At 34.1% G+C, this 72,089-nt stretch overlaps 1 protein-coding gene and 2 pseudogenes across 1 annotated transcript; 1 reads left to right on the top strand and 2 right to left on the bottom strand.

The window, feature by feature from the left end:
* Positions 1-14,212: 14,212 nt before the first annotated feature.
* Positions 14,213-30,973, bottom strand: LOC132800724 (G-type lectin S-receptor-like serine/threonine-protein kinase At1g34300; annotated as a pseudogene).
* Positions 30,974-31,941: 968 nt separating this feature from the next.
* On the top strand, positions 31,942-33,920 carry LOC107418559 (rust resistance kinase Lr10-like; annotated as a pseudogene).
* Positions 33,921-36,914: 2,994 nt separating this feature from the next.
* Positions 36,915-37,518, bottom strand: LOC132799180 (Bowman-Birk type seed trypsin and chymotrypsin inhibitor-like). The gene is made up of 2 exons (XM_048474013.2): positions 37,371-37,518; positions 36,915-37,244 (listed from the first exon to the last, which is right to left on the bottom strand). The coding sequence occupies exons 1-2, from the start codon at positions 37,495-37,497 to the stop codon at positions 36,997-36,999; spliced, it is 375 nt and encodes a 124-aa protein (XP_048329970.2). The 5' UTR covers positions 37,498-37,518; the 3' UTR covers positions 36,915-36,996.
* Between the last annotated feature and the right edge of the window lie 34,571 nt (positions 37,519-72,089).

Genomic DNA, 72,089 nt, shown 5'->3' with positions numbered 1-72,089 from the left:
AACTTTTATAGCATTTTTTTAAAATGCTATTGTTAATATAAAATAATAGCATTTTTACTTCATTTTATACGGTTTAAAATTAATGTAACATAATTTTATTTTTTAATAGCATTCACTAACTATATAATAGCATTATTAAAGAAAAAAAAATAAATTCCTTTTTACGCGTCATTTCTTATCTGCGCGCCATATATTTATTTTCTTTCGCGCAATTTTTTTAAAGCATGTTTTCAAATTATTCACAGTACTTTTTTCTAAAAATATATGATTTTAGAAAAAAAAAAAAAGAAAAAAAAGAAAATTTCATGGTGGACTGTCATTGCTGGAACTAAGGATCATTGGAACTGAGCGGCCATTAGAATTGGCAATCGGAAACTTCACAAGAACTCTGGCCAACCAAGGGGGTAACTTCTCTGTTCTGCAAATTTCATGGTGGACTGTCATTGCTGGATCTAAACATGGTCTGTGTTTGTTCCTTTGGTTGATCTCTCTTCTTGGTTCCATTCGATTGAGTTCAGTCTAGCTGGACTCTGATCTCATCTGGCAGGTTCACAAGTAACCGGTCAAGACATGTTGTCTGTTTGTTGATTTTTATTGAGGAGTTTGATGGTTACTCCATTCCCTCCGTCCAAATCTTGCTTTTCTTCATCATACTATGATTGCTTGAAGGCATTCCAAGCTCCTTAATAAAATTCCGCACATTCTGGTACAGAACAGTGTTAATGGGGATTAGTGCAATTTTATGCTCTTCTACTCCCTTTTTCCTTTTCAGTTTTTTCCTTCTGCTACATTTATTTATTTATTTTTTTTGTTTAATTCTTTTGTGGTAATTGATGCTAAGTTAGCTACCCTGTATTCAAGGAATAATGACATACACATAATGGATTGGTAAGACTTCAAAGAATCTACATTATACTAAAGAATTCCCATTCTTACTTTTGTGTTACTTGTACAATAATATATACATAAAAATATCAGCATCTAGCTCCACATATATATCATTCATAGCTAAAATAATGTTTGAGACATAAAGTCCTTAGTTTTTACTTTACTACTCTTATTTTGCTAATCTTTGTAACACAATTTCTCATTTTGGTAGAGTTGGATTGCTCTCATTTGGGTTTGAAGAGATTTGGCCATTAGTTGTCATGTTTGTGGACTAATAAGAGGTAGGTTCTTTCTTTTTGATATTATGCTCTTTTTAAATAAATTCTTGACAATCAATAATTTCATTGAAGCTGCTCACATTCTGGTACAAAACAGCTTAGTGGGGATTAGTGCAATTTTATGCTCTTGTACTCCCTTTTTCCTTTTCATTTTTTTTATTCTACTACTTTTCGTTTTTATTCTTTTGTGGTAATTGTTGCTAAGTTAACCTGCCCTGTACTTTCTATACTTTCTTGGTTTCAATCTTTATCTCTTTATGTATAACTACAAGCCTCTGCATTGGTAAGTCTATAATTAAATATAGAATAAAGTATTATGAAAGAAGCGCCAATACAAATAAGAGTTCTGCATTGGTAAGTCTTCTTTGGAAGCACAGCTGATCCTGCAAATGTAAGTTGTGTAAAGTCAAGCAAGCAACCCCACTATGATGCTGCCTCGTAAAATATTATCTTTTCAAGTGTACTCATATAATATTCAAATAAATCTAGGTGTCACTTATAATGTTTATTTCTCTTCAATAATAGTGTAATGAAATTCTTTGATAAAACATCTGGTACTCGAACATTAATATTCAATACGTTTATACATGGATATCTTTTTATTGCATGGCAGGTGTCTAAACATCTCGATTTTGAAGCATTACGTGGCCCGTACAAATGCATTACTGGCAGCAAAGGAACCAGATGAGGTTTGTTATCATGTTAGTGTAAAAACTCAGAAGATATTATGTAGCAAAAACATAATATCTGTGAAGAGATCATATGCTTTGTCTCGTAACTGGTTATTTCTTAAATTAGCTAGCATACCAACATATATTTCCATGAATTACCTATCAAACAGAAGGTGCATAGGTCGGTACCTAAAAATAAAAATAAAAATAAATAAATAATGTCGTTTGGTTCCTTCTGTTTTTGTTGAACATTAATTTGGTTCCTCGTGAATAATGTCGGTGAACACAAGGTATGGCTTCTTTGTCTTATTAATATTTCACTGGTATACACAAAAAGATAAGGAATCTAAAATCAGCTCCAGAAGATGTTCATTTCTCTATGATACAAGTGTCAGAATTTTACTTTTTCAGAAAGAAATGGGTCATGGCATTTGACATGTGAACTTAGTGTAAGAACTCTGTGTGTTTTTTAAGTACTGGAATTTATTCTTTGTCGTCTGGCATTCAGGCTGTAAATTTCCTTCTTTCCTCTCAACAACAACCACAAGCACAAAACTCAGAAGTAAGAAGTGGAAGTAGTACAAACAAAGCAGAAGTCCAGAAGGTGGATCATGTTCAAGTGAGTTATATGTATGTATTTACATATATATATATATATATATATAATTGTTGATTAATTGGAAGAAAATGTTCATATTATATATGTTTCTTGATTAATTGGAAGGTGTCTAAATATCTCGATTTTGAAGTACTATGTTGTCCGTACAAAAGCGTTACTTGCAGCAAAGAAACCAGATGAGGTTTGTTATCATATTAGTATAAAAATGTAACCCTTTACATATATTTGTTGTGTGTATATTTATCTATTTGAATTTTAAGTAGTTGATTTCATAGAACTCTAGATAAGAAAAATCAATTTAACATTATATGTTAGTTCATGAGTAACTAATTTAAGATGTTGCATACTAGTCACAGCTGATGCTTTCAACCCAAAAAAGGGTACTCCATTAGCCTCTGATGAGATATATTGTTGAGCAAATTAAGGTTTAACCATGGTAGGCTAGGCATTTTGCAAATGATTTTTTTTTTTTTTTTGTGGGGAGGTAAATGAGTATTTATTTTTATTGGCACTATGTTTCAAGTATATATACTAATACTTATATGTATTTGGAGAATAAAAACTAATATGGATCAAAAGTGGGGGAGCATTCAGAGTAAAACTTAATCCAATAAATTTGTGTATGATTGATATTTTTTCCTGCTCCAATCACATCTCCATCTTTAGATTGCTTGCTTCGATTGGACTTGAAAATTTTATTTCATTTTAAGTTTTAGTAGATCAAATGCTAGCATATATAGTAGTGGGAAATATAGAAGATATATATAAATTGTTAATAGTATTTGAGAAAACACATTACTAAAAAAGTCAAAAGGCATCATCATCTTTTGATTGTGCAAATGGTAAGACTCATCTCTCTAAAAATTGGGGTCCCCATTAAATTTTTGAGTAGGTCTTGATATAATGAATTGGTACCATTTATTCATAAAAATACTCTGTGGTGATAATTTCTTCTTAATCATTCATGTGATTTACTGCAATTTTATTGGTGTATATTGTCATTTTTTTTGTTATTATTATTATTATTTTGTTATTGGATAGATTCTAAATTGGTGCTCGTTAGTTTGAGTTGGCTTGGTGATTTAAGAAACAAATAACTTACATTTGTAATATTCATGATAGATAAAAACTGGGTGCATCTAAATAGGTATTGATAATCTTTGCTAATTTTATATTTTATGAAATTTAATATTTTTCGATTAATTATCTTAGTAGACTTTTTTATTTTATTTTATTTTTTTATTGATAGAGCAACAGAGAAATATATAAAAGCAGCATAGAATTTTATCAAGATGGTTGAAAGTAATGCACCAAATCAAAACATGTTATGTCCTTGTTAGGATGGGGAGGTAAATGAGTATTTATTTTTATTGGCACTATGTTGCAAGTATATATACTAATACTTATATGTATTTGGAGAATAAAAACTAATATGGATCAAAAGTGGGGGAGCATTCAGAGTAAAACTTAATCCAATAAATTTGTGTATGATTGATATTTTTTCCTGCTCCAATCACATCTCCATCTTTAGATTGCTTGCTTTGATTGGACCTGAAAATTTTATTTCATTGTAAGTTTTAGTAGATCAAATGCTAGCATATATAGTAGTGGGAAATATAGAAGATATATATAAATTGTTAATAGTATTTGAGAAAACACATTACTAAAAAAGTCAAAAGGCATCATCATCTTTTGATTGTGCAAATGGTAAGACTCATCTCTCTAAAAATTGGGGTCCCCATTAAATTTTTGAGTAGGTCTTGATCTAATGAATTGGTACCATTTATTCATAAAAATACTCTGTGGTGATAATTTCTTCTTCATCATTCATGTGATTTACTGCAATTTTATTGGTGTATATCGTCATTTTTTTTGTTATTATTATTATTATTTTGTTATTGGATAGATTCTAAATTGGTGCTCGTTAGTTTGAGTTGGCTTGGTGATTTAAGAAACAAATAACTTACATTTGTAATATTCATGATAGATAAAAACTGGGTGCATCTAAATAGGTATTGATAATCTTTGCTAATTTTATGTTTTATGAAATTTAATATTTTTCGATTAATTATCTTAGTAGACTTTTTTATTTTATTTTATTTTTTTATTGGTAGAGCAATAGAGAAATATATAAAAGCAGCATAGAATTTTATCAAGATGGTTGAAAGTAATGCACCAAATCAAAACATGTTATGTCCTTGTTAGGATTGTCGAAACTTAAGTCATTATTATGGAGAGATTGTACATGAATACTTAGTTATTAAGGGAATGGATCCTACATACACTAATTGGTTTCACCATGGAGAACCAATTCATGATCGTGTTGGGGAAAAAAAAAAATCTAAAACATATAACTTATTTAAAGCTACAAATATAAATGATGAAGATTTTGTTGATCATATATGTAACACCCCGTCCCAAAGTACAACGGAAATTTTCCAACTTTGACCGAGGTTGTCCGTTGACCGTTGACTTTGACTTTGATAGTTGACCAAGGGTTAAAAGTTGACTTTTTGTTCCGGTTGGAATTCTAGGTTGACTGAGGTACCGTTACGAAGTACACGTTGGCACGAGTTTGTAGACTAGTAGCACGTTGAAAACAGAGCTAGGGTTTGAAAGTTATGAGCAAAACAAGTTGAGGTTCAAACTGTCCAAGGGATGCCGAAGTTGACTTTTTATTCATGCAAAGTTGAGCTTTGACTCATGCATGGTTGTGAAGTGCTCGTCGATACGAGTCCGTAGACTAGTGGCACGTCCCATTTGGACATGTGGTTTGGAAGTTATGGACTTGTAGAGTTTTCTAAATACAGTATTATTTTAATATTATTTTTTAACGTGTAACGATGTGCCACGTGTAACTTAATAAATGTGACCATGTGTCACCATGTTGAGATGCCACATGTCAACCATGCTTAATTCCCTATTATTTTATTATTGTTATTTTATATAATAATATTATTTAATTATTTTATTTTATTTTTATTTCTTTTCTTTTTTCTTTTTTTTTCCTTTTCCCCAAGTGGGAAAAAAGGGCACAGGCCCTTCTTCTTCCTTCTCCTTCTTCCTTTCCCTTCCTTTCTCCCTCTCGGGTCTTGCCGTATTTTTTAATTCCGGCCACCACCTTGCCACACGCACTTGCCACCGTCCAAGACCACACGCCGGCGAGCTCACCAGCCAAATTTGGCGACCGGCCGGCCGGCGACGCGCCCAGATCGGGCCGGTGAAATCGGCGGCAGCGGGTTGAATTTTTCCGATGATTCTCGCCGTTTCCGGCCAGCCCAGTCCAAATTGCCACCCCTTTTCCCCTATTTTGAGGCCTCTGAGTTCAATTATGGTCTCCAATCATTTAAATTCGAAGTGGTTTGTGAGATGCGAAGGAATTGAATCTCGGCCGAATCTTTCCGGCCAAATTTCGGCCACCGCCGGTTTAATTGAACTTAATGGAGGTCGGTAATGTGATCCTCATCTCACAAGCTTTCCATAGACATATAATTTGTCAATTTTGGATAATGTTTGTGTTTGATCCCCCGGATACCGGGTATTATTTACCCGAATAAAATATTAATTTATTTGACTGTGTGTGAATTGTGTTCTAGGAGCACGAGTGAGTCTTGGAATTGATCCCATGGAGGATCTTAGGTTAATTGCGTGCTCCAGGTGAGTGACCCACCTTGAAAACTATTTTGGGCAATTAATTATATTTATGTTGTATTAATTTGATATCTGGAATTTATGCTCATGTGGCGTATTTTAAATATAATCGGGAAAAAATATTATTTTATATATATTTACCCATTAATGCTAAACGAAATTTTGGGTTGTTAAGAAATTTTCAATTATTATTTCATTGTGATTTAATTGTATTTATTACATATGAGCAAAGTATTTTTTATAAATTAATTGTGTCTGGATTTTTATATTATTTTTGGGCATAATTGGTTTAAATATTTTGTGAAAATATTTGTTTAATTTGGTGGTTTAATTTTATAATTATGCCCTTGGTATATTATTTGTTGGACCTCGTGTTACGAGAAAAATGATTGTTTTACTGTTATCGATGTTTTCGTACCGGATTGTTAAAGGAAAGTATGTGGGATGGTAAATGTGAAAATTGGTATATTTCCCACCGTAATTTTGGAAAAACGGTACAGTTATAATTAATTTAATAATTATTTTAGACGCATTCATACAGTATTGGTGTTCTGGTGTATATATATGGTTAGCGCGCAAGTATTATGTCTCCCGTGAGTTGCCATTGGACTGAGGGCAGACAAGTCTTATATATTGCGCATCAGTCACCCCCCTCCTTGGCCGGGATGACGGTTTCAGCAGCGGTACTGTCGGGACGCCGAAGTGCCATTTGCAAGTTTCTCTCTTTAATCTCCCCGCCAGTTGGTGCTCGGGACGCTGGGTATCGGAGGGCATCACTGGTATATGGTGTGGTACATCAAGTGTAAATTTTTCAAATAAAATTTCAAACCCCAAAGTGTTCAAAAATTATTTATTATATTTATTTACATTTTAACTATATTTGGGGTATTTATTTATTTATTTATTGTTTATTAAATTAATTGATCCCTTGGTTTTCGGGAGGTACGAATATCGGGTTTTGTGAAAATGTTTTAAAAGGGGAACATTTCCAACGGAGTGAATAGTAAGGGTTTTGAGAGAAAATATTACTTCAATTGTTTATTATTTATTATCTATCTAATTGTTGGTATTAATTAAATTCCGTTATTTGTTATATTATTAATATTAAAAGTGTTCAGTAGATAGAGTCACTCACTGAGATGATTAGCATCTCACGTTTTTAAATTCCGTTCCCCTAGGTCCAGGTTGGGAGACGTTGATCGTTCGGGGCGAGCCCGACGTCTCAGTTCGTTGCCGAAAGTCCAAGAAGTATTTCTTCCCTTTTTCCTCTCCATCTTGTATTACTTCTTTATCTGTTATCGTATTAATTCCACATTTATTTGTATAATGCTCTGTATACTGTATTGGACATTTAGTTGTTAATTATGCACTGGATTACTGTTATTCTTTGGGAGTGCTGCAAATTTGTGGAATCAACTTGTAGTATTGTGGGAGGAATAAGGGGATGATTATAGAAGTGTGTTTTCAGTGCAGGAAATTTGTGGTAAGTCCTACCCTTAGGGGAGGTGCTGCCGGATTTTCCGTTGGAAGGTTCGGTGGTATTTCTCTGGGATCAGGGCTTGTCTAGGGTTCCGGGGAGGAATCTTGGACGGGTCTTGACAATATAGAAGATATAATGGATGATAATCTCATTAAATATTTGGAAGATGCAGAAACACCTTTATACCCAGATTGTATAAAATACAATAAATTGTCTGCCATTGTATTTTTATTTAGGTTTAACAGTTCAAATGGCTGGTCTGATAAGAGTTTCACTGGACTTTTAGAAATTTTACATGATATGTTACCTATCGATGATGTAATCCCTAAATCCACAAACTCGGTTGGGAAATTTCTTAAAATATTTGATTTCCAATACAAAAAAATCCGTGCTTGCATCAATGATTGTTGTTTGTTTAGGAAGGATGAAGAAACATTAGAAAACTGTCCAAAATGTGGTTCTTCAAGATGGATGGTGGATAAACGGATAAAAAAATTAAAAAAAAGTGTGCCAGATAAAGTTTTAAGATACTTATAAAATTGAGGTTTGAGAGAATGTTTAAATCACCGAAGAAGTCTGAACTTTTAAGATGGCATTCCACTCATAAAAGTGTTGATGGCAAGATGCGTCATTCAGTAGATTCTTTGTCTTGGGATCTAATTAATGAGAAATAGTCAGATTTTGCAATGGATCCACGTAATTTGAGACTTGGTCTTGCTACAGATAGTTTTAAATCTTTTAGTAATCTAAGCTCTACCTATAATTGTTAGCCAGCATTTCTTGTTACTTACAACTTGCCTCCATGGTTATGTATGAAAAAAGAAAATATTTTGTTAACACTATTAATTCCTAGACCTAAACAACCTGGTAATGACATTAATGTATATTTACAATCTCTTGTAGAGGATTTGCATGATTTGCAGAGCAATGGTGTTAGTGTTCATGATGCATTCATTAATTCTACTTTTAATTTGAGAGCCATTCTAATGTGGACAATTAATGATTTTCCTGCCTATGGAAATCTTGCTGGATGTACCACAAAAGGTAGAATAACATGTCCTATATGTGGTGAGAATATACATTCACAATGGTTAAAATTTAGTAAGAAGTTTGTATATATAGGTCATAGGTGCTTTTTACCACCGTTGCATTCTTTTCGAAAAAAGAAAGCTTGGTTTGATGGAAAGGAAGAAAAAAGGAGGAAACCTAGAATCCTTAATGGTAGCAACATTCTATTCAGTCTTAAAGATTTTGCCAATAATTGGAGAAAATGTAATAAGAGGAAAAGGATGGAAGACAATGAAAGCATAGAGATGTGGAAAAAAAGATCAATATTTTTTGTTTTGCCATATTGGGAGGTAAATGCAACTAAGCACTATTGTATTTAATATTTATTTTTTAATTTATATTTTCTACAATAATAGTTTATATCATATTTTTTATACTAACATAATTTTTTTTTAGGTATTACTACTACGTCATAATTTGGATGTAATGCATGTGGAGAAAAATGTTTGTGAAAGCATAATTATTATGCTTTTGAATATTAATGGAAAATCAAAGGATGGACTAAATGCTCGTATGGACTTAAAAGATAGACCGGTTTTATATCCTGAAGATCGAGGCAATAGAATATATCTTCCTCCAGCCCCATTTACACTATCAAAGTTGAAAAAAAATATTTTGCAAGAGGTTGTTTGATTTAAAGTTTCCAAACGGTTATAGTTCAAATATTGAAAATTGTTTTTCTGTAGAGGAATGTAAAAATAGAGGTCTCAAATCTCACGATTACTATGTTTTAATGCAACAATTGTTACCTGTAGTATTGAATGGGTTGTTACCTAAAGGACTAAGGAATGCAATTTTTGAATTATCTTCATTCTTCAATAGATTATGCCAAAGAGTTATTGATAGAGAAAACTTGATTACTCTTGAAGATGAGATTGTTGAAATTTTATGCATGTTTGAGAGATATTTTACCCTATCATTTTTTGATATAATGGTTCACTTAGTAATTCATTTAGGAAGATAAGCATGGTTATGTGGACCAGTCCAATATCGATGAATGTATCCTTTTGAAAGATGCATATTTATTTGTAACAATATTACTAACAATTTACTAAATTTTTATTGAATTTTATAAGTTTTACAACTTATTTATTGATGCAGGTATATGAAAATTCTTAAAGGGTATGTTCGAAATCAGGCAAGACCTGAAGGTTGTATTGCAGAAGAATGCATGAATTTTTGCAATGAATTTGTGACACAATCAATTGAAGTAAACCATCAAGAGTGTCACAATCAAGATTATCCGAGTGATACAATTATTGAAGGTCGGCCAATTTCAGCAGGAACATCGATAACTTTAAGTGATGAGATGTTAGAAATTGCACATTGTTATGTATTGTTCAATTCAGCCATAGTGGAGCATTTTCTTGAGTAAGTGATGTTATAAATAATTTAATGACTTATATTATGAAATTTAATTTATTTTATTTTTCTCATGTATTTAGGATGCATTTGGAGGAGCTTAAAAAATCAGATCGATGTTTGGGAAAAAATTCAAGCTTACTTTTGACAAGGCATTCAAAAGAATTTGGTTCATGGTTAAAAGAAAATGTTAAATCTAATCATTTAACTTAGTATATACTTTACACATGTAACATTTAATAGTTGCTAATTTATTTTTATTTGGACAGATTCAAATGGATTTAAGCAACAAATCAAAAACATTATTTTGGCTTACAAATGGACCTAGAAAGAGTGCAATATCTTACAATGGATATATTATAGGTGGTCAACGTTTTCATATGAAGGATGCTGAAAAGTCTACACAAAACTGTGGAGTTTCAGTTGAAGCATCAATAATATGTAGATCAAGCACAAAGGACAATACACAAGTTGTTGAGAAAGTTACATATTATGGCGTTATTAAAGAGATAGTTCTATTAGATTATTTTGCATTTCAACTTCCCATGTTTATTCTATTAGATTATTTTGCATTTCAACTTCCAATGTTTAAGTGTGATTGGGCAAGTGTTCCAAATGGTATTAGGATCCAAGATGGTCTTACAAGTGTTAATCTTCACCAAGGTCAAAATTAATTTGTGAGAGATCCTTTTATTTTGGCATCACAAGCAAAGCAATTTTTTTATGCTAGAGAAAATGATACATCTAATTAGTATATTTTATTAAAGACTCCTCCGAGAGGTTTATACGATTTGGATTTGTATGATGAGAATATGGATACTTAGTTAATCCCATCAATCACACTGGGTGTAGATGACAATGACAATGAAATTGGTTTTGTAAGAGAGAATTGTGAAGAAATTTTGGTATGATAATTTATTTATTGATTTTGTATTATTTGTCTATGAAATTATTGTTGTGTTTATAAAATGATATTTTGTTTTTATTTTGAATTGTTTTGTTAAGGGTATATTCAAAATGTAATTAATAAAAACTGCTTTCAATTTTAAAATTACACCATATAATGACATTATCTACAAGTGTCACTTAATATTCCTATTACCTAAGTAAAATTCTAACATTATTTACAAATGTCACATATTATTCTATTATATAGGTAAATAAATAAAATCTATGAAAAATGCCACTTAATTATTTCTAGTAATAGTGACATTAATTTTTAAATAAAATATTACAAATCATTAACATTTTTTAATATTATAATATCTCCAAATTAAACATTGTTTTTACAAGTGAAAAAAAAAGTAGCTTTGTAATATCTCCATATTAAATATTGACAATTGACAGCTCAAAGAAGATAAATCGATCAAATAGTTTTTCATTTTTATTTTTTTTATTCAAATTGCTAAGATTGACTCCCAAAAGAAAGGAAAAAAAAAATCGAGAGAGAGAGAGCTAGTAAATCATAATATTATTAGATAATAGTTATTTAAACTGGTATATTCACAATTTTAGTTATTAAAATAATTTATAATTATTTAATAGCATAGTAATGATCAAATATTATTAGATAATAGCATAATTACAAATAAAATATCTATATATATAATATAATTCACATTTATTTGCTTATGGCATCTTTGCTTATAGTATAATTCATTATAACTTTATAAGATACATTTTTTAGAAAATAAAAAACACTTTCGAATAATAAACATAAATCAATAAAGCAAATTAAAATCAAAATATAATTTCATAATCATAAAACCATATTTTCGTTGTCAAATAATGTAAAACTTGTAAAATGTTGCATCCTGCTCAACTACCATCATAAAGCAATCAAATATTAATAAACACTTAATATATCTACTCAACTGTTCAAATGAAAATAACCTTAAACAATATTCAATCTTGTATCACTAAACTAATATCTTCACATAACTTCATATATTCTTCAAGAACCTACAACAAAGCATAAAATGGTTATTCAAGTTAGTATACACATAGATGAATATTATTAGTTTTTCTTATTTTATTTTATTTATTTTTTGGTAAGGTCATATATATTGCAAGTTATTTGAGTATATATTTAAATATAATATTTTTCTGATTGTATATTTTATCGAATTACTCATTTTAATTATATGAAAGTGGCTTTTTCATTTTCAAATATACAAAAAATAGTTTAAATGATATTAGTCTATAATATCAAAGTTAATGAAAAAAAAATTTCGCAAAATTAAATTAATAGTGGATTACCATTCTATTTATTCCATTATAACTTTGTCTGCAGGCCAAGCTATTGTAGTACCTATAGCATTTTCAATGTTGTTCATATCTGAAGTTGATCTCCATAAATATGCTTCAGTATCCTTGCGACATCAATCCAAATTCTCATAGCATTAGGACCAAGAGGAATATGGTGAACAAAATCTGTAGGATTACTTGAAGACCAACGACCTTCAACAACAATTTCTCATGACCCAACCCAATCTAGCAATTTGCACTTGTTCTTATTGAAGTTATTGTTTATACTCTTTAACCAACAAGGCATCAAAATAATGGAAATAAGTGTCAGTTACAAAAACATATTATTAGCTATAAATATATATATGTATACGAACACAAAAAAAAAAAAAAAAATTACCAAGGTAGAAGATATGTGAGCATTTGATGGTTCCTCAGTTGTTTGATTATGGCTCTATAAGTTTAATTATATATTCATGGAAACATTAACCACACAAATGGATTATTGGAAATAAAAAATATAGTTGATTTAATAGAATGTAATATTACCCGATTTTTCATCAAATTATTAATTAAACTTTCCATACGAGCCACTTTCTCTTCTAGTGCTGCCTATTTATCTTGTATTTGCTTAATATAATCATCTCTTTGTTGAAGTAATGATAACCTTATAAGGGTAACTCCTTTACCAATCCCTTTTACTCTTCTTGGACTCTCTTGACCCAAGATTTTTGTTAAAGCATCTTCATGCAAATTTGATAGAGAAGATGGTGATTTTTCCTCAACTTTTTTAAGCTTATCCTATAAAAAAAATTAAAAAAAAAAGATTTATTGAACATAAATATTTTTCATTTGCCATATACTAAAAAAAATAAAAAAGAGGATCCAAATTCACTTATAATTCATGAGGAAAAAAATAAATTATAAAAACGCTAACACTTACAATAAATTCAGCAACTACTACATTTACAGGTTCTCCATTCTTCTTAATATGTGCTCGTAACCAAACTGCAGTTCTACCAATTTTTTAGGGTTGTTTACTACTTTTTTTCTACAAATTATTAAAAAAAAAAACTTATTGTTAAAAATTGCACAACACTAAATAAAAAATTAAACACAAATGAAATTAATTACCATATCATCAGCTAATTGAGCAAATCTTTTGCGGCTATAAGTGTGGGGGATTTGTTTTTTTCTCATGCCTCTGAATTTGTCACTTATAGCCTGAAAATATTTAAATATATAACATTTATATGATCATACATCAAGGCTAATTCATAATTATTCAACTAACTCTTTAATACATACCATGAATTTTGCACTTGTTTTCTGTTTAATAAAGTTCTTCCAATCATGATCCGATGTGATATTACTTGGTTTTAACTTTAATCTTTTTGTTCATTAGATGCTTGTTTTAGTTGAGCAATAAATCTTGATTTCGATGCTCGCCATAGTTCACCCATCTATTTGAAAATATATTCCTTTTGCCAGTACTCATTGATCTTATACCTTTCCTAAGAGTTGAAATGTCAAAGATATGTAAATAGAGTTTAAACGTTAAGTTGAAAAATAATATGTTTAAATAATAATTATTATCGCTTTTAAAAAAGATAGAGAAATATACCTAGATAGCTTCCCATAAAACTGTTTCCATTGTTTTGGGAACATTTCTCCAATCATTAATTGTAAAAGTTACAATTTCACGTACTAAAATTTCCAAAAATGAAGATAAACCTATAGATTCAACACCAACGGCTTGTCCATATTCATTAAATTTGACCTCAACTTTATAGTCCAGACCGATTTTCTTCACTTTTGTTGGACCTCTCTTTTGTTTTACTCTACTTGGTTGTTCTGTTGGAGATACAACATCATTTACTTGTTCTTCTATTATTGAATCTACTTGATGAGCAATTTCAATGTTATCTTCAGGATTTTCTTCCATGTTTCAATGCAGTGACAAACTCACACAAGTAGGAGAATGGACTGCAGCAACATCATCCACATGGTCATATGTTGAATCAACATTAGCTACATAAGTATCTTTGTGTCGCATATTGCTTTTTGAGTACTCATCACTTCCTATGCGTTTTGACCTTGACTTTCTTTTGTAAGTAGTTGTTGAATCAATGAATGATTGAGATGTTTCTACTACATTCAATGGTGCCTCTTGTTGAGAAGCATTCCTTACACCTTTTAGTCTGCGAGAAGACTTTTGACTACTCATTGCTGAAAAAACAATCAAGGCAACAATTATAAAACATTTTATTTAGTCTTATATTATCTAGAAAGCGAAGCAAAAATAAAAGCCCCAATTAGAAGAATGAAAAAAAAAATCAGATTTGAAGAAATAAAAAAAACGGAAATTTTTTTAATCTAATCAAATAGATAAGATTGACTTAGAAATAAAAAAAAGGAAAGAAAAAGATTTTTTTTTAACAAAAAAGAAAAATAGTTAACATAATATGTATATATATATATCATAGTGATAACAGATAATAGTTAAATATTTGAAATATAATTGATGATAATTATTGAAACAAAAGAAATAAAATTAATTTAGATCTCGTAAGGTCACTTAAAGAATCCACATTTATATTAATTTCTATTCCTCTATTTTAGTTTATACTCTTCCCTTTTTTGGGTTATTGTTTTCATACTTTCCATTTGATTGGAGGGAAATGTTACTTTTCATATGGCAGCTTCCTCCCCATCTATCATCTGGTACTAGTTTGGCGTTTATACAAAGACTTTTGATTAAGTTGTATGTTGTGAAGATAAATCTCTCATCTCCTCTATTGGGTTAGTTTCTTCTCTCTTGTGAGTCTCTTTGAGAAAGTTTGCAACTCTTGAGAAGGTAAAACCTTTTTTTAATAATAAAATATTTGTGGTATTCTCGGTTGTTTGTCGCACTTTGATCATCAATAGTTCTTGGAGAGATGCCTACTTTCAGGTTGTTTGACTATGTGAAAATATACTTTGTAGGCAGAAAGAGTTCCAGATTGAATCGGAAAATAGTATTAACTTGCCAGATTACATATTGCATCAAACAACTTTAGTAGCAGATTTCTAGTATTTGCAACTTACTACATACAAAATCAATATACAAGTATATTTCTGATACTGGACCTATTATAGGGAATAGTAGGACTCCTTTATATTAGTATCAAAAGTAGCGAGACAACTCATGACATTCTCACTAACAATGTCCCTGCTGTCCATTCATATCCAACTACTAGAAACAACACATCATTCAAGTATGCTAAAGGTTACATGTAAAGTAAAAAACTAACAGTAAGCATACATGTAAAGAAGAGATTAGCAGTGATTTCCTAAAACTACAAAATTTTTGTAATAAAATCAACTACTTAGACATTCCTCACCTCAAACTCAGCTTTTGGCCTGATAATGAAATTTTTGTCGACAATCCTCTGATCACCAAGTGATAGATAATATCTAATACCAGATTGGCGCACCTTGATCCAGTCATTTGTCCTTGCTTCTTCACTTTGCCGAAGGAGGTCTAAGGTACATCTCATAAAAGCTGCAAGAAAAACGCTTTTTATAGCACACTCATTGCAACAGAAGCTCATGAAAAATAAAAAAATTTTAAAAAAATATCTGAAAGTTTATATCACAGCTAAGAATGGGTTGGTCAAGCAAGCTACGAATTAATCTGCCTACGAACTCACTTATCTGTTTGGAGTTCATAACCTTCTAATAAATAAGTTGAATGTCCATCTTGTGCCTGTAACAAATTGCATAAAATTAATATAGAAAGATATGTGTGAAAGTAGGTTGTCTAAATGGATTTGATTTAATTAATTTATATATGATAGGTTTATTTTAAAGATGTGATTCAGCCTTTTTTTATTATTTTTTATTCTTTTAGCGTTTGCCCACTTGTATAATCACAATATCATTATAATAAAAACCGATAAAATATATGTGTATAAACTAGAGTGTCAGATTACCAGAGCAAACCAAAGCACAAAATTAAATGCTTAAATCGAGTAACCAAAAGTCTTCTAATTAGCTGTTGAAAGTAGAAATTGTCTCCAAAAATAAAATAATAATAATAATAATTACTTGGTGGCAGGTCCGTATGTGTTGAAAACTACAATTTAGTCTAACTGAGTCAATTTACTTAATGCATGTCATGAATTATACAGCATCCTTCACCACAAATTGTTAGTAAAAAATTAGTAGGAACCACATGCCAGAGAAGAAAAATTAGTATAAGATATTTCAGAAAAGCCTAACTGATGTAAGAAAGTGTATGGGCACACTCCCAACTGGATCCATCTTTGTATTTAAGTTAATGATTTATATATTATAGATATATTTAACTCAATTGCATATTTTATTGCTAACTCTAGTTTGTTTAATGTATATTTACTATGGATCCATATATGCGACATTGTATTCTTTTACAGGCCATGTTGGACTCAAGAGAGAATGATACTACTTCAGATATTTATAATTTCATTGAAAAAATAAAATATATCATAATAAAATATATTTTCATTAGTTTTTAATTTATAAATTTGTTAGATATTGATGTTCATAAAAAGATTCGAGGTCCCACACAAATGCTGGATATTTGGAATATGCCTGATGGTGAAAAATATGAAATTGTATGCAATGAATATGGTCAACCAGATGATAAAATGGCAAACAAATTATCAAGTTTCATTGGGACAATAATAAGAGATGGAAAAATTGCCCTCTTATATATAAGAATTGGCATGATGTACCAGGAGCATACAAAAAAACAATATGGGACAAGATACAGGTAAATAAAGAATACTTTATTTGATTATATTCTTTCCTTCTTTAAATAGTTTTACAATTTTTTAAATTATTGGATATATAAAATTATTTATAATATTAGAGGAAAAGTTTATCATACCTACTCATGCTAAAAGGTGGGTTATGAAGAAATGTGGCAGAAAATTGAATACCTGGAAGGCTTATGTTAAGAAACATTATTATAGTGAATAGTTGAGCTTTGAGCAGCAAATGTTATATAAAGATAAAAAAGTATGTGATGATCAGTGGGAGCACTTAATTAAACAATGGGCTAGGAAAAGTGCTAAGGTATTTATATATATATATATATATGTTTGTTCCTTACATTGTCTACAAATTGGTAAATAATAATATGTTATAAAAAGATTGATAATAATATGTAACTATTTTTTTTTTTTTTAAAGGCAACAAGTGCTAGGAACAAATTGAGTCATGGTAAGAAAAAGTATAATCACACCACAGGAACAAAGAGCTTTGCACGAGTTAGAGCAAATAAGGTATGTATTACTTAAAAATATGGTTTATAATTTATATAACTCTTTAACTTTTGGTATACTCATTTGTAAATATGTAGAAGAAGGAGACAGGACACTCTTCCTCGCGTGTCAATCTATTTCAAACTTGTCATACAAGGAATGATGGATCTTTTAACTACGATGGAACAAGAGAAGTTTTGGTATGTAAACCAAATATGCTTTAATATAGTTTGTTCTAAAATTTGCAATGATGGAACTCTCTAAGTTGATTCATAGATATCTCAATATTTAATTTATTTTATTACATGTAGCTGCAATTAAAAGATAAATATGGTCAAGATGCATTACAAAAAACTACTCGTAATGATGCATTTGTAGAAGTCATGGGGAAAGATAAAAACAGTTGAGTTATAATGTTTGAGTTTGGTGTTTGCCTAACTGATGTATGGAAAGATACATCTAGCTCGAAATCATACCAAGCTATTGAGGCATTATAAAATGAAGTAACAAATTTAAAATTTAAACTTCAAAATCTTGAAGTGATTTGTTCATGTGTCTGTGCAAATGTTCCAAATGATTTTGCTAATAAATCTTTATAGGTATTAATTTACTTTTTTTTTATGCAATAGTTTTTATGGTTCATTCAAAAAAAGTAAATTTTTTGCATACTAAATTATTTAATTTTCATATAGGCTTCTAATGCTATCATACTTCATATATCACAACTATCACCATTAACTCATCTTTCTGCTGAGGTAATAATCATATTATTTAAATTTAAGCAAAAAGTTTTCAATTGTTTTCTAAAATTATATGATCTTTGATTGTAGGTTGGTGACAAAGCATCGTTGAAAAATCTATTTAATGAATCAGAAATTGTTGCCATTGGGGTGCTAGTTAATAAAGATCCATCAACTGAAATAGGTGGTGAACAATTAGAATCTGATTTTGTAGGAGTAATAGTTCATTGGAGCATCTATTGCATGGCCTTGGCCATTTATGGTATGTTGTTTTTTAATCGACTTATTTATATTATGTTATTAAGGTTTAATTACTTAACTAAAAAATATTTGTTACATGTTATTTTTTGCCGATTACGAAAGACATGGACTATTCTATTTGATGTTGTTCATCAACATGATCTCATAACGATGCAATGTTTTATGAATTTTTTTGGGATAATCAATTTTAATTTGATTGCCAGTACTTCTTATTTATACTTTTATTGGTGAATACTTATTGACTATAATTTTTATAAATCAATGTTATTATTTTTATATTCTTTATTGAATATATTTTTACAAGTTTAATATATATTGATATATATATATATATATATACTTTTGGAAGATAATTGGAATCTTGGGATGAAAATGAAATTGTCAGGACCCATCCAGAATTCCTTTCCGAAACCCTAGACAAGCCTTGATCCCAGGGAAATACCACCGAACCTTCCAACGGAAAATCCGGCAGCACCTCCCCTAAGGGTAGGACTTACCACAAATTTCCTGCACTGAAAACACACTTCTATAAGCATCTCCTTATTCCTCCCACATTACTACAAGTTGATTCCACAAATTTACAGCACTTCAAAGAATAACAGCAACTCAGTGCATAAATAATAACTACATGTCCCATACAGTATACAGAGCATTATACAAATAAATGTGGAATTTATACAATGACAGATAAAGAAGTAATACAAGATGGAGAGGAAAAAGGGAAGAAATACTTCTTGGGCTCTCGGCAATGAACTGAGACGTTGGGCTCGCCCCGAACGATCAACGTCTCCCAACCTGGACCTAGGGGAACGGAATTTAAAAACATGAGATGCTAATCATCTCAGTGAGTGACCCTATCTACTGAACACTTTTAATATTAATAATATAACAATTAAGGGAATTTAATTAATATCAACAATTAAATAAATAAATAATAATAACAATTGAAGTAATATTTTCTGTCAAAACCCTCACTATTCACTCCGTTGGAAATGTTCCCCTTTTTAAAAAATTTTCACAAAACCTGATATTCGTATTTCCCGAAAAACAAGGGATCAAATAATTTAATAAACAACAAGTAAATAAATACCCCAAATATAATTAAAATGTAATAAATTATAATAAATAATTTTTGTACTCTTTGGGGTTTGAAATTTCTATCCGAAAAATTTGTACTTGATGCACCACACCATATAACAGTGATGCCCTCCGATACCCAGCGTCCCGAGCACCGAATGGTGGGGAGATTAAAGAGAGAAGCTTGCAAACGGCACTTCGGCGTCCCGACAGTATCGCTGCTGAAACCGTCATCCCGGCCAAGGAAGGGGTGGCTATGTGCACTATATATTACCTGCCCTCGGTCCAATGGCAACTCACGGGAGACATAATAACTTGCGCGCTAACCACATATACAACCAGAACACCAATACTGTATGAGTGCATCTAAAATAATTATTAAATTAATCATAACCGTATCGATTTTCCAAAATCACCGTGGGAAATACACAAATTTTCAAATTTACCATCCCACATATTTTCCTTTAACAAACCCAGTACGAAACCATCGATAACGATAAAATAATAATTTTTCTCGTAACACGAGGTTCAACAAATAATATACCACTGGCATAATTATAAAAATTTAAACCACCATTTAAACAAATAATTTCCTTAAAATATTTAAAGCAATTATGCCCAAAAAATAGTATAAAAACCACACACAATTAATTAATGAAAATACCTTGCTCATGCGTAATAAATACAATTAAATCACATTAAAATAATAATCGGAAATTTCTTAATGACCCAAATTTTCGTTTAGCATCAATGGGTAAATATATATATATATATATATAAAATAATATTTTTCCCGATTATATTTAAATTCCACCACATGAACATAATTTCCAGATATCAATTTAACACCACATAAATATAATTAATTGCCCAAAATAGTTTTCAAGGTGGGTCACTCACCTGGAGCACGCAATTAACCTAAGATCCTTCATGGGATCAATTCCACGACTCACCCGTGCTCCTAGAACACAATTCACACACAGTCAAATAAATTAATATTTTATTCGGATAAATAATACCCGGTACCCGGGGGGTCAAACACAAACGTTATCTAAAATTGACAAATTATATGTCTATGGAAAGCTTGTGAGATGAGGATCACATTGCCGACTTCCATTGAGTTCAATTTAACCAGCAGTTGCCAGAATTTGGCCGGAGAGATTCGGCCGGTCTTGATCCCTTCGTATCTTGAAAATCAACGGGAGTTGAGTTAATTGGAGCTCATAATCGGAATCAGAGGGTCCAAATTAGTGGGAAAGGACCGGTTGCACGACCGGTGGCTGTCGGAAAACGGGCAAACCAGCGACACACCGGTCGCCGACGTTGGAGGCCGATCCCGGTGCGTTAGCCACCCCACCGGCCGGAGATTGAGTGACAGAGGTCGTGCCATTGTGGGTTGCTGGTCTGTCCAGCGCATGTGGCCTGCTGCCGTCCGCACGGTGATCAATCGGCCGGAGATGAGGGAGGAGGAAAGTGTTCCCGTCGGGGGAGAAAAGAAGAAGAAGGAGAAGAAGAAGAAGAAGAAAAAGAAATTCCCCCTATGTCACCTCCCTTTTTTCCCCACGTGGGGAGAAGAAAAGAAAAAGAAAAAGAAAAAAGAAATAAAATAAAATAAAATAATTTAATTAAATAATATTAAAAATAATATTATTATAACAAATAACAATAATAAAATAATATGGTATTAAGCATGGTTGACATGTGGCATCTCAACATGGTGACACATGGTCACATTTATTAAGTCACACGTGGCACATCGTTACACGTTTAAAAAATAATATTAAAATAATACAGTATTTGAAAAACTCTACAAGTCCATAATTTTCAAACCACATGTCCAAATCGGACGTGCCACTAGTCTACGGACTCGTATTGACGAACACTTTATAACCATGCATGAGTCAAAGCTCAAATTTGCATGAATAAAAAGTCAACTCCGACACCCCTTGGACAGTTTGGACCTCAATTTGTTTTGCTCATAACTTTCAAACCGTAGCTCCGTTTTCAACGTGCTACTACTCTATGAACTCATGCCAATGTGTACTTCGTAACGGTACCTCAGTCAACCTAGAATTCCATCCGAGTCAAAAAGTCAACTTTTGACCCCTTCGGTCAACGGTCAAAGTTGGAAAATTTCTGTTATACTTTGGGACGGGGTGTTATAGAAATAATGATTAAAACTAGAGTGTTAAATTTAAAAATTTTAAAAAATAATGAAATATTATGAAAATTGATATTTTTATTTGACATTTAAATAATGACAATAATTAATGTCATTAAAATGACAAGTATTAATTTTCGTTTAGTGACATTTTATTTGTTGTAATGACATTTTAAAATGTTATTGATAGTTTTGTTTAGTCACATTTGAAAGTGCCATTATAACCTTTAGTTACAAATTATTTATGACACTTTTTATGAGTGATGCTAATTTATTAAATGTCACTAGATATCTTTTGTGACATTTTGAAGTGTCATTGTATTCAATTTTTTAAATGCTATGAAATCAATTTGGCATAGCATTTTTAAATGTTATCAATGTATTGATTTTAGTAGTTATAAATGCTATAAAATCTATTTAATATAGCATTTTTAAATGATATACCAACTAATTAACATTGCATTTAAAATTGTAATCAATGTATTGGTCATCGCATTTTCAAATGCTGTAAAATATATTTAATATTGCGTTTACAATTGCTATCAATATATTAATCATTGCATTTAGAAATGCTATAAAGCAACTTAGCATAGCATTTTCAAATGCTATGAAATCTATTTGATATAGCATTTTGAAATGCTATCATTGTATTGGTCATAACATCTGTAAATGTTATAAAATTTACTTAACATAGCATTTTTAAATACTGTAAAATGTATTTAATATTGCGTTTACAATTGCTATAAATAATTAATCATAGCATTTAAAAATGCTATAAAATCAACTTAACATAGCATTTTTAAGCGCTATGAAATCTTTTTGATATAGCATTTTTAAATACTATCATTTTATTGTTCATAGTATTTGAAAACGCCATAAAATGTACTTAACATAGCATTTTCAAAGGCTGTAAAATGTATTTAATATTGCGTTTACAATTACTATCAATATACTAATCATGGTATTTAGAAATGCTATAAAATCAACTTAACATGGCATTTTCAAATGCTATGAAATCTATTTGATATAGCATTTTTTAATGCTATCATTGTATTGATCATAGCATTCAGAAATGCTGTGATAGATACTTAACATAGCATCTTAACATGCTATGAAATCTAAGTAAAATAGCATTTCCAAATGCTATAAAAAGAATTTAATATAACATTTCAAATGCTATAATTTGAAATTTACAACTATTTTGAAAAATATAATAGCATAAGATAAATGTTATTAATTGGTTATTTATAGCATTTAATATGACATTTTAAAAGTGTTATAAAAAGTAAAACTTTTTATAGCTTGAGCTGTGTTAACATTTGTAAAAATGCAATTATTTATATTTCGAAGCATTTTTGACATGCAATAAAAACGAATGAATGTTGTAGTGTGTTTTGGTTGTGTATGACAATGTTCTAATTTCCTTTCCTCCTCCATGGAAATTTCTAATTCTGTGTCGTTTTCTTTGCTAACTTGGTCGTAAACCGAATTAGGGAAGTACATTTCGCTTGAACGATCCGCAGGCGTATTGGGTTTCTTCCTTTTTCCCATGATTTCTATCAATAACATTCCAAAACTATACACATCAGCTTTATAGGAGACACCTCCAATGTTTTTGTAAAACAACTCTGGAGCCATATATCCAATTGTTCCTCTTATTGCTGTCAAAGACACAATGCAATTGTCTGTCGGATAAAGCTTCGCGAGACCAAAGTTTGAAACCTTCGGTGTGAAGTTCTCATCAAGGAGAACATTGTGAGGCTTAATGTCGAAATCCAGAATTTGCATGTTACAACATTGATGTAGATATTCAATCCCACGAGCCACTCCAAGGGAAATTTTCAACATTTGCTCATAGCTCAAGATAGCACTTCCTTCTTTGGAAAGCATGAATTTGTAACACCCCATCCCGAACCATGTCGGAATTTTTGCACGTTAACCGAGGTTGACTGTTGACCGTTGACCAAGGGGTCAAAAGTTGACTTTTGACTCGATTGGAATTCTAGGTTGACTGAGGTACCGTTACGAAGTACACATTGGCACGAGTTTGTAGACTAGTAGCACGTTGAAAACGGAGCTACAGTTTGAAAGTTATGAGCAAAACAAGTTGAGGTCCAAACTGTCCAAGGGGTGCCGGAGTTGACTTTTTATTCATGCAAGGTTGAGCTTTGACTCATGCATGGTTGTGAAGTGGTCATCGATACGAGTCCGTAGACTAGCAGCACGTCCGATTTGGACATGTGATTTGAAAGTTATGGACCTGTAAAGTTTTTCAAATACTGTATTATTTTAATATTATTTTTGAACGTGTAACGATGTGCCACGTGTGACTTAATGAAGGTGACCATGTGTCACCATGTTGAGAAGCCACATGTCAACCATGTGTAAAATCATATTATTTTATTATTATTTTAAATAATAATATTATTATTAATATTATTTAATTATTTTTAATTTATTCTTTTTTTATTTTCTTTTATTTTTCTTTTTCTTTTTCTTTTCTTTTCCCCCACGTGGGAAAAAAGGCCAGGGGGCCCGATCCTCTCCTTCTTCTTCTTCTTCTTCTTCTTCTTCTTCTTTCTTCTTTCTTTCTTTCTTTCTTTCTTCCTTCCCACCGCCCGTCTCTCTCTCTCTCTCCCTGCTGCACATTTTCCGGCCACCGGAACCACTCACGCGCCGGCCGACGTGAAAGCCCACAGCTGGGCGACACCGGCAGCCAAATTTCCTGCCGAATGGCCAGCGGATGCGCCGGGATCGGCCTCCAACACCGGCGGCCGGTGTGTCGCTGGTTTGGCCATTTTCCGGCAGCCACCGGTCGTGCAACCGGTCCTTTCCCACTAATTTGGACCCTCTGATTCTGATTCTGAGCTCCAATTAACTCAACTCCCGTCGATTTGCGAGATACGAGGAATTGAAAACCGACCGAAGCTTTCCGGCCAAATTCCGGCCACCTCCGGCGGAATTGGGGTCGATGGAGACCGGATTTGTAATCTTCGTCGCTCAAGCTTCGATTCAGTATATTATTCAATTATTTTGGATAACGTTTGTGTTTGACCCCCCGGGTACCGGGTATTATTACCCAATTAAAATATTAATTTATTTGACTGTGTGTGAATTTTGTTCTAGGAGTACGGGTGAGTCATGGAATTGATCCCATGGTGGATCATGGTTTAATTGCGTGCTCCAGGTGAGTGACCCACCTTTGAAAAATATTTTGGGCAATTAATTATGTTTAATTGGTATTTAAATTATGCTCATGTGGTGCGATTTAATTATGAATTTTATTGTGGTTTAATTTATTCATTATGCATGAGCAAAGTGTATTTCGATAATATTCGTACGTGGTTTAAGTATTATTTTCGGGCATAATTAGGTTAAATATTTTATGAAAATATTTGTTTAAATTTTATAAATTATGCCCGCGGTATTTTTATTGTTGAACCTCGTACTTCAAGAAAATTGTGGTTTATGTGTTATCGATGGTTCGTACGATTTGTTAAATAAAAATATGTGAGATGGTAAGTGTGAGAATTTAATGTATTTCCCACGGTAATTTTGGAAAACGGTACGGTTGGTTAATAATGATTATTTTAGACGCACTCATACAGTATTGGTGTTCTGGTGTATGGACATGTGGTAGCGCGCAAGTATTATGTGGTTTAGCGCGCATGTCAGGACCCGTCCAGAATTCCTTCCCCGGAACCCTAGACAGCCTTGATCCCAGGGAAACCCTACCGAACCCTCCAACGGAAAATCCGGCAGAGCCTCCCCTAAGGGATTTACTTACCACAAATTACCTGCACTGAAAACACACTTCTAACAACATCCCTTTATTCCTCCCACAGACTACAAATTGTTTCCACAAATTTCAGCACTTCAATATAAATACAGTAATCCAGTGCAAAATAAATACAACAAGAATGAAAGAAATAGTACAACCGCAATAAAGAAGAACAGGGTACTTCACGAAGTAAAACAGCGAGGAAGATCAAGTCCGCTCCGAATGAACACCGACAACCTGGTACCTAGAGGAACGGAATTTAAGAGTGTGAGATGCTAATCATCTCAGTGAGCGACCCTACTACTATACCATATAATATCACAGTAATAAGTATAAATAATAATTATTTGGAAATAATAATTTCTCTCAAAACCCTTACAATTCTCTCAGTTGGAAAGGTTCCCCTTTTAAAACATTTTCACAAAACCCTTTATTCATATTCCCCGAAAACCAAGACATCAAATAAATATCCGAACAGTAATAATTAATTTTATTTTTCCAATACAGTTTCCAAACATTTTATTTTTAAAACACAGTTCTGAAAATCATTTGATGCACCCACTATATACCAGTGGCGCCAGAGTACCCAGCGTCCCGAGGTACTGCCAGACAGGAGGTTATAGAGAGAAACCGGCATACGGTCGCGTGGCGTCCCACTGCGCCGCTGCTAACCTGGTGTCCCGGCCAAAGGGGGGTGGCCGCCCTCTCCGATGGCATCCACAGGACACCCTCATAATATCAACCGCGCGCTACTCACACCCACCTGCGCGCTAATCACATCACCTGCGCGCTACTCACACCCACCTGCGCGCTAATCACAACCGTGTGCACACTAACCATATCACATATAAACAGAACACCAGTACGTGCACGGTGCATCTAAAAATCATAAAATCCATAAATTTAAATTATAAAACAAATTTCACATTTTGCATAAACATAGCGGGCATAGTCCATCCGCTTGAACCCGGAAATTCTCCGTAATTTCTTTATAATCAATACCATAAATTCCATGATTTTCAAATCCACCAACTCCCAAATCCGTCAATTCAAATATCCACATTTTTCCAAGCATAAATAATTTCTCGAAATATCATAATCAAATCTCATAATATTCCATGGGCATATTTTATAAAATTTGAAATCACCAACATAACCAAATATTTTCCTTGAAATATTTGAAAATCAAATCGTGCCCAATTTACCATTAAAACCACACCAATTTCAAAATCCTCAAAACCATAAAATAATTCCACACGGCATAAATTTGTAGAATTCGCATTTTCTTAAATCCAATAAATTCATAAATAATTCTACAATAAATCCAATAAATATTTGGCACATAGAAATTAAATTCCAAATATTTAATTCACACATAATATATTCATCAATTAAATTCCCCAAAATTAATTTGAAGGTGGGTCACTCACCTAGAGCACGCAATTAACCCATGATCCACTACGGGATCAATTCTACGACTCACCGGTGCTCCTAGAACAAAATTCACAGACAGTCAAATAAATTAATATTTTAATCGGGTAAATAATACCCGGTACCCGGGGGTAAAACACAAACGTTATCTAGAATTTACGAGTTATATACCGAATCGAAGCTCGCATGATGAGGATCACGGATTCGGTCTTACTTTCCGGTGATCGGACCCGACGGGGTCGGAATCTCGCCGGAAAGCTTTTCGAGTTTCGGCTCCGCAATTCTCCCAAACCGTCATGAATTGGCGGAAATGGAAGTCGGATTCGGGTCCAGGAGGTCGAACACTGCGGACTGGAGCTGGCCGGAATTTCGGGTACTCGCCGGAACAGTACTTTCCGGTGAGCCGCCGCGGTCACCGGCAACCGTCGCCGGCGGCGGCGCGTGCGGTGGCCGTTGGTCGTGAAATTTTTCAGACTTGTAGATCTTGAGGAGAGCAACCCAACGGGACCGACGGTGAGCAAAACGGAGGTCGGACGGCAGAGAAATCACCGTTTGAAGATTTCCGGCCCCTCGCCGGAAAACGCTCCGATCCCGGCGCGTCGGTGGTCCGATGGCCGTGATTTTTGGTGGGTAGGCCGGACTTGAGGAGAGGATGATGGGTGTACGGCGCGTGTACTGTAGAAATGCCGGAATAGTGCCGATTCGCGGTGGCCGGCGGTGGAGGGGGAAAAATCGCCGCCAAAATTCGGACGTCCGATCCGGGCGCATCCGGCGGCCGTTCGCCGTGAAATTTGGAGGTTTTGCCGGAAATGAGGTGGGCAATCTGGATGGCCGGGCGTGTACAGTAACTAGGCCGGAAAACGTGAAAATGACCGGGCGCCGGTGACTCTCTCTCTCTCTCCTCTCTCTCTTTCTCTCTCCTCTCTCTCTTTCTCTCTCTTCCCCGAGTGTTTTAACAAATAAAACCCCTGCATGACACTGTTCATGCCACGTGGACCAATCAGAAGATGACATTAAACATTAAAATAATACGGTAAACTTCAAACTTCAAACGTCCATAACTTAAAACCCCTGCATGACACTGTTCATGCCGCTAGTCTGTGAACGCGTATCGACGAGCACTTCACAACCATGCATGAGTCAAAGCTCAATTCCCCATAAACAAAAAGTCAACTCCAACACCCCCTGGACAGTTTGGACTGCAACTTGTTTCGCCCATAACTTTCAAACCGTAGCTCCGTTTTTGACGTGCTACTAGTCTACGAACTCAGGGCGTCATGCACTTCACCACGGTACCCTGGTCAACTCGAAATTCCCACCGAGTCAAAAAGTCAACTTTTGACCCCTTCGGTCAACGGTCAACGGTCAACCTCGGTCAACGTGCACGGATTTCGGTGCGATTCGGGACGGGGTGTTACAGCGCAAGTATTATTTCTCCCGTGGTTGCCATTGGACTGGGCAGGCAAGTTTGATATTGGCCACAGCCGCCCCTCCCTTGGCCGGGATGATGGTTTCAGCAGCGGTACTGTCGGGACGCCGAAGTGCTGTTTGCAAGTTTCTCTCTTTAACCCCCCCCCCCCCCCCGGCGCCAGTCGGTGCTCGGGACGCTGGGTATCGGAGGGCATCACCGGTATATGGTGTGGTGCGTCAGATGTAATTTGCAAATAATGTTTTAAACCCCAAAGGGTGTTCAAAAATTATTTACTATAATTTATTACATTTTAATTATATATTGGGGTATTTATTTATTTATTTATTGTTTATTAAATTATTTGATCCTTTGGTTTTCGGGAGGTATGAATATCGGGTTTTGTGAAAATGTTTTAAAAGGAGAACATTTCCAACGGAGTGAATAGTGAGGGATTTGAGAGAAAATGTTACTTCAAATGTTTATTTATTTATTTGTTCGGTATTGGTTAATTAAATCCCTTTATTTGGTATATTATTAATATTAAAGGTGTACAGTAGATAGGGTTACGCACTGGGATGATTAGCATATCACGCTCTTAAATTCCGTTCCCTTAGGTTCAGGTTGGGAGACGTTGATCGTCCGGGGCGAGCCCGACGTCTCAGTTCGTTGCCAAAGTCCAAGAAGTATTTCTTCCCTTTTTCCTCTCTATCTTGTATTGCTTTTTATCTGTCATGGTATTAATTCCACATTTGTTGTATGATGCTCTGTATACTATATTGGACTTGTAGTTATCAGTTATGCACTGGGTTGCTGCTGTTATTATTTGAAGTGCTGTAAATTTGTGGAAACAAATTGTAGTAATGTGGGAGGAATAAAGGGATGAATTATAGAAGTGTGTTTTCAGTGCAGGTAATTTTTGGTAAGTCCTACCCTTAGGGGAGGTGCTGCCGGATTTTCCGTGGGAAGGTTCGGTGGTATTTCCCTAAGATCAGGGCTTGTCTAGGATTCCGGGGAAGGAATTCTGGACGGGTCCTGACAAATTTATCTAGAGAACCATTAGGCATGAACTCATACACTAGAGCACGTTTTGATCCCTCAACACAAAAGCCAATAAGTTGCACCACATTAGCATGGTGAATCCTTCCAATAGTGGCCACCTCATTTCTAAAGTCTTGTCCATTTGCATTGGACTTGCCTAACATCTTGATTGCTATATAACGACCACTACGTAGCTTTCTTTTAAATACAGAGCCATAGCCTCCTTCACCCAATTTGTCCTCAAAACCCCTGGTCATCTTCTTAATATCTGAATAAGAGTACCTTATAGGCATGAGGTTATTATTACTCTGCAGAAAATCTTCTATGGTGTCGTACATTGATAAATGCCTTCTTCTCCATCTATAGATCAAAACCACCATTGGAAATAAGGTCCCCAGTAAAAATCTTATCATGAAACATGATCCTGAGGAACATCAACAGAAGAATCTTTAATTATAAATTAAAAAATTTGATGTTGGACTAATTCTTCAGCTTTTTGCTTGGCCGAAAGTGTCACATATATTCCATTACAAGATCTACACCATGACTTACAACTTGGGATCTATGTTGTTATAATCATTTGTCATCTATAATTTTTCCATATGCTTTTTAATTATGGGAAATTAGGTACAAGCTAAAGGAAAGGTACAGTTCTTACCAATAATTTTGATTAGAAGCTCAAAATGACCTGCAAAGATACAACAAATTAACAACAACCAGACGGGAACTGTAAGCCCAGATAATAATGGTAAATAAATAACAACTTTAACATCATCATGTGACTGAACTTATTGGTTTGTATTTGAATCAGACTACAAATTAAAAAGTGTGAAAATTAAGTTGATGGACTAATGGAACAGGGATACTCTGCTATATAATTGTGTTATTCTAGAACTAATACTAGCAAGGAAGGGATCAATTCCGAGCCATTTAACCAACCAACATAAACATAAAAAAATGGCGCTAAAGTGGAGCTTGATGTGTTAGTAGAGCATTATAAATGAAAGGAGTAGCATCCACATATAAAGGATGATTCACTGGTTTTGCACATTTTAAATAAGTAATAGGCTGTGTTAGTGGGACATATTCCACATCCCAGATACCTAAGTCTTTAAACCTATTATATCCAATACCATATAGATCCCACACATCATTGGCTCCTAAAGAATAGCGAGGGATGGAAAAGCAATTATCCTTCTGAATGCCGCCATCAACAAGACGAATTGTATTCAGAGCATAATTGATTTCTTGCACGTAGTATTTGTATCTCCCTGATGATAAGTAGAGTACAGTGAGGTTGTTTTCACATGATAAGTTATACATATGGTTGCCACAGTTTTCTGGATCATGTATCAGGCGAAATGGGCTACTTATGTTGCGTATGTTTCCACAAGAGGAAGGAGCACAGGAGCTATTAATTTTAACATCTCCAGCTGCGCAAGTGCTGCTATGGAGTAGCAGGAAATGAACCAAAAGGGCTGCAAATCCTGCTGCATACAAGGGCCTAATCACTTTATCCATGAAAAAAAAAAAAAAAAAACAAAAATGAGACTGAAGTAGTGTGGTTGCAGTTTTTGTATGCCTTTCTTAATTACCACCACCTAATATGTCTGGTTGGAGTAGGGAAGCATCAACTGCACTTCTGCAAAGATAGTGCAACTTAAACCTGAGAGAGAGAGAGAGAGAGAGAGAGAGGGGGGGGGGGTTTGGAGTGCGGCGGGCGCTTGAGTTTATTTACAAGAAGATAGTGCAATAAATAGTGCAGGTGGGTACAATGTTGTGCAATTTTAGGATGCGGCAAGTGTAGTATTATACTATTTTGTGCAGGATACCTAATATGGGCTACCAAATGCGCCATACGTAGAGTACTATCTATGATCGGTGGTAAAGATATTGAAGAAGCCTATTCTGGAGTTGAAAGTTTCACTGCAGTTCTGCAAAAGTTGCTTTTGAATCATCCATTAAATTCTACTCCATTTTGGCTATAGATTTTTTTCTTTTTTTTTACATTGAAAATCTTATCCAATTGTCCGTGACCAACTTTTCTGTCATATATTTATGATAGTACTTGCGACGCGTAAAATAACTTTTTTACTATTAAAATGCATAGGAAGTTTCATATGCAGTTCTGCAAAGGATTTTTTTACTTTAATTTTTTTGTGAACGCTTTGTGATCAGTTTGGGATGCGTAAATTTAACATTTTACCTAAACCAGTGTATCATTTACCATAAAACTCATCCGTCCAGGAAAATTAGGCCACTCTATACAGCATTCCACAGTATTTTTATCTAAATTTCATAGTACTACTGTTGATCATCAACTCTAGAGTCCGGTATAGGACTAAAAAGGATGAGAGTTGTTATAGAAATGGTGATGTATTGTATAGGGTTGTTGTTGTTGTTGATGATAATGATGACCATAGTTGTGGCAGATATAGGATTAGGAGCAGCCCGAAAAGAGTGTTCGGAATCAAGGTACTGTACAGAAAATGGCCCTCCTATCAAATTCCCTTTCCGACTCAAACACAGACACCCTGACTCCTGTGGCTATCCGGGCTTCTCTGTATCCTGCATCTACCAATCACACTGCACTTGAGCTTTCAATTGATTCAATTCGCATTAACTTCTTAATAAGAAAAATAGATTACAAATCACAGGCACTTCATATTTATGACCCAAATCATTGCTAGAAAAGCTGTTTTCAAACCATCCATCAATTCCTCATTTCCAACTTATTAGTCGGTACGCATACAACTATACCCTATTCAATTGCTCTTCATTACTTGAATTAACATACAGCCAACAGTCTCCTGCTCCGGTGACTCAAGGTATCGGATTTATTTAGTTGATTCTGGTTATTATATCAATTACCACCGTTTCTTTTTGTCTTGTACCAAGCTGTACGACTTACCAGGCTACTTAGATGAAAAGTCCAGCCAATTAGTGAATGATATTCAGTTGAAATGGTCTAAACCAAAATGTGGAGCTTGTGAAGCAAAAGGCCAGACATGTAATTTCAAGAACAATAACACTCAACATGAAACTGCATGTTTTGGAAAAGGTACGCAATAGTTTCTATATCAAAATCCACCATAGTTTCTTATTTCATTGGATGCAAAATCATCAAAGATATCTCAAAAATAGATTTTACAACTTAAAAAACAATCATTTATATTTGACGAACTTATTTATATACTAATTTCGATGTGCATTAATTGAAAGCTTGTTGAGTAATTGATTCTCTCTTACAGGTGTATTAATAAAAGCAGTGTTTGCTGGTGAGTTTATTGATTGTAATTAGTAATTAATTAAGAAATGGCACAGTTCTTGACTTGGAATATTTTTTATTGATCAGGTGGTACCGTAGGTATCTCTGTCCTTGTACCAGCGATCATAGCATTCGTCTATCGTGTCTACCGAAAAGATAAAAATGATAGAGAAAGCCGAATGAAGATTGAAAAGTTTTTGGAGGATTACAGAGCCTTTAAGCCCTTCAGATATTCATATGCTGATGTTAAGAAGATTACAAACCAATTCAAGGACAAGCTTAGTGAAGGAGCCCATGGAACAGTGTTCAAAGGAAAGCTTTCAAATGACATCCTTGTTGCTGTGAAGATCCTAAACAACTCCAAAGGAAAGGGAGAAGATTTTGTCAATGAAGTGAGCACCATTGGCCGAATTCACCATGTCAATGTGGTTCGCTTGGTTGGATTTTGTGCTGATGGGTTTAGAAGAACTCTTGTTTATGAGTTCTTACCAAATGACACACTACAAAAGTACATTGCCTCCATAGATCAAGGCAAAAATGTTCTCTTAACTGGGAGACCATGCAAGATATTACAGTGGGCATAGCTAAGGGGATCGAATATCTCCACCAGGGCTGCGATCAGAGAATCCTCCATTTCGATATCAAGGCTAATAATGTCTTACTTGATAATAACTTTACACCAAAGATTTCTGATTTTGGTCTGGAAAAGTTGTGTTCCAAGGATCAAAGCTTGGTATCAATGACTCTAGAGGGACCTTGGGGTACACAGCCCCTGAAGTTTTTTCTAGGAACTTTGGGCATGTTTCTTATAAGTCCGATGTTTATAGTTTCGGAATGTTGTTGCTTGAAATGGTTGGTGGGAGAAAAAATGTAGATGAGACTGTGGAGAATGTTGACCAAATTTACTATCCAGAATGGATATACAATCTGCTGGAAGAAGGAGAAGACTTGAGGATCCATATTGATGATGAAGGAGATGCCAAGGTTGCAAAGAAAATTGCAATTGTGGGACTCTGGTGCATTCAATGGCATCCCGGAGATCGTCCTTCCATGAAGACTGTGGTTCAAATGTTGGAAGGTGTAGATAAATTAACCATGCCTCGTAATCCTTTTGCCTCTACGGGTACAAAAATGATGAATACACATATGCCAAAAGCAACAACGAATATGAAGCAAGAGTTGGAAATGATACATGAGTAATTATTCTGTATAATTGGTAATTTATTTTGTCTAAAGAGTCGATACAGAGTTAGCTCTAGCTACTGTCATAGTGTCAATGTTGATTGGAATAAACTAGGTAATGTAATGGAATTTGGTTTTTGGTTATATTAATTTACGGGCATTTCTTATAGCTAAACAAGAAAAGGCAGTTGATACAGAGTCAGCTCTAGCTTAATTTACACGCATTCCTTATAGCTAAACAAGAAAAGGTAGTTATATGCTTGTAGTAAATTAAGATTGAACCTCTTTAGTAGTAGACAACGTGAGCGCCATTTAGTTTTCATGGCAAATTTACATTATGAATAGGAAATGCTCAATCCGAATTATAAAAACTTAAATAAATAAATAAAAACTAAAAAGGCAGAATTTTCTGGATTTTGTGGTCATGAGCAACCAGTTTACAATAAAAAATAAATGGTGTCACAGATGACTTCTTTAACGTGCAAGACGTCAATAAAAATTGAAAAACAAAGCTGAGACGAACAATAGAAAATTGCTGTATAACATGAATGGTAGCGCTACATAAAGAGCTCTCAGGAAAAAAAAGAGCAAAAAGAACACTTTGCATAAAGCAGCAACGTGGCAAAGCCTGTGTCTTAGTATACAAACACACAAACACATGAAGAGCTAGCTATACTTCAAATATCAATTTGCAAGTCCTACCAAAAACCTGCATTTTGGAAAAAAAGTGAATCTCTACTCATATAAACTTGCTCGGAAATTTTAATTCTTAGAATTTTAATGTGTTACTTTCCTTAATGTATTGATTTTAATGTTTTAGTTGAATTAATAATGATGAATACATAGCCCAGCAGAAATTCCCACAAGCATTATTGTGAAACTGGATTAATAGCAACCTGACAGGAAAGGATATACAAGGTCCATTCAAATTTGTTTCATACCAATAGTATAAACTCTGGATTTGCAGCAAGTCTCACACACGTAATCAAATTTAAAAGGTTAAATTACATAAAAACTCCTTGTAGTTTATAGTTTTATCATATACACCCTACTTGTTTTTTTAAAAAAACTATTACGCACAATTGCCTTTATGTTTTAGTTTCATTGCACATCTCCCCTTATGTCAGTCAAACTGTAAAGATTATGTATCAACGAGTGTTAATCTTTTTCTGATGACAAATATACCTTGTCCTTTCTTTATAAATCCGTGTACCAACTGCAAAAATTTTTATCTTCCAGCATCAACAGCTTTCTTTTAGTTGTCATTTAGTTATTGAAATAGAGTTCATGATGTAAGGGGAAGTTTGTGTAATTATTAAAAACAATGGGGTATACGTGGAGAAAATTGCGAACTGCAAGTTATGTTTATGTAATTTATTCCAATTTAAAATGAAATACATTAACTATGTAAAAAGAGTCTAACTTTGAAACTGCAGCAACAACATCAGGATACTTTTGTGGGATTTCGTTCACCCTTTCGACTATATATTTCAACGGTACCATTCTCTAAGTTGTGTATCTGTATGGAACAAATCAAGTTGTTATAGCACACAACATATTTACCTGCATGACAAAAATTACAAGCCGTAAAATTCACTTTGATAATATAAATTACCCGGGCACGTATTTCATCATACTTGTATTAATTATCTGTTATGTATTTCATCATAATTGTAATTTAAACTTGCATTTTATTGTTACCTTAACTAATAAGTGAAATGTTTTATAAGAATAATAAAACGTGCACTATCTAATTTATCAATATATCTATAAAAAATATATATATTATTATCTGATTTGTTTATATTTAATAACATTTATTTTTTAAATGTTCACTTATCTATTTTAAAATTATATTAACATATTAAATAATCAAATAATAACGTTACTATATATTTTTAATAAATATATTAATAGACCAATGTATGTAGAATTACTCATTTTGTAAACCAGATATTCCATCGTGCTAGCATAGCATGGATTGTGATAAATGGCATTTTTTTTTTTTTTCACAATAAGACCCAGTCTCCCAACTTAAACAAATTAAAACAACAAAAAATAAACAAAATAATGAGCGATTGGGGGCACATACAATTTGATGGAAATTAAATTTTGCCCAAAAAAAAAATTATTAATTATGAATTGTTTTCTTAAACTTGAGCTGCTCTCTAAGCTCGAATTTTCTTTAGAGCTTCCATAAACTTCCACAAGCACCTCAACAATGGAACCATCCCCAAATTCCTAGCTCCATGCCCCAGTCAGGAGGGGCAGGGATGATGCGCTTGTCACCCACAAATGAATGATTGCCACGTCAATTAACAAAAATAAAAATCTAGATCTTGTTCAATTTCATTTGGCGTTAGTTTCTTTCCTTTTATCAAAAGGCTAAAGATAAATAAAAATCAGAAAAAGAAAAACCCTTTGAATAGTCATGCCATAGTTCTCCTAAATTCTCCTTTGCCGTTATTTTTTTTTGTTTTTTGGATTTCTTTACTTTTTTGACCTTTTGATTTTTTGGTAAAATTGGGCTTTCTTCAATATGGTTGGCTCTTGAGAACACGAAACAGGGCTTTAAGCCGAATCCTCATTCTAGAGGTTCACCCAAACTGGGGTCTGGCCCTATTACACAAAGAGCATGACCGAATTTTACTTTTTGAATCCCAAAATCATCAATGACAAAGCTAAGCAAGCTTTCGGCAAAAAAGAAAAAAAAAAAATATATATATATATATATACACACACACATATATACACACACTAAATAAGCAAATAACAGGCATAAGGGTTTAAACACGGTAGACTAGTAATGAAACTTTAATCTACACAATAAATAAATAAGAAAGTTGAAGTTTTAGAACCCAACATTAATTATTTTTTATTAGTCTTCACGAGTACATATATAGATATATATATATATATATATATATGTATATATGTGTAGAATATTAAAGCCTCAACAACAGCCAGCCATTGAGCCAAATTGAAGACAATAAACACTAGCTAGTAGATCATGGAGCACACGATCATGTGGCATGATACATAACATAGATATATATAAAATAACGTTGGATTTATTAGTCTCTGATCATGTGGATCAGGCAGCCACTTGTTTGATGATCTGAGTGGTGGAGGAGGAGGATGAGCATGGTGGATCGCAGTAGTCCTTAATATCAAGGCACTGACACTGCGGTGGGATGCTGAGATTGCATATGCACCATTGACAGTTCTTGCACCGCTTGTCGCCGATAAAGACGTCAGTGCATCTGCACTGCGGTGGTATGCTCTTCGTGCAGATGCACTTATCGCAGCACGCTGGAATATCTGGTCTTTTGTAACCATCCACTGGTTATACCCAACAAAATATATGTATATATATATATAATAAGTAAATTAATCTATCTTGGTAGATATTTCTGATATAATAGAAGGATATGTATATATATATATATATATATGAGTTTATCATACCAGATTTTTGATTGTTGGAAGTGAGGAGCTTGAAGAAATCCAACCTATCAGCTTTTGCAGACACAGCCAGTCCTGTAAGGACCAGCAGTGCTGCCTGCAAGACAGCAATTTTCTTCAAGGCCGCCATTTCTGAAGATCAATTTTATGTTTTTTTCTTTTTATTTTTTGAGTGGGTGTAAGATTATTGAGAACTGGTTAGGGACATTTATATACACACCGCAAGAAACAGCACCAAAAGAGATGAAGGTTACAGTTAAATTAAAATGATATGTATAACTCGTACATATTTTTTGGCTTTTTGACTAGATACATTTCCCAATGACATCAAGTTTTTTTTATTATTTATTTTTATTTATCACAACAATTATGTAGTGATGTTTACCAATAGGCCTACGACAGCCATAGACATATCTATAATTACTTGGTTTTTGTTTAAAATTAAAGCATGAGTCAGTCGAGTTGTCAATTCGTTGGTGGTACGATTAATATATTTGAAAATATAATATATATATTGTATATATAATCGATGTTGATAAACGACATTTTTTCAATGCAAATTGATCATCTCTCTGCCAGTGTGTCACTAAATCGAATGTCAAAATCAAAATTCTGGGTATCAGTTACAGAGGTAGGGGATGAATCAGCCATGATAGCAAAGGAAGAAAGAATCGTTTAAAAAAAAAAAAAAAAAAAAACTCTTTAGCGCAAGAGCTCTGATACCATGAAAGAAAACAGAGATGAACAGAGTGTAGAAAATGGAAAGCTTACTTACATTCATGAAAAGGAGTCTTTAAATACACGTTACAGTACAAGAGAGTTTGTTAAAGATAAGCAACTAGTAACTTAAAAACCTATATACACGTTTGATATTAAAAATACAAACAAAATAAATAGATAAAATTACAAAACAGAGGCTGCTTTATATCTATCTCTATTAGTAACCACCTCATTTATACAAAATAGATTAATATTTAACGTTTTGCTCTTTATTCCTTTTTCTTTCTAATATTTGTCGTTTTATTAAATAATTAACCAAAGCATATTTTCACATTTTGTTCATGTATTAAGGCATGGCTTTAATGAAAATTTGAATCTTTTTTACATATTCGATTCACTTCTATTAATTGATTGGGCTTTGGCCTTATAATGACCTTGATCAATTTTATTTCAACATTATGTTTTTTCTTATATATAATTGGATGGGCGGTTTAACTTATATATAAAAAAGACTATTTATTACTAGAGCATTATTTGTATCCATATATCATATGTCATATAGTAGTTCAATTTGATAATTATCAAACAGTGTTTTAAAGGCACTAAAGGACAGAACTTAAGTGCGCTTAAGCATGAGATGTGAAAAAAAAGCCTTGCAGGTGATCAATGATGTTTTAATCTTCAAAAGTCAGGCCTAAGCACGAAAACGCGTGAGCCTCTTCCAAATATATATATATATATATATATTAATTTTTTTAAAAGTTAATTTAGTTTTGTTTTAAAGAAAGAAGAGTTAAAAAAATATGAAAAGCTTTGGTGTTCAAGTTGAAATAAAAAAGTCCAACAAAATGATTTTGTTTACTAGAACATTGAAGATGAGTTAGATGAAAAATATAATGAATTAGATTTAAATAAAGAATACGACAAGAGATAAATTATAATAATATTTAAATTATTTAATTATAAATTATTAAGAGATTTGCTTTTTATTGAAAGTTTAAAAATTATGAAATTTTTCTAAATTTATCATAATTCATTTTACGTACATTTATTTTAATTGTATGCACCAGGTGATATAAACTTGTATAGATTTTAACTTTTAAAGTATTTATTTATTTTTACCTCTTCTTAAAACTTTTACTTTTATTTTATATAGAACAAAACGTAATTTTCATTTGTTTGAATTATTTGATGTAAGTTATTTTTTGCAATTTCACTATTATATTTATTTACAAAACTATGTAAACTTCTGTTTTTTGGATGAGCTCGTTTATCAAGGCAGAGAACGACATATTTGTTTGCCAAACTATGTAAACTTTTTCAAATATCTAATAAATATCATCAAATTAATCATAATAGCGAAATATGTCATTTTGAATAAAATTATAAATGCTCTAAAAACATAAATAATACAACTAAATCAAACTAAAAGCATAACTCATAGGAAATATATTAAAAAATATTGAATTGATATATTATATTATATGTAATCCCAAATGTAAATATTTTTTTCAGAATACATAAAATAAGGTCTTAGATTTTAGTCTAATCTATTTTGGGCATCTTATCAAACTAGTCCAATATATTCATTTTTTTCAAACTAATATAATATATTCATTTTTATTTTTTTTAAAAACTTTCTACCGATTCTAACTGTTCTTGATCACTTTCCATATCCATCCACAACTATCTCTATTTATTCTCCCCTTTTGCAAAAGGCATTACTTATTATAAAATAAGAGGGATTCTCATATATCATGAGAATTCATAGAATCTTTATATAATCCTTAATTGATGGTCATCTATGCTTAGTCTTCTCTAACACTTCTATTATTTTATTTACTTCTTCATGAGTTTGATCCAAATTTCTTTTAATACTTAATTTCATATACAATTAAACAATCATAAAATCTTCATTAAATTAAACAAACAATATACCTTTATTTATTCGTCTCATCTTTCAGCATCAACAACTTTCTTTTAGTTGTCATTTAGTTATTGAAATAGAATTCATGATGTAAGGGGAAGTTTGTGTAATTATTAAAATCAAAGGGGTATACGTGGAGAAAATTGCGAACTGCAAGTTATGTTTATGTAATTTAGTCCAATTTAAAATGAAATACATTAACTATGAAAAAAGAGTCTAACCTTGAAACTGCAGCAACAACATCAGGATACTTTGTGGTATTTCGTTCACCCTTTCGGCTATATATTTCAACGGTACAATTCTCTAAGTTATGTATCTGTATGGAACAAAACAAGTTGTTATGGCACACAACATATTTACCTGCATGACAAAAATTACAAGCCATAAAATTCACCTCACTAATATTAATTATCTGACCACGTAGTCCATCGTATTTGTATTAATTACGTGATCAGGTATTCCATCATAGTTGTAATTTAAATTTAATTTTATTGTTAGCTTAGCTAAAAGATAAAATGTTTTATAAGAAATACAACAGAAACTATCTAATCTATCAATACTATCTAGAGTAGTTCCTTTTATAATGCAAAAATAACTATATACAATTTCAAAAATATTTAAATTACCAAAACACTCCATTCAGTTTCTCAATTTTTTATTTTTATTTTTAATTTTTTAATCTTCTTCTTCTCTTAGGCAAGCATCTACCCGTTATCCTTAAAAATATAAAATCAAGCATTCACCTTACCGATGTTGGAGGACCATTGACAATCTGCTGGTGATGGCCATGGGATCTCTAGCAAAATTCCGATGATTCTCCAGTGCCAGTTTTTTTTTTTTTTTTTTTTTTTTTTTAATTAAAGTTTTGCTATTGTTTTATTTTATTTACTATTATTAAAGTGTGCTTCCCTCTTTCACTTACTTAGACTTCGCCCCCATTTAGATAAATAATTTTTTCTTTGTAGATATAAATAAATCGAAATAATATTTCATGATTATGTGAGATGGGTTTTTGAGCTTTTATAGAGATATATAATGAGTGTTCGATTCTCATTTTCAAAGAGAGAGAGATAGAGAGGGAGAGAGAGAGAGAGAGAGAGAGGTGGGTGGTGGTGAATGTGAAAATGTGAATTAGAGCAACACTTCAATCAATCGAAAGCAATCGGCTTTCACTGGTGACCTTCACACCAGTAGGCACAGCCATTGCCGGCCAGAGTTCATTTAAGTCAAAATTGAAAACTTTAAATTTCATAATATATATATATATATATATATATAAGAGAAAAATTAGGTATCAACGGCATCGAAAAATTGCCAGTAACTTATTGGAGGTCTGGTAGCAGCCTGTACCAGATTGGCGTTCCTCTGGTGCATCGTTGTGTTTGGAGAAGAAGACATTAAAAATAAATTAAAAGTTAAGACTTTTTGAAAGCCAAAATAAGAAAAAGAAATTAACAAGGGTATTGTTGTAATATAAATTTTCAGGGACTGCATAGAGTTTATTTTGCATTGTAAGTAGAATTTCTCTACTATCTAATTTACAAAAGAATATATTTGTTATGACCTGATTTACAAAAGAAATCCTCCCACAGACATACTTAGTTAAATGCATTACCCCTTGATTGTTATCCATTTTTATAATGCCAATAATCAGCATTGACATTAGTATGTCTATGTTACTTACAATAATATATATATATATATATATTCCATCTTATACATCAGCAGGTCAGCAAAATTTGGCACATCAATCAAACTATATATTGTAATATTTAGATGAATTGCTGAGAAAAACATGAAACCAATATTCCTCAATCACTTAATTTGATACCAAACAAAACAACCAAGAAGCGGCCAGAATTTTAACGTACAACTTGAAAGACACATAAATTTCATCAGATTCAGCAAATAAGGGCCTTAATTTTTCCTCATCTTAAATGTGAAGAGGGCAACTAGCCTTTAAAGCAAAAATCCCTTGTGGTCAGTTGAGGGATCCTGCTTCAGTACCATTTGCCGTTTGATTTTTGCAATCATCATCAATAGCCTATACATATAGCCTATACATAATGCCCTTCTCCTAACGCGAAGTGAAAAATCTTCCTTATTTGTGGGAGTTGTACTCCATTCTCTCAGTGGTTAAAGACAAATGACAGCATCAAAAGAATGAATATAAAAGCAAATAATATTAGAGACATAATTTTCTTCGCTACTATAAAGTAAAATTGTGACCAAGAACATTTCCCGCCACTTCTACCTGGATGTGAAACCAATTAATAATCATTTCAGATTTAACCCCTGAGTTTGTGAGCTTCTACTAGTTTCGCAGTTAAAAAAAAAAAAAAAAAAAAAAAAAGGAAAAAATGTCTTTTGTATTTGGTTTTAATAAAAATGAAGAGGAATCGCAAATCAAAGGAGAAAACCAGATCAGTCTTCCAAGGTACTTCTTTCTTCTTCCCCCACCATTAAACCCTTAAGCTAATCCATCCCCTGTTTGTTTCCCGAGAAAGTCAATAGCAGAAAAGAAATAAATTCTGAGTTATTTGATTTTCATGAATTGTCTTTTTGCCTCGGATTTCTGTTCTTCGCGCTCCAGGTTTGGTTCAGCATTATGAACACATTTTGATTTCGAAGGAACTCAGCTCCAATTTTCTATGGTCTGTGATTTGTATTTCGATTTTCTCTGCATTTGATAATTTACAATCAATTTCATCAATTTCTTTAATTAACTTTTACAAAACCTCTCTCTATCTCTCTCTCTCTTTTTTTTTTTTTTTTTAATTCTTTGTATGATGTTATTCTTGTTCAAGAATTAGCATTTGTTTAGTTATGAATCTCTAATATTCTTATTCATAAACCCAAATAAAAAAAAAAAAGCAAAGAAAAGAAAGTTAAATTTATTTTATTGAATGCCTATTTTGGAAAAAGAGGAATATGGCTTTTATTTATGTTATGCAGGTTCACAATCAGTAAAGTGAACTAGGTGCAATACTCTGCTTCTTTTTTCTTTTTAATTTTCTTTATTGGTCATTGATTTTACATATGAAATAGTATGTTCTTTGCTTTTGGATATATAACATAGATATATGGTGACAAACAGGGGCATGTTCTAAATTTATATTAGAGAGATGGCGGTGTACAGAGAAGAAACCAAAAAATAACTGAAGAAGCTCCAGCTTTATTGATCATTATCTGAATTCTTGATTCACATTTGCTAATTTGTACACTATACTATTGTAATTAAAAGTTCCTTGGCGCAGCAAAGCATTTTGAAAGACTTCCTGTCCCACTTGGGTCAAAGCAGTTGTAGTAGGCTTATAGCTGCTGCCTAAGTGATTCACAAATTTTCATATGCTGAACAATTTATTTGAAGCAATTTACAAATGGCACTATCTAATAGAGATGCTGATTTTGATGTTTCTCTCGCACTTGTTCAATTTTTTCTCATCCTTGAGATGAATTTAGTTGACACTTATACTATGCTTATTATTAATTTTTGTTGGCCTTTTTTTTTTGGCTCGAACAATTTGTACTGATTTACATTTTGTTTGCTGAGTAAATTAGGCAGATGGTTATCGCAACATTGACATCGTGGATTTTATAGTTAATACTATAGTGGACCAGTTTAAAGTATCTTCTAGCTCAATGAGAGATTTAGAAATCTGAAAATTAAGAATAACTTCATACTTTTGCACGTAGAAATAAACAGTATATTTCTTGATGCTATTGGAACAATCCAATTCAATCTAAATGGGGGGATCTATCATAGGAAGCACAAAAGTTGGTTTTTTGGGGGTATTTTCAATTATGATCTTTTTGGATTCTGGCAACTATCATGTAATAATGAGACTTCCCGCTTTCAGCTGACTGATATGTAAAACATGTACAAGAAGGCCATAAGTACATGTTTGAAAGGCAGGCTTCATAATTGTAAGACTACGATTTTAATATGTTTATGGAGTGGTCTATTTCTCAATTCCTTACAGGTATGGTCTGCACCAAATTATTGTTTGAGTGCCGGGGATGGTGCTTCCATATTGTGCTTCGACGAGGATATGGTATAAGCTTTTTGCATGATATCCTTTAATATTTGCTCTTATCTTGCAAAAAATTACCACAAATTGTAGTAATATACGGTGCAGAATGAATTGTAAAAGTATACCCAATTTTACCACAATTTGTCCATCATAGTCTGTAGTTCTGAGGGTTGTCATATATTAGTGTGTTTTTCTCTTATGCCTGTCAAAACTTATGTGCATGTGCAGTCCAAAAGACTGGCTTTTACCGTAACACTAAAAGCAGTATTTTATTTGCTCTACTATATTTTTGCTGTAAAAGTAAGCCACACTTTTTGATCTTATATGCAGAGGTCAGAGGTCACTGCTGGAATCACTCCAAAAACTGGTTAATTCACTTTCTTCGTCAACTGTGGGGTACAAGTTTTGTATTATTATAATTATTATTATTTATTATTTTTTTTGCTCTGAAATTATTATATAGTAATAAATAATTATTATTTATATACATTGACACTTTCACGTTTCCTTCCCCCCCCCCCCCCCCCCCCCCCTCCCTTTTTGGTGAATCACTTTATGTTTCCAACTTGTTATGGTTATTTTCTTTTATATTTTTCCTTTTCTGTTTCTTTGTTGGAAACGACTGGAGTTCCCTTTTGTATATGTACTTTTTGTTTTCTATTTTCTATAGTAATTATTATTTTTGACATTACATTTTTCTTCTTCTTGTTCATTTCTTTTTATCTAATTGTAGGTCTCCTCATATATGCTTTTTGTTGGAACGTTCTTGAATCTTATTAGCAGGTAAGCAGGGCAGATGCAGCAGCAATGGCAATAAACACAACTGAACTTTTTAGCAAGAGTGTAGCAATTGAATCTCAGCTGTGCAGGAATTTGTTTATATCATTTTTCTAGTATCAGGACTTTGACAAATGGATATTGGCTTAGACCCTTATTCATTTATTTATATTTGAATGTAATATACATACATATATATATATATATATATATATATATATGTACAAGGCTACTATTAGAGACATAATTACCAAAAATAAAAAAATATTCTAATAAAATTAAAAAAAAAATGATATTTGTCATTAGTAGTGACTGTCACCATCTTATATGGCAGTGGATGTCAGGACCCGTCCAGAATTCCTTCCCCGGAACCCTAGACAAGCCCTGATCCCAGGGAAATACCACCGAACCTTCCAACGGAAAATCCGGCAGCACCTCCCCTAAGGGTAAGACTAACCAAAAAATTACTTGCACTGAAAACACACTTCTATGTTCATCTCCTTATTCCTCCCACAATACTACAAATTGATTCCACAAATTTACAGCACTCCAAATAACAACAGCAGCAACCCAGTGCATAAATAACAGTATACAGAGCATTATACAGATAAATGTGGAATTTATACAATGACAGATAAGAAGCAATACAGGATAGAGTGGAAAAAAGGAAGAAATACTTCTTGAACCTTCGACAACGAACTGAGACGTTGGGCTCGCCTCGGACAATCAACGTCTCCAACCTGGACCTAGGGGAACGGAGTTTAAGAGTGTGAGATGCTAATCATCTCAGTGAGTGATCCTATCTACTGTACACCTTTAATATTAATAATATACCAAATAAAAGGATTTAATTAATCAATACCGAACAATTAAATAAATAAATAAATAAACATTTGAAGTAGTACTTTCTCTCAAAACCCTCACTATTCACTCTGTTGGAAATGTTCCCCTTTTAAAACATTTTCACAAAACCCGATATTCGTACCTCCCGAAAACCAAGGGATCAAACCATTTGATAAATAATAAATAAATAAATACCCCAATATGTAACTAAAATGTAATAAATTATAATAAATAATTTTTTGAACACCTTTGGGGTTTGAAACTTTATCTCAAAATTACACTTGAAGCACCACACCATATACCAGTGATGCCCTCCGATACCCAGCGTCTCGAGCACCGACTGGCGGGGAGATTAAAGAGAGAAACTTGCAAACGGCACTTCGGCGTCCCGACAGTACCGCTGCTGAAACCGTCATCCCGGCCAAGGGAGGGGCGGCTGTGGCCAATATCAAACTTGCCTGCCCATGGTCCAATGGCAACCACGGGAGACATAATACTTGCGCGCTAAACCACATAATACTTGCGCGCTACCACGTGTCCATACACCAGAACACCAATACTGTATGAGTGCATCTAAAACAATTATTATTAACCAACCGTACCGTTTTCCAAAATTACCGTGGGAAATATATCAAAATTTCACACTTACCATCCCACATATTTTTATTTAACAACCGGTACGAAAACATCGATAACAAATAAACCATAATTTTCTCGTAATACGAGGTTCAACAGATAAAATACCGTGGGCATAATTATAAAATTAAACCACCAATTTAACAAATATTTTCATAAAATATTTAAACCAATTATGCCCAAAATAATACTTAAAACCACGTACGACTATTACCGAAATATACTTTGCTCATGCATGATAAATAAATTAAATCACAATAAAACCATAACTAAATTGTACCGCATGAGCATAATTTAAATACCAATTAAACATAATTAATTGCCCAAAAATGATATAAAATCCAGACACAATTAATTACTGAAAATACTTACTCATGTGTAACAAATACCATTTAATCACAATAAAATAATAATCGGAAATTTCTTAATGACCCCCAAATTTCCGTTTAGCACCAATGGGTAAATATATATAAAATAATCTTTTTCCCGATTATATTTAAAATACGCCACATGAGCACAAATTACAGATATCGATTCAACACCAAATAAATATAATTAATTGCCCAAAATAGATTTCAAGGTGGGTCACTCACCTGGAGCACGCAATTAAACCATGATCCACCATGGGATCAATTCCATGACTCACCCGTGCTCCTAGAACAAAATTCACACACAATCAAATAAATTAATATTTTAATTGGGTAATAATACCCGGTACCCAGGGGGGTCAAACACAAACGTTATCCAAGATAGTCGAATAATATACCAAATCGAAGCTTAAGCGACGAGGATTACAAATCCGGTCTCCATCGATCTCAATTCCGCCGGAGGTGGCCGGAATTTGGCCGGAAAGCTTCGGCCGGTTTTGATCCCTTCGTATCTTGCAAATCGACGGGAGTTGAGTTGATTGGAGCTCAGAATCGGAATTAGAGGGTCCAAATTAGTGGGAAAGGACCGGTTGCACGACCGGTGGCTGCCGGAAAATGGGCAAACCAGCGACACATCGACCGCCGGCGTTGGAGGCCGATCCCGGCGCGTCCGCTGGCCATTCGGCCGGAGATTTGGCCGCCGGTGTCGCCCAGCTGCGGGCTTTCACGTCGGCCAGCGCGTGAGTGGTTCCGGTGGTCGAAAAATGTGCAGCAGGGAGAGAGAGAGAGAGAGACGGGCGGTGGGAAGGAAGAAAGAAAGAAAGAAAGAAGAAGAAGAAGAAGGATCGGGCCCCCTGGCCCTTTTTTCCCACGTGGGGGAAAAGAAAAGAAAAAGAAAAAGAAAAAGGAAAATAAAATAAAATAAAAATAATTAAATAATTAAATAATTAAATAATTAAATAATAATAAAAACAATATTATATAAAATAATAATAAAATAATATGATATTAAACACGGTTGACATGTGGCATCTCACCATGGTGACACATGGTCACATTTGTTAAGTCACACGTGGCACATTGTTACACGTTCAAAAATAATATTAAAATAATACGGTGTTTGAAAAACTCTACAGGTCCATAACTTCCAAACCACATGTCCAAATCGAACGTGCCGCTAGTCTACGGACTCATATCAACGAGCACTTCACAACCATGCATGAGTCAACGCTCAACTTTGCATGAATAAAAGTCAACTCTGGCACCCCTTGGACAGTTTGGACCTCAACTTGCTTTGCTCATAACTTTCAAACCGTAGCTCCGTTTTTAACGTGCTACTAGTCTACAAACTCGTGCCAACGTGTACTTTGTAATGGTACCTCAGTCAACCTAGAATTCCAATCGGGTCAAAACGTCAACTTTTGACCCCTTCGGTCAACGGTCAACAGTCAACCTCGGTCAACGTGCGAAAATTCCGACATGGTTCGGGACGGGGTGTTACAGTGGACCTCATGTATATATATATATATAAAAGTAAAAAGAATCTGCTTGGCAGTGAGTCCTATGTATATATAAAAGCCACATAAACATTTGATCCATACGGTAATTAATGATTTTCTTCACTACTAAAAAGTACAATTGTCATCAAGCCACATAAAAATTATATTTGTCACCAATGATGACTGTCTCCACCTTACATGACAATGAATCCCATATATATATATATATAAGTAAAAAGAATCTACTTAGCAATAAATCCCATGTATATATAAAATCTATATAAATATTGGACCAACTGTCATGCAGGGTGATTAAGGATTTTCTTCGCTACTAAAAGTAAAATTGTCACCAAGCCACTTCTATCTGGATGTGAAACCAATTAATAATCATTTATGATTTAACCCATAATTTTGTGAGCTTCTAGTTTGGTTTTATATTTGGTTTAAATAAAAATGAAGAGGAATATCCTCTGTTTGTTTCCCGAGAAAGTCAATAGCAGAAACGAAATAAATTCTGAGTAATTTGACTTTCATGAATTGTCCTTTTGCCACTGATTTTTGTTCTTCGCGCTCTCGGTTTGGTTCAGCATTTTGGACATTTTCATTTCGAAGGAACTCAGCTCCAATTTTCTGTGCTCTGGGATTGGTATTTCGACTTTCTCTGCATTTGACAATTTACAATCAATTTCATCAATTTCTTTCATTAATTTTTACAAAATCTCTCTCTCTTTTTTTTTTTTTTTTTTTTTTTTGGTTTCATTCCCTTCTATGCAGATAAAACTTTACAGTATCTCGATTCTAATTTTTTAATTTTTATTCTTTGTATGATTTTATTCTTGTTCAAGAATCAGCATTTCTTTAGTTATGAATCTCTAATATTCTTATTCATTAAAAAAAGAAAAGAAAAGAAAAGAAAGTTAAATTTATTTTATTGAATGCCTTTTTTGGAAAAAGGCAATATCATGGCTTTTATTTATGTTATACAGGTTCACAATCAGTAAAGTGAACTAGGTGTAATATTCTGCTTATTATTATTGTTATTATTGGTCATTGATTTTACATATGAAATATTAGATTCTTTGCTTTTTGATATATATCATAGATATATCGGGCAAACAGGGGCATGCTCTAAATTTTATATGAGAAGGATGGCAGTGTACAGAGAAGAAACCAAAAGATAATTAAAGAAGCTCCAGCTTTAATGATCATTTTCTGCATTCTTGATTTACATTTGCTATTTTTATACTATATTGTTGTAATAAGATGTTCCTTGGTGCAGTCAAGCATTTTGAACGACTTCAGGTCCCATTTGGATCAAAGAAGTTGTAAGTGCGTAGGTGCTGCCAAAATGATTCACAAATTTTCAATTGCTGAACATTTATTTTGAAGCAATTTAGAAATTTTTCTCTCTTACTTGTTCAATTTTTTCTCATCTTTGAGATGTATTTAGTTGACACTTTTAGTATGGTTATTATTTATATTTTTAAAATATTTTTTGCTTTTTATTTTTTTATATTTTGTGCTTGAACAATTTCAATTGATTGACGTTTTGTTTGCCATGTAAATTAGGCAGATGGTTATCACAATGCTGACATCGTGGATTTTATGGTACTATCGTGGACTAGTTCTAAAATATATTCTTGCTCAATAAGAGATTTAGAAATCTGAAAATTTACAATAATTTTATACTTTTGCTCATAGAAATGAATAGTATATTTCTTGATGCTGTTGGAACAATCCAATTTAATCTAAATGGGGGGATCGCTCATAGGAAACTGTGACAGCTCAGACCATCCGCATGAGATATTGTCCTCTTATTTTTGGGGTCTGGGAAATCCTTTTACAGCCCATCCCTCAAGGTCTCCTTTTGGGGTCCAGCATCCTCACTGGCACACCGATCCGAATCCGGCTATGAGATATTGCCCTATTCTCTTTGGGGTCTGGGGAATCCTCTTACAACCCAGCCCTCAAGGTCTCCATTTGGGGTCCAGCGTCCTCGCTGGCACATCGATCCGAATCCGGTTATGAGATATTGTCCTCTTCTCTTTGGGGTCTGGGGAATCCTCTTACAACCCAGCCCTCAAGGTCTCCCCTTGGGGTCCAGCGTCCTCACTGGCACACCAGGTCTCCCCTTGGAGTCCAGCATCCTCGCTGGCACACCGATCCGAATCCGGCTATGAGATATTGTCCTCTTCTCTTTGGGGTCTGGGGAATCCTCTTACAACTCAGCCCCCAAGGTATTCCCTTCTTACAACCCAACCTTCCTCGCTGGCATACCGATTTGAATCCGGCTCTGATACCATCTGTGATAGCCTAAACCACCCGTATGAGATATTGTCCTCTCTGGACCTAGGGAATCCTCTTAGAATCCAGCTCTCAAGATTTTAAAAGGCCTCTCAAGAGAAAGATATCCACACCCACTTAAAAGGAGTGTTTCGTTCCCCTTTACAACAGATGTGGAACTTCACAAAACACAAAAATTATTTTTTTACTTTTTTATTTTTTTTATTTTTTTATTTTCAATAATGACCTTTTTGATTCTGGTAAATATCATGTAATAATGGGATTTGCAGGTTTCAGATGACTGATATGTAAAACATGTTCTAGAAGGCCCTAAGTACATGTTTGAAAGACAGGCTTCATAACTGTAAGACTACGATTTTAATATGTGTATCGAGTGCTCTAATTCTCAATTTTTTACAGGTGTGGTCTGCACCAAATTATTCTTTTAGTCCTGGGGATGTTGCTTCCATATTGTGCTTCGATGAGGATATGATACAAGCTTTTTGCATGATATCCTTTAATATTTGCTCTTATCTTGCAAAAATTACACAGATTGTATCCATATACTGTGCAGAATTAATTGTAAGAATATACTCAATTTTACAACAAAGTGTAGATTTGGGAATTATATAAATTTAATTTGTAGTACACTATTGCTTGGAGTTGGAGCTTCAAGAGTTTCTTTTGCTGGGCAGTGGTGTCAGGACCCGTCCAGAATTCCTCTCCGGAACCATAGACAAGCCCTGATCACAGGGAAATACCACCGAACCTTCCAACGGAAAATCTGGCAGCACCTCCCTTAAGGGTAGGACTTACCAAAAATTACCTGCACTAAAAACACACTTCTATATTCATCCCCTTATACCTCCCACAAAACTATAAATTGATTCCACAAATTTACAGCATTTCACAACAATAACAGCAACCCAGTGCATAAATAAAACATAGGTGTCCAAATAGTATACAGAGCTTCATGAAGTGCTATTCAATAGAAAATACAACAAAGATGAAACAAATAATACAACTGAAATGAACGAGTATAAAAGTACTTCTCGAAACACGATAGCGGCGGAGAATTGGTTCGCCCCGGAAGAACGTCTACCACCTCTTGCACCTAAGGAAACGGAACTTAAAAACTTGAGATGCTAATCATCTCAATGAGTGACCCTAGCTACTAAACACCTTTAATATTACCAATAATAATATAACAAATAAGTGAAATTAAGTAATACCGGCAAATAATAACAGTTGAAAATAATAATTTCTTTCAAAACTCTCACTAATCACTCCGTTGGAAATGTTCTCTTTTTAAAACATTTTCACAAAACTCGATATTCGTATTTCCTGAAAATCAAGGGATCAAACAATTTAATCAACAATAAATAAATAAATACCCCAAATCTAGTTAAAATGTAATAAATCATAATAAATAATTTTTGAACACTTTTGGGGTTTAAAACTTTATCTGAAAATTACACTTGACACACCACACCATATACCGGTGATGCCCTCCGATACCTAGCGTCCTGAGCACAGACTGGCGGGGAGATTAAAGAGAGAAACTTGCAAACGGCACTTCGGCGTCCCGACAGTACCGCTGCTGAAACCGTCATCCCGGACAAGGAGGGGGGCGGCTGTGTCCAATATCAAACTTGCCTGCCCACGGTCCAATGGCAACCACGGGAGACATAATACTTGCGCGCTAACCATATACATACACCAGAACACCAATACTGTATGAATGCTAGGGATGTCAATGGGGCGGGGCAGGGCCGGTTTTTCAAAATCCCGTCCCCGTCCCCGCAGGGAATTTTACATCCCATCCCCGTGATTTTCCCCGTTTCTTTAGGTGCGGGGCGGGATCAGGGATTTTGCGGGGCGGGGACGGGGCGGGACGGTTTTCCCCATTTTGTTTTTTAATTGATATTTTTTTAAAAAATTTATATAAAACAATTATTTTATGAATAAAATATAAAGAAAATGACTACAATGCAATAAAAATATAATAAAATACATCAAGGAACAAATTTACAATTATAATAAAATACATATTTAAAAAAAAATAAAAAAAATAAGAAAATGATTTTACATAAATAAAATTTTATAAAAAAAATAATAAATAAATATATATATATATATCGGGCCGGGTTCGGGGCGGGGTTATTATTCCCCATCCCCGGCCCGTCCCCGACTCGTTTTTTAGGCATTTGCCCGGAGCCCGCCTCGCATCCTCGAATTTTAGAGGAAAAACCGCCCCGTTAGGGGCGGTGCACCACGGTTTTGGGGATGGGCAGGGCAAATTGACATCCCTAATGAATGCATCTAAAAATAATTATTAAATCAACCGTACCGTTTTTCCAAAATTACCGTGGGAAATATACCAATTTTCACATTTACCATCCCACATATTTTCATTTAACAACCCGGTATGGAAACATTGATAACCAATAAAACAATAATTTTTCTCGTAATACGAGGTTCAACAAATAAAATACCGTGGGCATAATTATAGATTTAAACCACCAATTTAAACAAATATTTTCATAAAATATTTAAACCAATTATGCCCAAAAAATAATACTTAAAACCACGTACGATTATTACTGAAATATACTTTCCTCATGCATAATAATTAAAATTAAATCACGCTAAAATAATAATTAAATCGCACCATATGAGCATAATTCAAATACCAATGAAACACCAATTAAACATAATTAATTGCCCCAAAATATTTTTAAAGGTGGGTCACTCACCTTAAGCGCGTAAATCAGCTAAGATCCTCCGCAGGATCAACTCCACTACTCGTACGCGCACCTAAAATATCCACAGTACACCAACCAAATATATTAATATTTTAATCGGATAACTCCTAAATGGGTACCCGGGGAACGAACACAAACGACAACTAAAAATTACGAATAATATACCGAATCGAAGCTTGAGTGATGAGGATCACGGATTTGGTCTTACTTCCCGGAGATCGGACCCGAGGTGGCCGGAATCTCGCCAGAAAGCTTTCGGGATTCGATTCCTCAATTCTTCCAAACCGTCGCGAATTGGCAGAAAAGGATGCCGGATTTAGATTCAGGGGGTCGGAATCAGTGGACAGGGACCGGCGGTGCAACTGGGTACTCGTCGGAACAGTGACTTCCGGCGAGCTGCCGCGGTCACCGGCAACCGTCGCCGGCGGCGGCGCATGCGGTGGCCGTTGGCTGAGATTTTTGGCGGTTTTGTAGATCAAGGGGAGAGGATTCCAACGGGACCGGCGATGAGGCAAACAGAGGCCGGACGGCGGAGAGATCGGGGTTTGAAGATTTTCGGCGCCTTGCAGGAAAACACTCCGATCCCGATGCGTCGGAGATCCGGTGGCCGTGAAATTTGGTGGGCTGGCCGAAAATGAGGAGGTGGTGAGGGGTGGATGGCGCGTGTGGCCTAAAAATGGCCGGAAAATGGGCAAACGGCAGCGGCCGGCGGTGGAGGGAAAAATTGCCGCCGAACTTCGCCGTCTCGATCCGGGCACGTCCGGCGACCAACGGCCGTGAAATTTCAGGGTTCGGCCGGAAATGGGAAGGCGCTCCCGTCTAGCCGGCATGTGTAGCAAGGGTCGGCCGGAAATTTGGACGATTCCGGCGGCCGGTCGTTTTCTCTCTCTCTCTCCTCTCTCTCTTTCTCTCTCTTCCCCGGTGTTTTTGCCAAATAAAAGCCATTGTGGGTGACACTGTTCATCCACGTGGACCAATAAGGTGATGACAGGTGGCGTTACTGTGCATTTAAGCCAGATATAATAAAATATTACGGTATCCGGCGAACTTCAAACGTCCATAACTTTTTAACCAGATGTCCAATTTAAGCGTGCCGCTAGTCTATGAACTCGTATCGACGAGTACTTTACAACCATACAAGAGTCAAAACAAAATTACACAACAACAAAAAGTCAACTCCCGACACCTTTTGGATAGTTTGCACCTCAACTTGTTTTGCTCATAACTTTCAAACCGTAGCTCCGTTTTTGACGTGCTACTAGTCTACGAACTCGGGGCATCATGCACTTCGCCACGGTACCCTAGTCAACTGGAAACTTCAACTGGAACAAAAAGTCAACTTTTGACCCACTCGGTCAACGGTCAACCTCGATCAACGTGCACGAATTCCGATGTGATTTGGGTCGGGGTGTTACAAGTGGTGGGTGGGGTTTAAAGCCTAAAGGGAATGACAAGACTAACTGTCAGGACCCGTCCAGAATTCCTTCCCCGGAACCTTAGAAAAGCCCTGATCCCAGGGAAACCCTACCGGACCCTCCAATGGAAAATCCGGCAGAATCTCCCCTAAGGGATTTACTTACCACAAATTACCTGCACTGAAAAACACACTTCTAAAAAACATCCCCTTATTCCTCCCACAATACTACAAAATGATTCCACAAATTTCAGCACTTCGAAAGATAACAGCAACTCAGTGCAATAAAGAACAACTACACGTCCAATACAGTATATAGAGCATTATACAACAAATGTGGAATTAATAAAATGACAGATAAGGAAGCAATACAAGACAGAGAGGAAAAAAGGGAAGAAAAACTTCTTGAACCTTCGGCAACGAACTGAGACGTTGGACTCGCCCCGGACAATCAACGTCTCCAACCTGGACCTAGGGGAATGGAATTTAAGAGTGTGAGATGCTAATCATCTCAGTGAGTGACCCTAACTACTGAACACCTTTAATAATAATAATATAAAAATAAAGGAATTTAATTAACCAGTACCGAACAATTAAATAAATAAATAAATAAACAATTGAAGTAATACTTTCTCTCAAAACCCTCACTATTCACTCCGTTGGAAATGTTCCCCTTTTAAAAACATTTTCACAAAACCCGATGTACGTACTCCCCGAAAACCAAGGGACCAAATAATTTAATAAACAACAAATAAATAAATAAATACCCCAAATATAAATAAACTGCAATAAATTATAATAAATAATTTTAGAACACCTTTGGGGTTTAAAACATTATTTGCAATTTACACCGATGCACCACACCATATACCGGTGATGCTCTCCGATACCCAGCGTCCCGAGCACCTACTGGTGGGGGGTTAAAGAGAGAAACCTGCAACGGCACTTCGGCGTCCCAACAGTACCGCTGCTGAAACCATCACCCGGCCAAGGAGGGGGGCGGCTGTGCACAACAATAACCTTGCCTGCCCACGGTCCAATGGCAACTCACGGGTGAAGTAATAACCATGCGCGCTACCACGTGTCCATACACCATACACCAGAACACCAATACTGTATGAGTGCATCTAAAAATAAACATTTATAACCAACCGTACCGTTTTTTTTCCAAAATCACCATGGGAAATACATTAAATTGTCACACTTACCATCCCACTAATTTTTATTTAACAAACCGGTACGAAACATTGATAACCAACAAACCACAATTTTCTCGAAGTACGAAATGCAACCATAAAAATATCGCGGGCATAATTTATAAAATTTAAACAAATATTTTCGTAAAATATTTAACCCAATTATGCCCGGAAAATCAATACTGAAAACCACGTACAAATACTACCGAAATACACTTTGCTCATGCATAACAAATAAATTAAACCAAAATAAAACCATAAATAAACCACACCACATGAGCATAATTTAAATACCAATTTAAATACCAAATAAACATAATTAATTGCCCAAAATAATTTTTGAAGGTGGGTCACTCACCTTGAGCACGCAATTAACCCATGATCCACCACGGGATCAATTCTACGACTCACCGGTGCTCCTAGAACAAAATTCACAGACAGTCAAATAAATTAATATTTTATTCGCGTAAATAATATCCGGTACCCGGGGGGTCAAACACAAACATTAACCAAAATAGGCGAATGATATACCGAATCGAAGCTTGAGCGACGAGGATTACAAATCCGGTCTCCATCGACCCCAATTTCGCCGGAGGTGGCCGGAATTTGGTCGGGAAGCTTCGGCCGATTTTCAACTTGAGGGATCTTTTAAACGGTGGGGATTTTGGGCAATCTAACCCCGGAAATGGACTCAGAGGGGTCGAAAATGGTGGGATAGAGGTATGGGACGGGCTGGGTTGGTCGGAAACGGTGAGAATCGCCGGAAAAATTTCACCTCGCCGCCGCGACTTCGCCGGCCCGATCTGGGCGCGTCCGGCCGCGGCTGGCTGGGAGATTTGGTGGCTGAGGTCGCGAGGTGGTGGGCTTGGACGGTGGCTGGCGCGTGTACTGTATGGGTGGCCGGAAAAGTTAAACACGGGAGAGAGAGAGATGGCCGGTGGGAGAAAAAAAACTGTGCGTGTTTTGTGTTTTGATGCTCGGGGAAGAAGAAGGAAAAAAAAAAAAGAAAAAAAGAAAAAAGAAGGGTGTTTTCCCACGTGGGGAAAAGAAGAAAAAGAAAAAGAAAAAGAAAAGAAAAAGAAAAGAAAAGAAAATAAAATATATAAAAATAATTAAATAATAATATAACAATATTATTATTTAAAATAATAATAAAATAATTTGATTTTAAACATGGTTGACATGTGGCATTTCACCATGGTGACACATGGTCACCTTCATTAAATCACACGTGGCACATCGTTACGCATTTTAAAAATAATATTACAATAATACAGTATTTGAAAAACTTTATAGGTCCATAACTTTCAAACCACATGTCCAAATCGAACGTGCCGCTAGTCTACGGACTCGTACCAACGAGCACTTCACAACCATGCATGAGTCAAAGCTCAACCTTGCATGAATAAAAAGTCAACTCCGGCACCCCTTGGACAGTTTGGACCCCAACTTGTTTTGCTCATAACTTTCAAACCGTAGCTCCGTTTTGAACGTGCTACTAGTCTACGAACTCGTGCCAATGTGTACTCGTAACGGTACCTCAGTCAACCTAGAATTCCAACCGGATCAAAAAGTCAACTTTTGACCCCTTTGGTCAATGGTTAACGGTCAACTTCGGTCAACGTGCGAAAATTCCGACATGGTTCGGGACGGGGTGTTAGACTAACGGTTTCTCCATTTTCTGACAATAGTTATAAATAGTAATATGAGCAACACATTTTCTTTTAAGTTTTTGTTACTTCATGTTTTGGTTGTGTATGACAATGTTGACATATAAAAGGTGACCTATCCTAAAGTTACTATTTGTTCTCTTGTGAAGACTACATATGAATTTTAAATTTTCTTTTCAGGTGGTTCCTGCTCATATATTGCCAAATAGTCACAGCTTGCACAGGTTTGTAGCTTTGAGGTTATCATAATTTGTCCATCATGGCTTGTAGCTTTGAGGGTTATCATAGAGTAATGTGTTTTTCTCTTGTGCCTGTCAAAACTTATGTGCACTGTGCAGTCCAAAAGATTGGCTTTTACCTTAACAGTAAAATTAATATTTTATTTGTCTGTTATATTTTTGCTGTAAAAATAAGTCACACTTTTTGATCTTATATGCAGTGGTGACTGCTAGATTCACTCCCAAAACTGGTTAATTCACTTTCTTCTTCAATTGAGGGGTACAAGTTATGTATTATTATTAGTGTTATTATTATTTATCATCGATGTACATTAAATGACACTTTCATGTTTCCTACTTGTTATAATTACTTTCTTTTATATTTTTCCTTTTCTGTTTCTTTGTTGGATGGAGTTCTCTCTTTATATGAACTTTTTGTTTTGTTTTATAATTTTTTATTTTTTTTGGTTTTCTATTTTCTATAGTTATTATTATTTTCACATTACATTTTCCTTTTTCTCTTTATCTAATTGTAGGTCTGTTTATATTTTCCTTTTTGTTTGAACATTCTTGAATCTTATTGGCACGTATGCAGGGCAGATGCTGCAGCAATGGCAATAACAACAACTGACCTCTTTAGCAATGGAATCTCAGGTGTCCGGGAATTTGTTTCCCATATCAATGTTTTAGTATCATGACTTTGACATATGGATATTAGCTTGGACCCTTTCCCTTATTCATTTCTTTATATTTGAATGTAATATATATATATATATATATATGGCTGCTATTATAGGCAAAGTCGGGTACCATATCGTGGACTACAATCATCTATAGATATCAAATTTACATGATCTGCACGATCTGATCTGATGATTGGGAATGGCTATCACCCATCAAATGGTGGACAACACATATATATATTTATATATATATATATATATATATATATGGGTGGAAGGGTGTGTATGGGGCAGAGATAGACGTCAAAAGTTCATATAACAGCTTCATTTCATATCTGAAGAGCTCGAGCTCTAGAAATCTAAAGCTGTTGGTTTCTTGCGATTGAAACTCTTAGGAATTACTTATCAGAACTCCAGCTACCAGCCTAGTCTAAGATTTGTGAATTACACAGGTTGCAGGAAGAACTGCAGGAATTGGGGGATGACAAAGGATTTTGGAATGGTTCACCCAAAATATGGCTACCATGCAGTGTCTTTTTTTGTGGCAAACTGAAAATATCCAGCTTCTTTGTCAAAAGAATCATACAAACACTGCACAAAGGCAAAAGTTTCACAGGCAAGAATACATCAAGTTTTTCTAATATTAGAACACTATATAAACAATCTTAGAAGTGCAGGTGCAAATGACTATAATGAGCAAATTAAATGTTCAAATACATGCAATAAACATTCAGCAAGTTAAATATATAACACATGCTGGTATTACAATTCTTGCACTCAACATTTATTAGATCACATGACATAGAAATAGCAACAAAAATCTAAAACATGATAGAGAAAATAGATAAAACAGGCCCGCCTCTCGACCAGATTTTAGTTCTTCCTTGATAAGTAGTCCCACCTTTATGATACGACATATCAAATGCGAATATGCAGACATCAACCTCAATTTTGTTCAAGACCACATTTTTTCGAGGTTGAGTGCTGAGTTTCTGCTAAGAAATCTTTGTGTAAGATACATTCTACCCAATGCAACAATTATTTATCAACTACCATTTGGAACAATGTTTTAGTAAAATAATCTTTCATGGAAAAAAATCAATGCATTTGATGTACTTAATTCATTCTTATATATATATATATATATATATAGTATGGTTTAAAAGAGGATGCTAATTTAATACATTATGAGGATGTATATCCTCTAATATATTATGGGATCTCGCAAAATATGTATTCTTAATGTCTTTTTAAGTTAATATTCTCTTGGAACCTGACTATATATATATATATATTAGATTTGACTTAAAAAAAAAAAAAGAAAAGAAAAACCTGGTAGGGTAGAATTTTTTTGATTTTGCGGTCATAAGCAATAATGATCTTACAGATAACTTCTTTAACCTGTAAGATATCAAAAAATATTGAAAAACACACCTGAGACAAACAATAAAAAACTGCTATATGTTCGATATAATATGAATGCTTGCTACATAAAGAGCTCTCAGGGAAAAAAACAAAAGAGCCAAAAGAACACTTCACATAAATCAGCAATGTAGCAGAGCCTGTGTCTTGATATACACACACAAACATATGCAAAGATTACTATACTTCAAATATTATGTTGCACATTCCACGAAACCTGCATTTTGGAAATACTCGAACAAACTTATATGGAAATTCCAATTCTTAGAATTTTAATATTTTACTTTCTCCAGTGTATGATTTTAATGTAATGTTGAATTAATGATGATATATAATAATACAACAAAAATTCCCACAAGCATTGTGAGATTGGATTAATAGCAACCTGATAGAAAAGGATATACAAGGTCCATTCAAATTTGTTTCATACGAATGATATAAACTCTGGCATTATTGCAGTTAACAATTTCCCGCTGAATTACGTAAACACTCCTTGCCGTTTATAGTTTTATCACATACACCCTTTTGTTTTTTGCTCTTTTTTTAAAAAAAAAAAAAAAAACTATTACAAACAATTGCCCTTCTGTTTTAGTTTCATTGAATTGGCAAAATATTTTTATGAAAAATTATAAATAAAAATCTAATTAGAAAACAAAACAAAAAAACATTATTGGTAAATACAAATAAAAAGTACAAAAATATTTACTTTCAAAAATAAACATTTTAAAATTCTGTTTGAAAAATCTAGCATGAAGTGGATAACTAATGCTATAAATAATTTTTTTACCCAAAAAAAAAAATGTTATAAATATTTTAAAAAATGAAGATCATTTCTCTTCGTGGACACTGGACACTAATTTTAACTTTTTAAATGAAAATATATCGATATTAAAGATAATAAGAAGACAACAATAACAGTAATAAATTATTATTATTATCTTTAACGGAGCCTAACATTATCTATTCTAGCTGAACCCAGACACTCACTCTTTCCTCATAGGAGAAACTCATAGGCCCTAAAATAGTAGCCCGAAGTGTCTAACCCATCCATGTGATGAGTTTTCTGATCTTCTACACAATGTTTTACACGGCGGCTGCTACAAGTCACCTAATTTTAAGAAGTGTATTCAATCTAGAATTTAATAGATTTAAAATGAGTTATAATTTTAAATAATTTGATGGATTGTTATGAAATTCTATAGATTTAGTAAAGAGTTTATAAGAATCCAATGAAATCTTTAAGATTAATGCTGGATTTCATATTAATAATTTTCTTCACAATTTCACTATTGAAATCATTTCAAATCCATTAAAATCCATCATTTTTTAAAATCTTTTAAAATTAATGATTTTTTTATTATCATTACATTTTAAAAGAATTTTACAAAATCCTTATTTAATATATTTAGATTTTAATAGATTTTTATAAAATCCATTAAAATCTGATTTGAATATCATTGGACTTGTATGAATTCTTTTAAAATGTAAATCAAATACCTCTAAACTTTTAAATACTTTTGAAATCTCTCAAACTTTAAAGTGAATACATTCTAATTTTAGTTTTATTAGATTATGTTTTTTCTTTTTAAGTTGGGTTGTTCTTTTAAAGATTTTTTTTCTTCCTGGAAGTGATAAAATTGGTTATAATATCGGTAAATTTTGGCAAGGGATTGGAATTTTCTGTTCATTTTTCCGTTCCCAACCCTATCAAAAATGAACACGTCACTTTAAAATTTTTCTCAATTTTTTGCTCGACCCACCGTGTTAAATGTAAAAGATTTTGTTTTCTGTTTTTTTTTTTTTAACTTTTTTATTATTTATTTTCCTCTGCATCTCTTTTCTCTCAGACCTTCATGGCTTTTATGCACTGATCATTTAGACAGCTAGTTTCTTTCGTTTTTTATTTTTTTTATATCTGCTAAGGCAGCTATTAATATTAATGTGAGGGTTTTGTTTCTCTTTAATGTTGTAGGCAGATTAAGTCCTTAAAAAGAAGAAAAATATATACTAAATTGCTTTCCAAGGGACTCCCAAGTCACATTAGTTAACGTACGTCGACCTCGTTGCAAGCTCAAATACAACCACCTACTCTCAAGGTTGGGATAATACCTTGCCACCACTTCAGATTTCTGATCTACCAATTTCCATTTATGATGTAGTACTATCTTACCCATCCTCGTTGGGCCATGTGGTTAATCAATTTTTGAATTTCATAAGAACTGATTGATCTTTTTCAAACACTACCTTTGATAGCTTGGAGGAGGAAGAGGTACACATCAATTTCTCTAACAAACTAATGCTTGTATGTGTAATGTTGGAAGCACTTTAAGACTTTAATATTTTAGAGAGAAACAAAATCCCTCAAATTTAACCTTAATCCCTGACCTAGCCAAAATGAAGGAAATAGAGGAAGTTTTAATGGTTGCCTCAGTGTTAAAAAAAAAAAAATGTATACTGGTTATGGAGTTCTATGAGAAAAGAGGGCTACGCAGTGAGTGACAGAGGTAACAGTAAGAAGAGTTGGAATTTTAAAATTACATGCATTTTTTTCACTGGTAGGATAGGACTGGAGACGAAAAGAACGTATGAATGATCCCGATTGATAAATAATAATTTTGAAATATATTGGCAACAAAGCAACGTTGAACTTTTAGAACCCAACATTAATTAATTTTTATTAATCTTCACACGTGCATTTATTTTTTATATATAGAAAATTAAAGCCTCAACACCAGCCAGCCATTGAGGCAAATTGAAGAAAATAAACACTAGCTAGTAGATCATGGAGCACATGATCATGTAGCATGATACATAACATACATACATATAATAACGGTGGGTTTATTAGTCTCTGATATCATGTGGATCAGGCAGACACTTGTTTGATGACCTGAGTGATGGAGGAGGAGGATGAGCATGGTGGATCGCAGTAGTCCTTGATATTAAGGCACTGACACAGCGGTGGTAAGCTGAAAGTGCATATGCATTTTTTGCAGTTCTCGCACCGCTCGTTGCCGATAAAGATGTCAGTGCATCTGCACTGCGGTGGGTAGCTCTTCGTGCATAAGCAGTTATCACAGCACGCTGGAATATCTGGTCTTTTGTAACCATCCACTGTTTATAACCATTAAAAAAAAATTAATAGGTAAATTAATCTAACTTGGTAAACAATTCTGATTTTATAGAAGAATATATATATATATATATACAGTCCGTCTATGGTGCGGACGGTCCTCATGCGGATGGCAGTATTGGTAACAGTTTTTCATAGTATTGGTGACGATTTTCTAAGAAACAGTCGTTAATACTATAAAAAATCGTCACTAATACTGCGGTCCTCACACGGACCGTCCTCACTATAGAATTTCAGTATATATATATATATGAGTTTAATATTATACCAGATTTTTGACTGTTGGTAGTGAGAAGCTTGAAGAAATCCAACCTATCGGCTTTTGCAGACACAACTAATAATGCAAGGACTAGCAGTACTGCCTGCAATACCACAATTTTCTTCAAGGCTGCCATTTCTGAAGATCGATCTGTTTTTTTTTTCATTTTCTTTTTATTTTCTGAGCGGGGTGTGAGATTATGGAGAACTAGTTAGGGGTATTTATATACAACCCGCCAGAGACAACTCGTGTTTTATTTATTTATTTATTTTTTACCTTTTGACTAAATGATATATTTTCCAATCGCATCAATTTTTTTTTATTATTTATTTTTATTTGTCACAACAATTATGTAGTAACATTTACCAATAGTAGTACGACAGCCCTGGTCATAAGTACAATTAATTGGTTTTTGTTTCAAATTAAAGCATTAGTTAGTTAAGTTGTCATTATCGAATTCATTGATGGTACGATAAATATATTTAAAAATATAATATATATGAATATTATATTATCGATGTGATAAATGACATTTTCTTAATGCAAATTGATAATCTCTCTACCAGTGTATCTCTAAAATCCAATGTCACCACCTCGTTTATACAATATAGACTAATATTTAATGTTTTGTTATTTTTTCCTTTCTAATATTTGTCGTTTTATTAAATAATTGACTAAAGCATATTTTCATATTTTGTGCATGTGTTTAGGCATGGCTTTTGTGAAAATTAGAATCTTCTATACATAATCGATCCACTTCTATTAATTAATTGGGCTTAGCCTTATAATGACCTTATCAATCTAAGGTCATCAATATAATTTTTTTTTAATATATAATTGAATGGATTGATTCAACTTATATATAAAAAATATTATTTATTACTGTTAATGATAGAGCATTATTTGTAACTATATGATATATATAATAGTTCAATTTGGTAAATTATTAAACAGTGTTCTAAAAGGCACTAAAAAACTAGGGCTTAGGTGTCAGGACCCGTCCAGAATTCCTTCCCGGAACCCTAGACAAGCCCTGATCCCAGGGAAACCCTACCGGACCCTCCAACGGAAAATCCGGCAGAACCTCCCCTAAGGGATGGACTTACCACAAATTACTTGCACTGAAAACACACTTCTATACTCATCCCCTTATTCCTCCCGCAAACTACAAATTGATTCCACAAATTTTCAGCACTTCAAATAATAACAACAATCCAGTGCATGAATAAAACATAAGTGTCCCAATAGTATACAGAGCTTTAAGGAGTGCTAATCAACAGAAATACAACAAGGATGAAAGAAATAATACACTGAAATGAAAAAGTACAGAAGTACTTCTCGAAACACAACAGCAGCGGAAAACTTGGTTCGCTCCGGAAGAACGTCTACCACCACTTGCACCTAAGGGAACGGAACTTAAAAACGTGAGATGCTAATCATCTCAATGAGTGACCCTAACTACTGAACACTTTTAATGATAATAAAATAATAATAATAATAACAATTAAGGAAATTGAATAAATACCAACAATTAATAAATGAATAATAATAACTGTTGGAAATAATAATTTCCCTCAAAACTCTCACCAATCGCTCCGTTTGAAATGTTCCCTTTTTAAAACCTTTTCACAAAACCCGATGTACGTACTTCCCGAAAACCAAGGGATTAAACCATTTGATAAACAATAAATAAATAAATAAATACATACCCCAATATATAATTAAAATGTAATAATTTATAGTAAATAATTTTTGAACACCTTTGGGGTTTAAAACATTATTTGCAAATTACACCTGACACACCACACCATATACCGGTGATGCCTTCCGATACCCAGCGTCCCGAGCACCGACTGGCGGGGGGGTTAAAGAGAGAAACTTGCAAACGGCATTTCGGCGACCCGACAGTACCGCTGCTGAAACCATCTCCCGGCCAAGGAGGGGGGCGGCTGTGGCCATTAACAAACTTGCCTGCCCACGGTCCAATGGCAACAACGGGAGAAATAATACCTGCGCGCTAAACCACATAATACTTGCGCGCTACCACGTGTCCATACACCAGAACACCAATACTGTATGAGTGCGTCTAAAAATAAACATTATTAACCAACCGTACCGTTTTCCAAAATTACCGTGGGAAATACATTAAATTCTCACACTTACCATCCCACATATTTTTATTTAATAAACCGGTACGAAACATTGATAACCAACAAACCACAATTTTCTCGAAGTACGAGATGCAACCATAAAAATACTGCGGGCATAATTTATAAAATTTAAACAAATATTTTTGTAAAATATTTAACCCAGTTATGCCCGAAAAATCATATTTGAAACCACGTACAAATACTACCGAAATACACTTTGCTCATGCACAATAAATTAAACCACAATATAATTCATAATTAAATCACACCACATGAGCATAATTTAAATATCAATTTAAATACCAAATAAACATAATTAATTGCCCAAAATAATTTTTGAAGGTGGGTCACTCACCTTGAGCGCGTAAATCAACTAAGATCCTCCTCGGGATCAACTCCACCACTCGTACGCGCACCTAAACAACCACAGTGTACCAACCAAAAATATTAATATTTTATTCGGATAATTCCCAAATGGGTACCCGGGGAACGAACACCAAACGATATCTAAAAGTTACGAGTTATATACCGAATCGAAGCTCGAGTGATGAGGATCACTGATTCGGTCTTACTTTCCGGTGATCGAACCCGACGGGGTCGGAATCTCGCCGGAAAGCTTTTCGGGTTTCAGCTCCGCAATTCTCCAAAACCGTCACGAATTGGCAAAAACGGATGCCGGATTCAGGTTCAGAAGGTCGAACACAGTGGACTGTAGCCGATCGGGAAACTGGGTACTCGCTGGAACAGTAACTTCTGGCGAGCCGCCGCGGTCATCGGCAACCGTCGTCGGCGGCGGCGCGTGCGGTGGCCGTTAGCTGTGATTTTTTGCAGATTTGTAGATCGTGGGGAGAGCAATCCAATGGGACCGGCGGTGAGGCAAACGGAGGCCGGACGGCGGAGAAATCATGGTTTGAAGATTTCCTGCCGCTCGCCGGAAAACGCTCCGATCCCGGCCCGTCGGTGGTCCGGTGACCGTGAAATTTGGTGGGTCGGCCGGACATGAGGAGGTGGTGATGGCTAGCTGGCGCGTGTGGCCGGAAAATGGCCGAAAATGGGCCAATCGGTGGTGGCCGGCGGTGGAGGGAAAAAGTCACCGCCGATCCGGGTGCGTCCGGCGGCCAATCGCCGTGAAACTTTGAGGTTTTGCTGGAAATGGGGAGGGGAATCTTTCTGGCCAGCGCGTGTACAGTAGATCGGCCGGAAAATTTGAAAATCTCCGGTGGCCGGTCGGATTCTCTCTCTTTCTCTCTCTTCCCCGAGAATTTTATCAAATAAAAGCCACCGTAACACTGTTCATGCCACGTGGACCAATCAGAAGCTGACACGTGGCATCACTATGCACTTAAGCCAGATATAATAAAATAATATGGTATCCGGCGAATTTCAAACGTCCATAACTTTTTAACCAAACGTCCGATTTAAGCCGGCCGCTAGTCTATGAACTCGTATCGACGAGTACTTTACAACCATACTAAAGTCAAAACAAAATTACATCTCAAGAAAAAGTCAACTCCCGGCACCTTTTGGACTTTTTGCACTTCAACTTGTTTTGCCCATAACTTTCAAACCGTAGCTCCGTTTTCGACGTGCTACTAGTCTACGAACTCGGGGTATCATGCACTTCGCCATTGTACCCTGGTCAACTAGAAATTCCAACTGGAGCAAAAAGTCAATTTTTGACCCGCTCGGTCAACGGTCAACCTCGATCAACGTGCACGGAGTCCGGTGCGATTTGGAACGGGGTGTTACATTAGGCATGAGACGTGAACAAAAAAAAAAAAAGAAAAAAAAAGGGAAAAAAGCCTTGCATATGGGCTAGCATGGAAAAAAGTTGCTCAACGGAAAAGACGTGAGCCTTTTCAAAATTAATTTTTTAAAAGTTAATATATTTTTTTAAAGAAAAAAGAGTTAAAAACATATGAAAAGCTCCGTGCTCAAGTTGAAATAAAGAAGTAAAAAAAAAAATTTGATTTTGTATCAATGACATTGAAGATAAATTAGATGGACAATATAATGAATTAGAATTAAATAAAAAATACGGCAAGAGATAAATTATAATAATATTTAAATTGTTTAATTATAAATTATTAATAAATTAATTTTATGTTGAAAGCTTAAAAATTGTGAAATTTTCTGAATTTATTATGATTAGTTGTATGTAAATTTATTTTAATTGTATGCATTAGGTGATATAAACTTATATAGATTTTAACTTTCAATTTTCAAAGTATGTACCTTTTTTTATTTAATAGTTTTAAAATAATTAAAATAATCTTAAAAATAAATTAGGAGTGCCAACGTGTATTGCCTACTCATTGCGCCAGCGTGTATTTCTATATGAAGAGTAGTTTAATCTGTAGTTCCTCATAAAAACTCCAGTGATTTCCTACCGAGGGAAGTCACCATCTTCCATTTGGTCATTGATCAATACCTTTATTCCTCTATGTATGGGAGTTGGATCTATGTCAATTAATGATTGGTCATTGTTTAATTTGTCTCATTTTACCTCTTTGTTTTTTTCTCCTGCTGCTGCTACTATTTTCTCTCAACTATTGTTGTCTGCCATTTTCCACTGTTGTCATTGTGCCTGCTACTGTCTATGCCTTTTGGATAATCAGACTTGATAATGTAAGTTAGGTTTAAGCTTAAATTTAAAATACCCCTATCTTGAATGATAATGCATATATAGAGTTAGTCTGATTCTGAGGATTAAGAGTTCCAGTGAAGCGGTCAGGGGAACTCTAGGGGATAGCTGACTTATATATTCCTTTTCTTCTTAGCTTTTTGTGTTGAGAAACAAATTATTTCCTAGCTATATATAGAGAAACTTTCCAATGGTCATTGTGTATACAGATAATGTTGGCCTCAGAGTGGACGAACCAACAGAGAGACAAAGGAAACACATATAAATAATTTCCAAGTATATTTTATGAAAAAGATTAATTAAAATTGTTATTATGAGAGATATAATATTTACATTTTACAAAAAATATTCTATTACAATGTATAAATCCGCAACCAATATTCTTATGCGTTTTTGTGACGTATAAAATTTCGAGGATGAAATTTTTGTAAGGGGGGAAGATTGTCACACCCTGTCCCGAAGTACACAGAAAATTTCTCAAATTTGACCAAGGTTTACCGAGTTTGACCGTTGTTGATCGAGAAGGGATCAAATGTTGACTTTTTGTTCTTGATGGAATTTCACATTGACCGAGGTACCGTTAAAAAGCACACATTGTCACGAGTTCATAGACTAGTAGCACGTCAAAAATGGAGCTACGGTTTGAAAGTTATGAGCAAAACAAGTTGAGGTCCAAACTGTCCAAAGAGTGCCGAAGTTGACTTTTTATTCATGTAAAGTTGAGCTTTGACTCATGCATGGTTGTGAAGTACTCGTCGATACGAGTCTGTAGACTAGCAGCACATCCAATTTGGACATGTGGTTTGAAAGTTATGGATCTGTAAAATTTTTCAAATACAGTATTATTTTAATATTATTTTTAAATATGTGAACAGTGTGCCACGTGTGACTTAATAAAAGGTGCCATGTGTCACAATGGTGAGAAGCCACATGTCAACTATGATTAAATACCATATTATTTTGTTATTATTTTATACTATAATATTATTTTATTTTTACATCTTTTTCTTTTTTTTCCTTTTCCCCACGTGGGAAAACACCTTTCTTTTCTTTTCTTTTCCTTTCTTTCCCTTCTCCTTCTTCCTCGAGCCCGTCAAGCACCAGCAAGGATTTCTCTCTCTCTCTCTCTCTCTCTCTCCTTTGACTCTCTCCCCCTCTCTCTTTGACTGATTGTTTTGGTCGGATTTAAGTGGCCGGACAGCCACACGCGCCGGCCAGGGAAGGAGCCCAGTCCTCGGAGACGCCGACCTCCAAATGTCCTGGCCAGACGCCACCGGACGCGCCCAGATCGGGCAGGTGAAGTCGGCGGTGGTAGGTTGAGTTTTTCCGGCAATTCTCGCCGTTTCCGACCAACCCAGTCCGGTCTTCCATCCCTTTCCCCCTATTTTGGGTCCTATGAGTTCAAATATGGTCTCCAATTGTTTAAATTCGAAGTGGTTTGTGAGTTATGAGGAGGTGAAATTCGGCCGGTACTTCACGGGCAAATTCCGACCACCACCTGTAGAATTGGGGTCAATGGAGGCCGGTAATGCGATCCTCATTCCATAAGCTTCGTTTCGGTATATTATTCGTAAATTTTGGTTAACGTTTGTGTTAAATCCCCAGGGTACCGGGTATTATTTATCCGAATAAAATATTAATTTATTTGAGTGGTGTAATATTGTTGTTCTAGGAGCACGTGTGTGTCATAGAATTGATCTCATGGAGGATCTTGGATTAATTGCGTGCTCGAGGTGAGTGACCCACCTTCAAAATTATTTTGGGATGTTAAAATATATATATTTTGTGTAAATTGGTTGTTTGAAAAATATGTTTGATGTGTTGAATATTTAGTAAATTTATATTTGGAATTTTGGTGCCAAAATTGAATGGAATTATATATTTGTGCATTATAAAATATTTTGGTTTTAAGGAATATGAGATTTTGGTAAATTTTATCAAATTTCATTGTTGGAATATTTCATAATTAAATAATTGATAAATATGTTTTATGTATTTGATATTAAGAGAATTTCCATTTAAATTGTATGGCTAATTTATAATGTTTTTAATATATGTTTTGGTGCCAAAATAATATATTTGAGAATTTAAAGAAATTGTGGTTTGATTTATTTTAATTATTGCTATGGTTATTATTCAATTATTGTGCACAATTATATGAATTAATTATATATTAAATTTATGTGGTTTTAAGGATTTGTTGATTTAAATGGATTTTGAAGATTGGAGAAAAATATTGTTTTAAAGAATTATGTTTCAAAAATATTTATGCCATTGGAAAATTGTATATTTGAGTTGATGGAAATGAAAGTTGATGGATTTGAAAATTTTTATAATTGTATCGATGGATTTTGTGATATGAGAAAAATTATATATATTATCGAAGTATTCATGCTGGTGATATTAAAGAAAAAAATGTAGGATGTGAATTTGAAAAGTGGTAAAATTTCCATGGTGAATTTTGGAAAAAATTGTATATTTTAATAATAAATTTGGTTATCTGTTTTAGATGCAATCATACAGTACTGGTGTTCTGTACTGTATATGTGGATGAGCGCGCAAGTTATAATGTCTCCCATGAGTTGCCATCGGACCGAGGGCAGGCAAGTTTGATATTGGCCATAAGCCGCCCCCTTCCATGGCCTTGATGACGGTTTAAGCAGCGACGCTGTCGGGACACCGAAACGATCATATGCAAGTTTCTTTCTTTAACCTCCCGTTACACGGTGCTCGGGACGCTGGGTATCGTGGGACATCACTGGTATATAGTGTGGTGCATCAAGTAATTATTTTTCTGATATAAATTTCAATTCCTAAAGTTTTAAAGCAGTATTTAAATTGGAATGTATTTAATGTTGTTTTTATTATTTATTTAAATTTAAAGCTTTACACAAATTTTATGAAATTGATATCGTGATTTTATTATCTATTCTCATAAATGTTTAAAAGTTATTTGCCTTGATTTTATCATTTAAATCATTTGGTATTTTAAAATAAATTCTATTATATTTTTATCATTTGTTTTATATCGATGTTTAAATTGATTTAAAATGTTTCTTTGATTATTTCATTGATTTAATTAATAAATTTTATAATTTATATATTGGGTTTATTTTTGTTCTTATGCCAAATTTCTTTAATATAAGTTTATTTATGATTTTATTTATTGTATCCAATGATGTCTTATTCTATATTTCCATTATAAATTTTGGATCTTTAAATTCTTGTATATTATTTGTTAATGACATTTATTAATCAATTAGTAATTGTTACGAAATTATTTTTATTTCTATTCCTATTTTATTGTCATTATAAATTTTGGATGCATGATTTATTATATTTTATTTGATATTTAGTTAACTAATTGTTTCCTTGGTTTTCGGGGAATACGAATAACGGATTTTGCGAAAATGTTTTAAAAGGGAAACTTTTCCAACTGAGTGAATCGTGAGGGTTTTGAGAGAAAATATTATTTTCAATTAATTATTATTTATTTACTTATTTATTCTTAATTAACCAAATGTACTATAATTAACGTTGCATTATAACTGTACAATAGATAGGGTCACTCACTGAGATGATTAGCATCTCATATTTCTAAATTCCGTTCCCCTAGGTACAAGGATTGGGAGACGTTGATCGTCCAGGGCGAGCCTGACGTCTCAGTTCATTGCCGAAAGTCCAAGAAGCATTTCCTCCCCTTTTCCTCTTCATCTTGTATTGCTTCTTTATCTGCCACTGTATTAATTACACATTTATTTGTATAATGCTCTGTATATTGTAACACCCCGCCCCAAACCACGTCAAAATTCTTACACGTTGATCGAGGTTGACCGTTGACCGAGTGGGTCAAAAGTTGACTTTTTGTTCCAGTTGAAATTTCTCGTTGACCATGGTATCGTGGCGAAGTACATGATGCCTCGAGTTCGTAGACTGATAGCACGTCGAAAACGGAGCTCTAGTTTGAAAGTTATGGGTGAAACAAATCGAGGTGCAAACTGTTCAAAAGGTGCCTGGAGTTGACTTTTTATCATTGTAGAATTTTGTTTTGACTTTCATATGGTTGTAAAGTACTCGTCGA

Source organism: Ziziphus jujuba, chromosome 2 (genome assembly GCF_031755915.1).
Source record: "Ziziphus jujuba cultivar Dongzao chromosome 2, ASM3175591v1".
Lineage (NCBI taxonomy): Eukaryota > Viridiplantae > Streptophyta > Magnoliopsida > Rosales > Rhamnaceae > Ziziphus > Ziziphus jujuba.
This window is presented reverse-complemented; position numbering and strand designations above follow the sequence as displayed.

Excerpts from the sequence above, each read along its gene's own strand:
- LOC132799180 (XM_048474013.2), bottom strand. The coding sequence starts at position 37,497 with ATGGCGGCCTTGAAGAAAATTGCTGTCTTGCAGGCAGCACTGCTGGTC. Across the intron at positions 37,245-37,370 it reads TTCCAACAATCAAAAATCTG|TGGATGGTTACAAAAGACCA; the intron begins GTATGATAAACT and ends GGGTATAACCAG.